General features: G+C 50.5%; 2 long non-coding RNA genes across 2 annotated transcripts; one reads left to right on the top strand and one right to left on the bottom strand.

The window, feature by feature from the left end:
• Nucleotides 1-31403: 31403 nt before the first annotated feature.
• On the bottom strand, nt 31404-39762 carry LOC117287304. Its single transcript, XR_004518539.1, has 4 exons — nt 39454-39762; nt 33971-34101; nt 33115-33355; nt 31404-31686 (listed from the first exon to the last, which is right to left on the bottom strand). It is a non-coding gene; the product is annotated as an uncharacterized LOC117287304 (long non-coding RNA).
• Nucleotides 39763-41768: 2006 nt separating this feature from the next.
• Nucleotides 41769-43275, top strand: LOC117287305. Its single transcript, XR_004518540.1, has 3 exons — nt 41769-41913; nt 42477-43037; nt 43129-43275. It is a non-coding gene; the product is annotated as an uncharacterized LOC117287305 (long non-coding RNA).
• The last annotated feature ends 27324 nt before the right edge of the window (nt 43276-70599 follow it).

Raw genomic sequence — 70599 nt, 5'->3', positions numbered from 1 at the left:
TGCTCACCAGTTGGTCACTGGTAGTTGCTTAGCACATAACCCAGTGGCAACAGCAAGAAAAGTGTGTCTGTGCACACTCTGGGGTAAGCACATGCGCATGATGTGTGAGCATCTGTCCTGTGTAGTGTTCCCTTGTGGCTCCGGGATTGTAAGCCCTGGTCCCTGCCTCTGAGGGGATGGCAGGTAGATCTAACGTGGAGTGTCTGAGCACCGAGTCAGCAGTCCAAAAATGTCTTTTGGAAGAATGTGGCAGTTGTGTTGGGGAAGATACAGGAAGTTGTCAGAAGGAATTGGAGTTTTGAAGAGGCTTTGAGGAATATTTGGCTTTCAGGGCAGAGCTGGAGTGGGGAAGAAGAGAAGGCTATTTCAGGCAGAAGCAAGCTTTGTACCCAAGGCCAGATACAAGTCTAAGGATGGCTTCCCAGGAGTGGCAGGTGGCTGGGTGGGACTTAGGACATGGTGTAGAAGATGTGGATCTCAAAGGGGGTGGGCAGGACCCACAAGGGGGCTCTCAACAGACAGATTTGGGAAAGAAACATGGACTTGCCTCATCCCTCCGGGGGCAGGGTGTGGGCACAAGGTGCTACTCAGTGGATGTTAGGGAACACCTAGGCGCCGTGCCAACACTTCTGCAGTGATGGAGAGAGGGGATGATGAGAGCAGGTGATGCTGGGGAGACAGAATTGGCAAGGAGGGACCGGATGTTCATGGGAAAAGAAGGGGGCATCCAGGATGACGTCAAAATGAAAGCCCAAACCAAGTGAGTGGCCAGCGTTCCCAGAACGATTTAGCACACGTCTCCCGAGTGTCTCTGCTGGCCTCAGCTCTGGTGCAGTGCACAAGCTGGGGTGAAGGACACAGAAGGCAGTGCAGTGTGTTTCTAAAAGCACTGAGCGTTGAACTCGGGAACATGTCCACTTGGCGGCATGGATGGGGTTTCAGAGCTAGGTACAGAGGCCAGAGGGTTTTATTTATTTTAATACTGCCTTTTCTGGGTCCTTGCTCCATACCAGATCATACCAGAGCCTGGGGATAAATGCATGCATAGAGCTCACTTAGCAATGGCTGGAGATAAGCTTAGGAATGGAGAAATTATAAAAACGGTGTCATTGGCAGTACTAGAGAAGCAGGAACAAAGGAACGAGCCGGGCCCAGGGCGAGCAGAAGGTCTGTGTAAGGGACATAGCTGTGAACATCCACACCCAGCAGAAGATTAGTCTTGGGGTGCGTCTGGAGCCAGAGAGCTGGGAGAATAAGGAGAGATGGATTCCCAAGGACAAGGCCGTGATGAAGTGGGAGGAGGCCAATGATGAGTCACAGAGGACCCAGGAAAAGTGGGACGGGAGGAGGAGACAGAGCGCACAGGGGACAGAGGAGGGACTGATTTATACTAGGGGTGAATACGGCTGAGAATCACAGATGTTGACAAGCCCCGGCTGAGTGTGGACTGTGTGCCTTTCACATGTCCCGCTTAGTTGCATCCCTAGATGGCATTGGAGGTGCTCATTTTGACCCATTTTGCAGACCGAGGCTCAGAGAGAGGCAGGAGAGGTCGCTGGTTTCGGAACAGTCATTGCCTGCAGCATAGATGCTCACGATCTGAGGTCTTTCTGATCGGAGTAGAGGTCATGGTTGTCATCTGCAATAGAAGATACCAAGCAAGTGCCTCATTTCACAGGTGGTGAACTAATGTGTACCTTACCTCTTCCCCTGACGTCCCTAGGCCTCGACACACAGGAGGACACAGACGGGGAGGCCGGGGGAGAGTGCTGAGTTGCAAATGCGCTGTCTGTTTAGTTAGGGGACTTGGAGTGTTCAAACAAGCCCTCTTGGCCCACCACCGTCTGAAAACGCCTGCGCCTCCCCGCCTGTGGTCTGAGCAGGAGGAGGCAGGGAGGTGGGGCCGGCAGGTGTGGTTGTTGGCCAGGCCTCTGCGTTTAGTGGAGGAGAAGAGAGAATGTGGCACACACAGTTCAGGGCTAATGACAGGGCTCCGCAGGTAGGAACATGATTGAGCCCTTCTACCCATGTGTATCTGGGCAAAAGACAATTGCAGATGTTCCCAGAATTCCCACACCAGATACACAGTTGGTAGCAGGATGCAGGAAAAGAGGACAGAGCCAAGTGCTTTATGTAATGAGAAGCTCACCCTCCTGCCTGGTCAGCTTCTTCCAGCACCATGGTGGCCAGAGCCTCCTTTTCCTGAGGTCCGCAGGATTAGGAAACTCATGTGTGTGTCTGGAGGGCTCAGGCTGCTCCAGCAGACAGCTCTTCCTCGCTTTGGTCAGTTTCTGTCCAGGATCCATGGCCTTCCAGCGGGCGTGGTAACCCAGAGGCAGCCAGGCAGTGTGCTCTTCTACCCAGATGTGCCTTGGTGCCCAGGATGGAAAAGAAATTGGGCAGTGGGCCTAAAACGGAAAGCAGCTGCCCAGCTCTCTTCCCAGTTTTGAGTGGAATTCTGTCTGGGTAGCAGCAGAGGGAGGCCTGGTTTGGAGAGCTTTACAGATCCAGTCTGGACAGCGGGCTGGGAAAAGAACAGAGGTGGAGGAGTATCGGGAGAGAGACCGAGATGTCTGCTGGAGGGGAGCACGTGTCAGACTACTCTTGGGGGTGCGGGGAGGGCAATGGCCCACTCACCTGTTGGAACTGCCCTTCACCCACTTCAGGCAGCCAGGAATGAGCAGAGGCTCAGGTTTCCTTCCTGTGCGTTGCCCCTTAGCCATAGTCCTGTGCACCCACCCCCTTCCCTGCTCCGATTCTAAACAATTCTTGCAGCTTGTCTCAGCTGTGCTTCACTGGGACCAAATGTTTGCAGAGAAACTGGTGCAGGATGGGGGAGAGTGGTCTTCCTTCTTTCCAGCCATGAAGGGAGGCCTCTCCAAATTAGTCCATGTTGCTGTGGACACTTGGCAAATTAATTGTCTTCTCATAAGTCCTGGTGTCTGCATGAACAGAATATGGACCCATCTCATGTGTTAATATGAGAATGAAAAGAATTTTTCTGTGTCGAGTCTTTTCATGGTGCAAATGTCCAATAAGTGTTAGCTCTTATCACAATTATTATTTTTCTTTTTAAGTGAAAACCCTCTGAGAGGTTTCCTCTTAAATATTTTATTCTAGACCAGGAGTTGGCAAATTACAGCTTGTGGGCCAAAACCAACCTGCTGGGTGTTTTTGTACAGCTTGTGAGCTAAGAATCATTTTCACATTAGACATTAAAAAAATTACTGTAATATTTTGTGACATGGGGAAATAATATGAAATGTAAATTTCAGGATCTGTCAATAAAGTTTTACTGGATCTTAGCCAGATCTACGAGTTTACATGTTGTCTGGATTCTGGATGCCACCGCAGAGCTGAGAAAGTCTGTTGGAGCCCTTCCTGCCCACAGAATTGACAGCATCACCCCTTTGGCCCTTCACAGGGAAGATTTTCAGTCCCTGTTCTCTCTGAGTAATTATTCAACAGTGGGTAGGAACAGGCAGCCAGAGCAAAGCCTTTTGCACTTAATGTTGATTGGAATAGAGCCCACTAGCCACTAATAGAAAGGAAAGAAGAGAAAACAAATGTGTTTGGTTGTTTGCAATAAAAGAAATAAAAGGGAGTCAATTTCTGGTTATTGGGAAATCTTACCATGATGCTTATGCTGTTTTTTAGTTTAGTTTTTTTAGAAAGAGCCTCTATTTCAGTGCAGCAGCTATAAGTAACTGCAGAGGGCATGTGATCTGAAATTCTTGGGGCAGGGACACCCTTAGGTTGCTGAATGGGTCAGTGTTGGGGCAGACAGTGGAATCCCTCATCCCCACCCTCCTCCTGCCTACAAGGGGCTACTTGTAGAAGCAGAGCAATACTCTGAAAGCTCAACTTTGGTTTCACTGTTGCACTGTTTGTCTGTTACTCTGCCTCCTTCTATTTTGTTCCAGAAAAGACTTTAGGCAGCTATGACCCTTATGTCTAGAGTCCCAGCTCCCAGCACGAGCAAGGCCTAGGCACTGCGGTGGAAGAGAGTAAGCGGAGGGTGTCATTGCTGATTTAAAGGAGGCCACCCATGCAGTGACTCATGCTTTTCAACAGAAGGAACATTTTTTTTTCTTGTTTTTATCTCTCTGCCCTCTGTCACCCTTACCCCTCCTACCCCTCCTAACCTCTCATGTGACAAATGGTGTTTGCTTGGGTCTGGCGGAGGAGAGAAGGCCAGGATGAAGGCACAGCTGCCTGAGCACAGACAGGTCCTCACTAGGAGCCCAGCCCCAGGAAGCCCCACCGAGCAGGTTGAGGAGCAGGCCTAGGGATGAGCTCGGGAAGGTGGCTGAGTAATGGATGGAAACCACAAATCCAGGGGTGACAAGGCTTGAGAGTGCAGCTTATGAATCACCCCGAGTGCTCTTTGCCCCAGGGGAGCCACTCACACATTCCCAGGGGAGCTGGTGCCTGGGAGACATGACGTCGGCGTCCCTGGGAGAGGAGTTTCATCCACATGTGGCCTCAGAGAAGCTTGTTCCCATGGGTAACACCCAGGCTTCTCAGGCCAAGGAGTCCTCACCGAGGAGACAGTGCTCGGAACTTCCATGTGTGTGTGTGTGTGTCTTCTGGGGCCTCATTATTAGCTCCTGCCTCTGTTTCCTTCCAGCGTGGCAAGAGCTCTTTGGCAGTCAGCTCTTTCATCGGGGAGGAAGCAGCTCGGTGTCAGATAGGATGCCGGTCTGTAGCCATCCCAACATTTTCCTCAAAGATGTTCCCTCACAGAGTCCTGCTCCAAACCCATGATTTACATGAGACATTCCTTGTCCAGCCACCATGTCTGCACATCTGGCTGTGTACACATGTCATGTGTATCATGTGGCCAGAGGGGGCTGGCTGCCCTTAATTGATTTCAGAAAGGCATGGCCACCCTGCATAGCCTGCCGTGTATCTACAGGCATCGGCCTTGAGCTCTGATCATTTTGCCAATGACTTCCGCCTACTAGGCTCTCCTACTACTCGGAGAGTTGATCAGAGAAGGAAGAGATCTCACCAGCCACATCTCATCGCTGTATTTTGTCTTATAAACCTGATAAACACACAAAGCAAACCAAACTTATCAAAGTAGCCATTTGCTTCTCACTGTTACCAGCCACTGATGAATTCAATCAGTCTTTTACATTTATATAAAATGTTGGGTTTTTTTTTTTCACTACTCTTGAAAAGCCCTTAGCCTGTTCCTGACTTCCCAACTTAGCAAGGACATGAAAACCTTTCATAGGTCACATCTTCATGGAAAACCAAGCAAAGGAGAGGAGGAATGTAATGTAGACCTCTATCACAATTACACACAGACCAGAGAGCTGAGATAGGGTTCATGATGGTGGATTCATGAGGGTTGGTGTCATGACATTGGAATCCAAGGTGTGATGATGCTAGGGAAGCTGACCCTTCTCCAGCTGTATTTGCTTTATAACCATTTTTCAGCACACACCAGTACACAGCACTTAACAGACCTTTCTTAAAATAGTAAGACATAGTCCCGAGCTCATATTGGTAGACTGTTTTTCATTGAGTCCGTGAGTCTGGAGTGTGGCTGCAAGCACTTAGCTACTGTGAGTATCTGGGGGGGTTCACCCTAGCCTGGACAATACCAGAACTCCTCCTTTCCTCTGTTTCTCTGCACATGTCCCCGGCGTAAGAGGCCCCAGTTCCTCCGAGCACGGAGAATGTTTGTGGACTGAATGCTAAGCTCATACCCAGGAACTAGGCCTGGTTCTGTTTGCTCCAGCCTGCCCAGGGGGAGGAGCTGATAATAGGAAGAACAGATTGTGGGCATGGCACACAGCAGTGCACATACAGAACAGGCACTTGCACCCTGGCAGTCCTGGGGTCATGGAGCGTTCCCTGAATCACATTTGAAAATGTACTTTCCTTTATCTCAATTGCAAACATTTTGCTTTCTCTTTCCTTTCTGCCTTACTTCTGAAAATGAAAACGTGTCAAGTGGATCGCCGTGGGCAAGGGAGAGGGGATGGGCGGAGCTGCCAAGGACATTTTTACTGACCAGCTTCCTTGGGGAGAGCTGCCTGTCCTAGCGCTACTGTTTTCTAGGCTGTTTTCTGGTTTGTTCTTTCTCATGGTAGATAGGAAACACTGGCCAGGTTCCTCATTTTCCAAGGCTGCTACTCTCTGACCAGCTTTACGGGATTAAGGGCTGGATACAGGTGGGTTTCTACCCCCTCCTGCTCGCTGTCACCTGGACATTACCATGGGGATAATCCTCCCTGAAACAAAAATAAAGGGCAGAACCGGTTGGACAGAAAGTGTGGCCCAAAGCCTGAGACTGAGAGGCTAGGGACTTGGAGGCTCTAGGAGCTCCCACAGGTCATGTGCAGAGGAGGGAGAGATAGCAGGTGAGGGGTCCCCGAGGTGGGGGAAAGCACCAATTAAAATCCTCTTGGATTGTGCTTTAGGGGAAAGCTTGAGTTTGGGTCCTTCATGGACTCTGAAGGATGATTTTCTTTCTACTGCCAGCAGCCTTGTCTGGAGGGTGAGGAGCAGCAGAGTGAAAATCCACCAGCGGAGGCTGGATTTGGAGGGGTGGGAAGGAGACTAGGGATTATAATCTGCTTTGCAAAACCTTGTGAGCTGTGCAGTGGTTGAGGTTTTTGGCTTCTTGGACCCCTGAGGTTTGGGAAGGTGATTTGTACCATGTCAGCACCAACTGAGAAACAGCTTTTGGAGTCGAGGAAGTAAGGACCCCCCTAGTAGCTTGGGGAAGAGGACCTTATTTTATTCCCTACTGAAAATCATACTAGGCTCCTGAAGAGAGGTGGGCCCAGTTTTGGTGGAGGTTGGGTGAGCTATCAGGAGTCATCTCTTTTGCCTTCTGTTTTAAAAGTCCTCAAAGGCTGGGTGGCAGTCACCTTTACTGGAGCACTCCGGGAAGCTGAGGCAAGAGGATCACAAATTCAAATCTAGCCAAGGCAGTTTAGGGACTTGGTGAGACTGTGTCTCAAAAAGCAAACAAGTGAAGGCCCTGGGATCCATTTCTCTGGTACAGAAAGAGAAAGAAAGAAAAAAAAAAAGTCTTCCAGCAGATCGTAAGAGAAAATGCTATTGTCTCATGAAGTATCTCTGGGTTGGTCTAGAATAATGACCTTGGCTTTATGTCCAATGTGTGTTTGCTGTTTCTCCAGAGATTCCCCCAAAGAAATCAAGAGATGAAAGAGGAAAGAAAAGCACCAGGCTGAGATCTGGGAGATGTATGCAGCCTCCCTGGGGCTAGGGAGGTGGTCTGGCAACCTGGCCGAACTTTTAAAGTCTTGCTGGCCCTCAGGTATGAGACCTGTACATTGCTGCGTGACACACACACAAGGGTGAGGCAGGCGCTCATTCTTTCACCTGTCAGGTATGCACTGGGTGCCTATTAAGTGCTGAGAGTGCTAGTGAGGAACAAAACAGAAAAAGTCTTGGCTCTCCATCCCTAGAGGAAAGCCAGGCTCTGAAAGGACACATAGAGCAGGAAGTGATAAAAAGGGACAGAGGGCAGCAGTGGGGGTGGACCATTCAGGGTGTGGCCAGGAAAGGTTTTGTGGGAGGTGATGTTTGAACAGAGACCTGGCAGAGGCCTAGGGGAGGAATGTTCTAGGCCAGGGTTCAGCAGACGTTGGCCCTTGAGCCAAAGCCTGCCAGCCTATGTTGTTGTAAATGAGTTTCACAGCAGCTCAGCTATGCCCACAGCTTGGCCCATCATCCAGGGCTGCATTCTTGCAATTGGGGCATAGCTAAGGAAGGGTGACCAGGGTGGGGTGCGGTCCACCAAATCACAGTGGCACTTGACCCTTGACAGAGAGCGTTTGCCACCTCCAGTCTGAGCAGGAGCAGTGTCCTCTCAGATCCCTTCCTCCAGGGATGTGGACACTTAAGTTGTCACACCTTAGGGGCCCGGCAGCAGCAGAAAATCTTCAGCGAGCATCCTTCCCATGCCATGGGGGATCACCTGTGTGCACCCCAGGAGTGGAGTGTGTGAGTGAGCAGAAAACTTCAGCAGCCAATTGCACCAGCTTGTAGCCCATCCTGCCCTATGGGCGTCTTCTCCAGAGGGATAAATGTGGCTCAGTGGCATTGTGGGGGCCCTACCCTGCTCTGGCTCACTGCTTTTCAGGGATTCGAATACACTGTCAAAGGAACCATGTTCATGCAATCATTTGCAAAGCTGTAAAGGCCTGGTATGTGTGAGGCACGGGGAGGTGTGAAGATCCTAGCCTCACTTGTCCCTAGTACCGATTTTTAGATAGTTCTTCTTTTTTTTATTTCATATTCCCACCAGCTCCCATATCTAGACTGGAATCTTCCTAAGAGGCTGACCCATGTCATATTTATCCTCTATTCCCAGGGCCTGGCCAAGTGTAGACCTCTAATAGGGACAGTACGGGTCTTTTCTGAATAAAGGGTGAAGCTTTTCTAAGCTAAATAGAAACTTAGGACGTTTTTAAAGTTCACTTACGTTCTCCAGCTGAGTAGAAAGGAGTCTGGGTGTACATCACGTTATTTTCTTCCTTCTGCTTTCAGAGGGGAGTTGCCACACCTTGCACACAGTCCAGAGCATCTGCAGGCGACCTGGGCACAGTGCTGAGCGTGGTCGCTGGCATTCAGGCCTGCAGGGAGCAGGAGCAGCGCACACTGCTCCACATTTCCACCCGTGCTCTTTGCAGTTTGAGTCGTTCTCCACATCCCAGACCTGCTGTGAGAAGACAGCCAGCTCTTCCACAAGGCCATCTTGGCCTTTGGAGGTTGTTCTTCTAACCGTGTAGTTCGCGTGGCCTTGAACCTGAACCATGTGTCACACTGCAGCATCTCTTGTCACTCCTGCTAGAAGGCCAGGTTCTCTGAGGTCAGATTGCAGCTGGCTTTTTAGCTATGTCCTGGAGGGCTAGCTCTGGGCTTGTAGGAAGCTGGTAGCCTAGCAACAGTAAGTAACGGCATCAGTACCTCTCACAAGCTTGGTTGAGTTTAAAAAAAAAAGAAGAAGAAGAAGAAGAAGGGTTCCCAGGCTGAGATAGCTTCCATAAGTAGAGAGTAGTAGCATGTTGGGGCTTTGGAGTTGGATGAACCCAATTATAACCTGAAGTCTGTGTTCAAGCTTCCCATCTGCAACTCCCACCAAGATGCCTGAAGGTAGAACCCTCAAGACAGGGCCAGAGGTCAGTGAGAGGGTTTCTTTGAGGTCCTCTCTGTTGACAGCCTGATAAACTCCCTGTATGAGTTGGAACTCGAAGGAGCTAGGCACTGGTCCCCAAAACGGACAGGTGTGTCGAACAGCGCTGACACCAAATCTTCTAGATGAGACTTGGCTTTCTCTGGTGTCTGTTTAATTGACAGTCTTACCTTTGCACGAACCAGGAAGTTTGACAGTTTAACTTCCTGGTGATCTCAGGAAAAGAAGATGAAGAATGAAAATGCCAAGTGGGAGAGAGCGAGGTGGAAGGAAAACTTTCCGGGGAGAACCTGGTGGTAGCCACCCAAGGAGCCTGTGGTGGTGGGTTCTCTGGGGCCCCCCTCACAGGGTACTAGGGGCCATAGTGGTGACAGAGTTGGCTTTGCTTCTGTCTGCTGGGTGGCTGCCAGTGCAGGACTTAATTATTTCATTTACGTAGCCTTGCTGCTGCTGTTTTTTAAATGTTGAAAGCCACCCATTTGTAAGCCTTGGCCTCATATTCTGAGTATTCGGCAGTGATGTTTTCTGCAGCCTGCATATTATGTGCATACTGCAGAGCTGGAGAAAATTAATGCCAGAGGTGGCCAGTCTTGGGAACTGACATCAGGCCGTTCCTTCTGGGCCTCAGTTTCTCCATGGGTGGAGTGGACTTCCGGAAGAGATTTTAGAAGGCTGTTCTAGGACAGGCATTTCCGAATGAGCCCTACCCCCACCGCCCCAGGATCACCCATGATTCTCCTTTCTCTCGCTCCTACACAAGCCTTGATAAGCAGGTGTCCTCTGTGCCGAAGATCTGATAAGCGGGGCATGACCCCAGGCGGAGGGCATGGAATGTAGGTTGTTTCTGAACACTCTTGTTTGTGACTTCCAGAAATGCTCACACCTCTTGCTCACTGGTTAGCCCAGCTCAGACTGCTGCTGTAAATGGAGCCCTTTGGAAGGATGGTGTCTGGGTTCCAGGGAGCCAGAAGACGGGCTGCCTGCAGGACATGACATTGCAGTTCTGGAGCTGGGCAGACTTGGACCAGAAGGGCTACCTCTCTGTTCCAGGTGTTCCCAAACTGAGTCTGGTTTTTAGTATTTAAACTTACTTACATGTTTTGAGCGAAAAGATTTAAAAGCAGTGGTTTTCGACAGAGGAGATTGCAGGAGCCCCCCCTCCCCCCCCTTACCATGTGGGACAATGCCCGGAGACAATTTGGGTTGCTCCACGGAGCGGGTGGTAAAGGATGCTCATGGAATCTATGAGCGTGGGTGGTCGGGGACCCAATTAAATCCTATGTATGATGCCCATGGTAAGCCCACACCACACAGAATAATCTGCCCAAAAGAACCACAGGGCTGAGTCTGAGAAACATCATTTTAAAATGAAATTGAATGACCCAGTATCACTTCTTGTTCAGTCAAAGCAAACAGGCAAAAAGTGAGTGCAACAAAATCAAGACAATGTTCATAAGGTGACCATACAGTGGTCTGCCTGGCCTCCCAGCCCGTGGTGATCTTTTTTTAAAGTTTTCTAATGAAGGGAAATTAGCTCCTGGAGAAACCCGAACGAGGCTTTCTTCTGAACAGAAGCAATAGGACAAGAAAAGGATGTTAGAGGGAGTCGCTTTCTCCTCCTGTGGTTTGAGGCTGTCTGGTACCATGTCTGCCCTGTCCCTATAGCCAGACTCAGTACCTTGGCGGTGTTCTCCATCCCAAACTCTGAGAAGCGTCCTCTGAGTGTCCTGGGCTCAAGTCTCAGTTGCTAAGTGTCACTGCCTTGGAGGATCTCTTCCCTGCCCCTCCAGCGCCATGAGTCCCCAGAGCGAATCATTTGACACAGATGGGAATCCATTCTCTCTTTTTTCACAGGTAGTTATAATAATAATAATAGCCCCCTTTGGACACAGGCTTTTTCATCTTCAAAGGGCTTTATAAACATGAGCTAATCTTCCTGCTGCCTGGTGAGGTCAGAAGTCCTGTATTTTACTGGATGGAACCACCAAGGCAGGAGAACCAAATGAGTCACCAGCAGCCCTGGCTGGGAGTTAGGTACATTTGGGGTTGGGATTCAAGTTTACGGTTGTTGGACTCCTGGACATGTCCTGCACTGGGACGCACCTTTCTCCTGGCCTGCCCTGTCTTGGTATTTGTGCCAAACCTCAAATTCAGACGGGTCTAATGGGTGTGTGTGTGGGGGCGGTGACATGTTTCTTTTCCTGGCTTCCTGTAGACTGCTCTTACAAAAGCTACTAAATGCACCCCCTTCCTCCTCTTCCTTTTTGTTTGTTTGCTGATTTCTCCCATGGCAGGTAAATACCCCTAGCTAGGGAGTTACTTTCAGAAAATATTTTTCTTGTGGATCTCTACTCCCAGGATGGTGTAGGAACGGAATGGCAGCAATGTGGCCTTTCTTTCACAGGCTTGTTTGAAAATGTCTGTGGTCAGTCAGGCCAGAGCCATAAGGACCAAGGGTGTCTGGCGCCGGGCCGTGACGGCTGCGACAGGGACCACCCTGATGCACACCCCCTCTATGTGCCTCCGGGCAGTGGGCACTGCATTTGTGCTCACCCCAGACACTTCCGTTCTTGTCCAGGTGGAGCCATGGAGAGATGCCCGGGAGGACTGAGTGCTGGGCCTGGGAGGCAGCTGTCGCAGGGTGACAGCAGCTATGTCACACGGGTTCCCAAGGGTTAAAACAACAACAATAATAATAAAGTAGACCCTTCAGGATTCAAGGGACACTGAGACCTGCTTGAGGACATCTCGTGTCTCTGAGGCCTATGGCTCTGGGGAGAGGATCCAGTCACAGGCGCGTTGGGTCTCATGGCCTTTCACACACCTTCTGCCACAAGGTGGGATACATCAAGGCAGAAAATGCATTTAAGTCAGAATGAGTCGGGGGGGGGTGTTTCCGGTGTATGGCCACGTGTGGGTTGAAGGAACCCTTTGTGGCAAAGAGACCTCTGTCTGCCTGGTGGGAGGCACTGGACATCCTGAGTTGCCTTAAACCTGTTAATGTGGTGCCACGGACAGCCTCAGCTCACCACCACGCATGTCTCCGAAGCCTTTCCTTTTGGTCTTGGTCAGTGTGGGTGCTGTAACCATAGGCTGAGCCACTTAAACTGCAAAGATGCATTCCTCACAGCTCTGGAGGCTGGAAGTCCAAGGTCAGGGTGTCAAGGTTGGCTCTCTTCTTGATTTAGAAACACCCTGACTTGCTTACTAGACTGGGGTGGAAGGTATGGGTGTGAGCATTCATCATGGGCTCTGCCCTCATGACTAAATGACCTCCCAAAGGCCCAAGTCCAAATACTACTATGCTGGCAGTTAGCATTTTTGATATAAGCATTTGGGGTCCATCGTAACTTTCTGTGGAATCACAGGGTACCATGGTGAGGTTTACAAGCGCCAGGAATGGGTGGAGAAAGATGCAGGACACCCAGCTACTCAGTGAGACCCATGAGTAGCAGCAGAGTGTAGGCCAGACTCTTCCTGCCCTGTGGATGAACCTGACCTCCCACCTCTTGCAGGATGTGTGGAGCTACTGTGCGAGCAAAACCTGGTGGGGTGAGCTGACGAGGGGGTTCCTAGTCCAGGGCCCCCAGAGCTGGTGTGACATTGGGAACCTGGACTTCAGTTGTCCCCAGCCCATTGCCTGGCCACACCTGCAAGCTGCTCATTTGTCCCATAAAGGTCAAATTCTGTTGTTTGGATGGTCCGCAGTGGCTTGCCCGTCATCTCACCCCATTGCTAAGGGGTCCAGTTCTCCAGAAAACAGAAGGGCGGCTCCATTGTGGCATGGTGTCCTCCTCACATTTCAGTCATTTTTTCAGGCTTCCCCATGACCATGGTTTCTAGCTAAATGCTGGTAAATGGTAGGAAATAGAATGGGGTGAAGACCAGAGAGGGGGTTTAAACAGGAATGAAAACACCCCTATCAAGGCGCAGGACCCAGGCTGATGTCTCCTTCCTCCTTTCTCTTTAGTGAGCAGGCTCTTCCTGCTACCCTGTCCTCACCATCTCTGCTTATTTTTCTCTTATCTCATTGAAACCCTTGCCTTCCCAAATCACAGATAACTGGTGCAATAATTCAGAAACACAGCTTCTCCCGTTTGTTCCTACCTTATCTTTACCTTGACCCCTTCCAGTCATTAAGTCTGTGTGCTTGGGGTTCTGGGGGTCAAATCCAGGATCAGTCTTGGAAAGAAACCCTCTCCCACCAGGCTGCATATCAGCTCCATAGTGGGCTTTGGACATTGGACTCCACCCCTTCACGCCTCTCCAGTAGTTGCTGCCTTGTTCTTTCTTGCCTGTGTCTTGGGTTGCAGTTCCTTCCCCAGCTGTACCCAGGGGATTGTGTGTGCATTTGAGGAAATGGACACCAGTCCTTACTCCCTGTCTCTTTTCTGATCCTCTTCCTCACTGTCCTGAACAACTTAGCTTAAACTTGTCTTAGCTTAAAGCTTTTTTTGGACGTTGAAACCTTTTCTTTCCATATACGAGAGAGAGGAAGGAACCTCTGCCAATCCTTTGTCTTATTTGAACAGCTCATCTTTTCTTTCCTCTTGGCAATCTGACTGCAGCTCTTACAGTGCTGAGGTTTGGTTCTCCCATCCCCTTGTCTTTTAAACTCTATCTTTTTTGATGCTTCTGACTATGCAGTTCCGAATCCTGCATTCTACCTCAGGTTCTGCCTTCTGCTTTCTAAATAGGGATGAGCCCAGGCCAATGATGATGAACCTTTTAGAGCTTTCAGTGATACTAACAGTTCACTGCTGCACGTGTGCCGTAAGTTTGCCACCACTGGCCTAGGCTCTTGGGCTGTGTACTTGAATCCCTGCCATGATTTCACCGACGTCTCTCTTGAAAACCACTTTCAAACGTACATCTGTACCCTGTGATTTCTTTAGTCAGCTCTGGGAGCCCCTTCTTGCCCAACTACACAAGCTCATGACCCTGGAAATCCAGCATCCTCTCATCCTCTTGCTCCAGTCTGGGCTCTGCCCTGTACTTTCACATTTCTCATCGGTGTAAAATAATGGGTGTGGACATCAACACCAAGGCTTCCATTGAGTTGACCACTAGGATTTACATACCTGTCTCTAACATTGGCTTTTGGGGCCGGGGTTACAGGGGATTTAACCCAGAACTCTGCCACTGGACCATATTGCCATCCCTTTTTATTTTATTTTTGAGACAAGGCCTTGCTAAATTGCCTAGGGTGGCTATGGTCTTGCCATCCTCCTGACTCAGCCTCTGAAGAAGCTGAGATTCTAAGTGTGCAGTAACCAGGCAATGTGGACTTTTCTTGTTGTTATCTTTGGAAACGGTCTTGCTATGTAGTTTCTGCTGAACTTGAAATCACTATGGGGCCCAGGCTGGCCCTGAACTTGTGGTGATCCTCCTAAATGCTGGGATTATAGGCATGCGCCACCATGCCCGGTCATTGCCAACTGTTTAAATCAGGGACTATGTCTTGCTCTCTGCACTTTCCAGGACTGCTTGGTGCTCGTGCTCCTCCATCTTCAGTAAATTTGTCATGAATGAAGTATTGTTCTCCCACCTGTGCAGTGCTTTGAAGTCCATTCTTCCTTTCTTTTCCTGTCCTGCACGGCACCGCTCCAACGAGGAGTTGAGACCTCACCCTCTAGAATGGTGAAGATCCATTTCATGTTACACTTTTCTTCACAGTCTCTTCCTGGAACAGTAGTGATTTAATATTTTATCTAGTAAATATTTACAAAGTACAACATGTTTGCATGTTCAGTCTCTTAACAATGCTCAGTGTTTCTCTGGTCTTGTGGGACCCTGATGTGAATTTTGTAGCTTCCCAGGAATTTGTGGCTGACATTTGGTGACCACCCACCTACACCTAGATTGCAGAAATTCCCGGTTGCCCATCCCTTTGTTCTCTCTTATGTTTCAGTAGGTTATGCACCTTTTTACACGTCACCTTCTACAGAAGGATTTCCTGCTCCTACACTTCATTCTGAAAATAGGCTCCATAACCTGGCATCTGAGCCTGGCATAGTCTCCATCACCTTAGGACTCGTTCTTTTTTTGATAAATATGGTCCAGTGTGGGTAGTTTTTATTGTTTTCTCCAGCAGGCTTTCAGTTCTGGGTGCTTGATCTCGGATCTTTCTGTTACCTGTTTGGGAAGCCAGCCCTTTTAACTCTTAAGAGCCACCTGTCCCTAGAGCCACTTCCACCCTTTCTGATTTTACCAGCCCAAGAGGCCTCTTGTTCACCTCTGAGCAAATTCTGCTGCAGATTTATACTTCAGGCATGCTGCACAGCTGCTTTTGTACACATAGGTGCGCGTGCACACACAAACACACACACTTCTGACTGCATTTAGAAACCATTTCAAACAGTATTAAAACAACTCAAAGAACACTCATAACCTCTTTATCCTTAGCCCTCTGTTCTTAATATTTTATCCCATTGACTTTATTATGTTCTCTTTCTTTCTGTGTCTTCTTTCTACTAAATCATAGGAGGTTAAGTTAAATACGTCATGGGCCTTTACCTGTAAATTTATCAGTATATACTTCCCAAGAAAAGGAGTATCTTATATAAACACAGCTATCACCTTTGCAAATTAATGTTGATGTAATACTTTAATCTCCACCCATGTTCCAGTTATGTCAGTTGAGCCAGTAGCATCCTTTATGACCGTTTATTTCCTTTTAGTACACAATCTAGACTGAGCCATTGCATTGATTTGCTAAACCTCTTTATCTCCTTTAACATGTTCCCACCAGCTTGAACTATTGGTGGTACCTGTGTGACTGTCCCATTGGTCTGTTTTTACCACCCAATGGGACAGTCATATATGTATCGCCAGTGGTTCAGAGCTGCCTGGCCACAAGATATATAAATTATAGCCTTGTTGTGAACATGTTAATCTGGAATATTTCTACAGCTTTTTTTTTTTTAATGACATGGACGTTTTTGAAGAATAAGATCCTCCTTGCTCTTTTTTTTTTTTAATAGAAAACTCTTCATTTTGCATTTGAAGTTTTCTTGGGATTAGGTGAAGGTTATGTATCATTGGGTGGACCATTATAACTTGCTACCCGTGTACAGACTTATCTTCTCTACTGTACAATTAACGTTTTCAAAATCTCTTCCAACTTAGAAGCAATCTGTAACTTTAAGATTACACGAAGCTCCTCATCAGTGTTCTCTCTTAGATTTAGCACCCAGTGAAGATTCTTGCTTGTACCAGTCTTCACCATGGTGGTTGCAAGTGACTGTTCAACTCTCTTATTCCTTTGTCATCTACTATGGCTCTTGACATTCTACTGTAATCAGAAAACTTCACTTCCTCTGTGCGTGTGTGTGCGCACGTGTGTCATAGATATGGACTCAATTAGGAATTCCTTATTATTCATTGGTTTATATCAGTACTTTGCTCAATTATTTTGGTGCTCAGCTTGTCCCAGATTTGGCCAGTGGGATCCCCTTGAAGCAAACTAGTTCCCGTGCCCTTACACAAATACAAACTTGCTTGCAAGCTCCTTGGAAAGATAATAAACCTTTTGAGATCCATTCATATTATAACTCATAATAATAGCAACTCAAGTGTGGGATGAGGAGGAAAGGTGTATCTGTGGGACTCTTCTTGGGTTCTTTCCTGCTGCTGCTAATTCACACCTGTAATTCAGAGATCTGAGACCCAACCAACCCAAGTGTTTTGTAGTTTATGGGAATGCGGCAGCACCAAGTCTTCCTGTGCCTTATATAGGAAATCTAAGAGTGTCGATCATTGATGTTAAATCTTTTCGTAACTCTTAGAGCCTCTTTGCACCAAGCGATGCCATAGGTCAGTGTGTTTGACATTCGTATGAGAAAGATCAAATAAGAATCATCAAGTAAAGGTGTTTTTTTTAACGGGAATTATAGATGCAAGAGCCTGCTGGGGTCAGGAAGGCAAACCAAAAGAGTGAGTGAGCAGTGCTTTGGCATGGTGTGGGCTGCAGTACACTGGAGACCACACGGCCCGTGTCAAAGAGGCAGCGGCTCTCAGCTTCAGTGGTTAGTTTTGGTGCAGGAGTATAGGTGTGCTTGCCAGATCTTCCCCTTTGTCAGGACCACCCAGAAAAACCATATTTTACGTAAAATCTTAAAATCTTTCAATCTTTACATCTCATCACCTAATTCCAAAAATACTGAAGTGCACTTCAGGTCTCTAAGCTGAGCCCGCCAGCTCCTTACCCCGTGACTCCTTTACGCACCAAAGTTCAGAGCCAGGGCCTTAAAGGTTGACCTTTCACAAGTCTTTCTGAGGATACAATTTGATGATCTTGTGATTTCTTATCCAGCAGTGAAAAACCTGAGCATTTCCCTTACCGCTCCATTCAAAACACAAAAGATACAAAGTCTGTACTTGTAAGCCCCAAAGCACTTTCTTTTCCTATGCATCCCAAGTGCATAGTTAATGACCTCCCTAAGCAGCAGTCCCCAGTGGTTGGCCTGATCTGGTTTTTATGCATATGTAGTTCTGTTACTCGGCGGTTAGAGATGAATTATGAGCCTGTCCCCTAGGACTGAGCAAGACGGATGGGAAGGCCCCCTCCTCCTTGTTAATACACACACCCGGGCTGTCATCCCCTGTTCTCCCTGCCAAGCCATTTCCAGGACCATCTTCAGCATGCAGAGTTGGTCAAGACTTCACAAATATTTCTACTGAATTGTTACCAAGAAAACCTTTGCTTTATGAATTTTTGTTTTATTACTTTGCTAAAGCAAATACACTGCAGAAAGACATGCGGTGTTCCACTTCAGTCAAAAAACTATGCCTCGGAGCTCCATCTCTCTGCTTTTCAGGTCTGAGGAAAACTCTTAAGAAATGCCAACTTACGACACGTGACAGTTTTCAGATGTGCAGGTTTATTTTCTGTGCTGTGGGAGCTAGCTCTGGAGAGCATTGGTGGACTTCGGATTTGAAAGGCCCTGAAGCTCCACAAGTCCTTTGACTGAAAGTAAAATGAAACCTGTTGGCTTGCGTTTGAAATAGACCCTGCCAGTTTATGCTGCACCCTTGCTTTCTTTCCTGTATGTGAGGACGTCTTTCTGTCTGTACTTTTCATATCAGTAGACCCAGAAAAGTAGACCCTGTGGTAGAATGTTTTGTGGTTCTTTCTGTACCGAGGACTTCCATAGATAGGACTGTTACCTGGCCACGGTTGTAGGAGGGCCGCTGTCATCCCCAGGCTGGGGGTTTAGGCTGTTGGATTATGAATGGTGGTCTAGATGAGGGTTCCAATCCCCGCTGTCTGATCTTCACCCTAAAATTTCCAGGGAACCTTGCATTTCTTACCTGCAGCAAATAGCACCTCTACCTCCAGGAAAACTGTTTCCCCTGTTTCCTCGCAAAGGGCAAATGAGTCTCTCTCAACTTTAGTTTTTGCAGACTCAGCCTCCCAGGGCCCAGACCTGAAACGCAGTTGCTCACGCCCTGTGTTGACTTTTATTTCCAGCCACATCTGGAGGCCAAAATTCATAAATTTATTGCCAAGCCTTACAACAGTTTACTGAGTTTGTACGTTAAGGGAAGGGGGAAAAAAATGAGCTCCTGACTTGTCGAGCGTAAAATAGATGGAGAAATCGGTGGGCAGATCATAAACCCCAAGCGTGTTTATTAACATCTGCGGCCTGCCTGCAGACGGTAAAGGCGTGAGTCGGCTGTGTTTGTCTTGGAGGTTGAGGCCAGAGAGTTCCATGGTGTGTTCTCCATATACATACAGCCAGGCATCTTTTTAACCCACCAGAGGCCAAGGGAGGAAAACAAGGGCTGTTCAGAAGTAGAGGGCCACAGGTCTCAGGGGGAGAGAGGGATGGGCACCCAGCTCTGTTTACAGTGGGGCTGTGCAGTGGGTGGGCCAATTCTTGTGACGTACTTGAGGCTTAAAAAACGGTCATAAATCTGCTGTCTGTCCAACAGGGCTGGCATTTTCTTTTCCTTTCGCCCCAGGTTTTGTATGACCAAAAACAAAACAAAAACAAAAACAACAACAAGAAACCCTGAAGTGCTCCCTAAGAGTGTCCCTCTGTCCCACAGGTGGGTAGAATCCCCCAGGAGCACATTGGGTATTTCGTTGGAGGCTGCAGTCTCCCCTTACTACCAGAGAACAGTGGCCCTGTTGTTTTTCACCTTTTTACCAAGATCCTAGAGCAGGAGCGGCCCTGCTGGATGGACCTCAGCGGTAGCTCTATGTTGTGCAGCGAGGTTTTGTGGGTTTTTTTTTTTTTTTTTTTTTTTTTTTTCATAGGTTCCTGGGACTTGGGCATGGGCATATTTGAGAGGTCATTATTTAGCTAACCGCACAATAGACCTTTTCATCTTTAGCAGATGAGCAGGAGAAAGAACCATTAGGCAGGAGGAGAATTTTTTTTTTTTTTTTTTTTTTTTTTTCACCAGAGATTGGGCCGGTTTGCTGTGGGTCAGACAGGAGCACCCTAGACAAGCCAGTAGCTGCTTTAAGTCACTGCTTTTCTGCCATAAATAAAGCAGAAACCGAGGAGTGGTTTTGTAGGGCCCCAGGGTGGGAGAGGGATGTGCTGTTAGTGGCTGCCAGCCATGGACCCTCCGACTGGAGAGAAATGTGCTGGGGATGTCCTTTTAGCAGGCGGTTTGGCTCTCTGGGCCCTCACGTCTGAGGTGAGTCCACCAAAGAAAAGGGCACTTTTTGTGGTCAGAGCCTGGTGCTTGGACGCTGCACTTGGACAGAGGGAGTATGTGCCTGGGGAGGGCGTGGTGCACCAACCAGGAGAAAAACCCCCTGTCTGCTAAGAGTGTGGCTGCCAGGTCTCTACGTCCAGGGAACAGTGGACAACTGTTGGAAAACTTGGCTGGCCCAGCGTCCAGGTGTTGCCCCTGGCCAGTCAGCTGTGTCATCTCGTGACGGGGAACACGAGGGCCCTAGTGTCCACCTCTGACCGCCCAACCCAGAGCTTTCCATGTGCCCTGGGAGCAGGCCCTTTGGGGTCCCTGAGTCTCCCATTGGCCTTGACCCTCTGTGTGATGCAGGCTGGGCGCAGGTCAGGGCCCAACCTCGGTCCCCAGACCTTCGTGTTCCATTTCCTACCCTGGACAGTGCCTGGGCCAAGGTGCAGACCATGGGATCTGAAAAACTCACTGCTTTTCAGGGCTCTTTCCCTGGCCCCTGGCCATATTCCCCTGCTTGGTTACTTAGGCAGGGTTGTTCAAGGGTGTGAAACCAGTTAGGCCAATGAGGTTAGGCTGGGGCTTCACCCAGTGGGCTGGGATTTCCCTGTGGACTGTGGGTGGGGGGCATGGATGTGTCCCTGCTGGGGACCCCTGGAAGAAACCTGACCACTCACAGGCGAGTACTTTTCCATTGGCAGGCGGGGCAGGGTGGAGGAGGACTTTGAGCCCCAGTGCCCAAGCAGCCTAGGGATTTTCCAGGCGGTGGTTGTCTCAGCTGGGGACAGGGCATCAGGATCCCTTCGTTTTATCTTTTGAAGCTTTAACCCGGCTTCACACTTACAGTGATAAAATGCTGATTGACCATGCTGGAGAGCCTCGTCAGTGCTGTCCTGGAGCCGGCTGGGCCACCAGCAGGAGGGGCCTTGGCAAGCTGAGCTTCCTTCCAGAGTTGCTGCTGGCTGTGGCACGGTGCCAGGTGTGCAGTCAGGGGCTCCCCGCAGGCCTTGCCTCACCTTGAGATCACACTGTAGTTTATGAAAATCGGCACCGCCCAGGCTTGTGTCCTCTTTTCTTTCCTTAAGTCCAGTTATTACTACTTTTTAAATTTGTGAGCATATCCACTGTCTGTAGTATAGACATGGAGCTGAGGTATCCCCAGTTATGTCTGGAGGTGTCCAGCAGTCACCCCATGTTATTGCATCGACCGTGGTGTTCAAGTGTCAGCTTGATTTCGTTTCCTCAGAGAGGCCCTTGCTGTCACCATGATTCTCTTCCCACCCCCATAGGACTCTTCTTTGCAGGAGCTGCATGGTTTATAACTGAATGTGTGTATTTCTGTGTGACCCATGTCCCTATCTAGAACACAGCCACATGGCAGAGGCTTGTATGTTGATGTTATCATTGATAAAGCCCTGCTTCCAGGGTACCACCTGATGCCAGTTGATGCTCAATCAGTATCTGAATTAACACCAACAGGTGGGGACCGGGGAAGAGGGTGTACAGCTACTCACTCCCACCTGCTGATGGGTAGATGTGCCTCCTGGATTCTATGTTTGTTTGTTTGTTTGTTTGTTTTAACACTTGGCTATTTCCAGAGAAGGGGGAAAGGCAGGAAAGCTATTGATATTCAAGCTCAATTATTGATCTCTCCAAAATACAGATGATCGGAGTCATGGGATTATGGTGTATTGTTTGTAGATGAAGAAAAGCAATGAAAGCAAGATCATAGTTTCTGTTTATGGTTGTTAGGTGAATAATTGCATGGTCATTTTTCTTAATGAGACAGTGTTCACTCTTTTTTCTTGTCAGGTGTCTAAGAGTACTGTTTTTTAATACTGAGAATTGAACCCAAGCCTTTGCACTAAGCTACATCCTTCCCTGCTCCCCCTTTCTTTGAGAGGGTCTGACTGAGCTGTCCAGGCTGGACTCACTTGTAATCCTCCTGCCTCAGCATCCCAGAATGTTCCACCATAACCGATAGTGCTGGGTTTTGATTTGACATTAGTATGAGATAAATCCCTCATTTCTTCTGCTGGTACCTGGAGAGAGGTAGCCTGGTCACCTGCAAGGCCACTCATCATATGACCACCTCAAGTTGGCATTCTCTGTAGGGGGACTCAAAGAGCCTGTGGGTTTTGTTCCTCACCACAACATCCCTCTAAGCCAAGAGTTTGCCTAGGTGTTGGGAACTCTGGCATCTTCTTCACAGTTTCTGGCTGAAAGACTCAGCACAATTTTTGAAATGTGAGTTCTGCAGACACTGGGGTCTAATTGATGACACCTGGGCTAGGAGACCTACGTCCTTAGGCTTGGCTTTGCCTCCAGCCAGGGCTCCCTTTTATACCTTAGTTGGGCACCTTTATTTCATTAACTGGATAAGCAGAGAAGGAAAACTGATGACTGAATATCTAACCTACACAATTGTAAAGATGTCAGTGAAGCATACGTGTAAAACCAGAGGATATGGACCTCTTTGCTTGGCTTTTTTGGCTTTCTTTGGTCATTAATGCCCATCTCTATATGGACATGAATTCAGCAAGTGTGTCTGCATTTTCTGCTGCAGACAGATTTGGAAGGGCAAAATACACTCAGCACTTCCTGTATCACCAAGCTAATGTAAGATGATATATTAAATTAGTCACCTAGAGCTGAAGAGCAAAAAGCACCACAAACTGAGTGGCTTACACAATGGAAACTTAATCTCCCACAGTTCTGGGGCCTGGAAGTCTAAGGTCAAGATGCTGGCCAGCTTAGTTCCTTCGGAGGACTATTCTGTACCATTGCCCTAGCTTCCTGTGGCTTGCTGGCAATTTTCGGCATTTCCTGGTATGTGGAAGCATCTCCCTGATTTCTGTCTTCTCCATGTGCAGGTCTGTGTTCCCATTTCCCCTTCTTATAAGGACACCAACCATGTGAAACTGGGAGCCCACTTTACCTCAGTGGGACCTCGTCTTCACTATGTGACACATGCAGTAACTGTTTTCCAAACCGGGCCAGTTCTGAGGTCCTGAGGGTTAGGGTTTCAACACGCACATTTTGGGAGGCATCACCACTCAACTTATAATGGTGTGGCATGCCCAATCTTTACAACACATGGATCTTGGATTCAAAGTTTCCCAGTTATTAGTATCACCTCAGGTTCTGAATGCCCCAGGATGCATCTGATGTTATGTGCAACAGGAAGTTAGGAATTTATGGGAGAAAGCAGAGTGAGTCTTTCCAGGCTTTCCTAAGAACATCTGTAATTTTTACCATAGCAACACATACACTTTTATTTCATATATTTCCTAGATGGCACCACATATTTTCTTTAAATAAGTGTGCTTTAAGAAGGAATCCAGGGTTACTGTTGTACATGGCTATTGTAAATGACATACAGAATGTGATGAAATCGTAGAAGATTTTTTTTTGATTTTGTGGCTTTCTCAAGACGCCTAAGAAGTGCTCACTCTCTTTTTAGAGGCAGATGGAAGAAGTGTTAAGGATTCGAGAGCACCAGATGGAGATGTTCTTCTTGCTGTGATCAGGACTGGAAGAGACCAGGAAGGGAAAAGTTCAATGTCATTTAATGGCATATCTGACTGTGCCCAGTAGGTATCTCAGGTACCACTGTGTGATACAGCACCCCTACTTTGGGAAACACCATTCCTGTCTAGTGTCTTCATCTGATGAATGAGGAGCTCAAGGCCTTCGAGAGTTAAAGTCCTGACAGTCTTCAGGCCTTGTTGCATAACAGTGGCAAAGCTGGGTCTAGACCAGTAGTGTGGGGACATTTGACAGTGGCCTGGGGAAACTTTCGATCGTCCCAACTCAGGGAAGCTACTGGCATCTAGTGGGTAGAGGAACACAGCTAGACATCCTGTAGTGCACAGTGTGGCCTTTACCCCAAAGAACAACTTGGCCCCAAATAGTGCCTTCCCTAAGTAAAGGCCTTTTGACTCTCGAGTTTCCCTCTGGCTCCCTGGTGCTTCCTCTACTCAGTCTCTTTTGAGAGACTTTGGTACAGTTGCTGCAGTTCACTCCAAAGAAGCCTTGGAACAAGCACGTCCACCTTGCAGTCCATGGGCCACATGTAACCCTGGATAGCTAGTAACATGGCCCCATGAGACTAAACTTTTAATATAATTATGTGATTTCTAGCCATGTTTTCCATGACTTGATTGAGTAGTTCTTGAGCACATACTGCTTAGGTAACTGTGGGCTGCTGTATCAGGAAGGCACTGTGCAGTGCTAACTCTGCCTGTTGCACCCTCATGTGAAGTAAACCCCGAAGCACGTGTTTGTATCAGACATTATATGGGCTTGTGTGACTTAGTGACTAAAATTCAGCAATTACCAGTGATAATATTTCAGCCCACCTCTACGTGGGCGTGTCTGTGAAGACAGGTGTGTTTAGCAGACGTTAAGTTTTCTTATTTAGCTATTAAACTTGGGCTTGTTCTTTCACAGAGTAAGTGAAAATATAAAAAAGGAAGTTTTGTGACTTATACACATTAACTATATTATATATCATACGTATGGCCCAAGACAGTTCCTCTTCGTTCATTTCAGCTTAGGTGAACCAGAAGGTGGGTTGGAAGGTGTGATCATTTCTAAACTCTGATCCTCCAAAGCCATGTACAGCAGTAAAAGGTACAGTTTTTGGTTCTCTCAATAGTTTCTTAACCATGTGGCATTAAATCTTACCAGTGATTCACTGGAAATAGCCTAGAATCTGATGATGGTTCTAGAACCTGGCAGAACCTGACTCCTCCACGTCTTCCTTCACCTAAAGACCGAATGAGTACGTTTTGGGATGTGGGATTTTTCAAGTGGCCTCTGAAGTGTTTTACGCTCATCTAACAGTGCTGGAGCGGGAGTCGACGATAGACCAGGCACTTGTCCTGGTGGGGGCAGTGAGATGGGCCAGCACATTCTTATAATACAAACCCAGCTGGAAACTTATAGGAGCTATGAGGATGGTCGGTAGCTGGTGCAAAGATGCAGAGCAGCTACCCGGGAGGAGGCAGATACAGAAGGAAGGATAATTCTGAACTGATGCTTCCAGTTTGAAATTCTATCCACTTCCCGCTGAAGCATCCAAGGCAGTTGCATACCCACTCTCCTCTCAGCTGTGAACTCTCCTTCCAGGTGCCTAAGCCGGTAAAACTTTGCTTGCTCACGTCTTGGTTTAATGCATGGCTCTGCAGCTGTGTGCATGCGTTGGTCACGTGTGCTCTGGAGTTGGGCCGTGTGGACTTTCTGCGTGTCTGAGCCCCGAGAGACGAGTCATGTGTTTATCCCCTGCTCCCCTGTGCGTTTAGCCATCGCGTGCAGATCGATGCCCTGTAAGAGTCAGATCAGAAATACATTTGAGGTTTGTGCGGCTGCCGACAAGAAGGTCACCCTTCGTCACTCTGCTCTGCCCCCTCCCTGTCCTCTGGTGTAGTAATGTCTGTGGGTGGGGCTGTGGGTGTCCAGCCTGCTTCCTGACAGTCCTGGGTCTAAGTCAGAAGCCTGATGTGTGAGCCAAGGCCCTTCTTGTTGTCTTACCTCCAGCTCTCAATTTAAGAGAGTCGCAGCTCAGATGCTACCCTAAAGACAGCCGTGCCAGCCCATCAGGGACCCTGTCAGGCTTGGGTTCCCAGGCTGCCCGCTCCTAAAAGATGCCCATTGACTTATGCAAAGAAGGAGTCGCAGTGTGGGGTTTTATGATATCAGTTTAGTATTTTTAATTATTTGCATATCCCCTTCGTGTTCCAGTAGCTTCTTTTCTGTTAAGATTTTCTGGTGAATCCAAAGAAATCGCAACCCGTGCCCTGCTGCTGTTTCTTCTGAAACTGCAGCTTCCCCAGCCACTGCAGCTTGGTTCCCACGTTTCTCCAGGTGCCCCAGGGAGACAGGAAGGATGACCATCGATGGTCTCCATTTGGATTGGGCCAACAGAGACAGTAAAGCAGTGTGTGCAATGCAGGCTCGAGGCTACGCTGTCTCTGGGCCGCCCTGAGGCTCCTCCGCTTGCTTGTCTGACATGGCGTGCGCCCAGGGCTCCCCCTGTGGCCTTCTTTCCTAGGTCCCTGCTTCTGCCACACTGTCTCGCTTTCTCTTCCCGCCTGCCTGGTGGTGCTCGACGTCATACAGCCAGAAAGCACCAGAGTTGTCATTTCTTCCCAGATATACCCAGCATCCTTCTGTCCACCAAACCAGGTTAACCCTCTGTCAAGTGACCCAGCAGCCACAGCAGCCCAGGGGGCCTCATCCCGACAACCAGGGCGTGGACCCCACCTTCTCCTCCAGCATCACCACGCACAATAAGCCCTTGCGATCTGTCCTACGTAGAATGTGCACACTTTCAAGCGCATAGAATCTGTTATAATACACATCACAAAGTATGAACATAGTTGCTGCTTGTGTCTTCTTGCTAAGCTTTTGACTCTGGAGAGCCTGGGACTCACCTTACCTCTGGCATTTCTGGAGCCCTTGTTCTAATACTTAGCACATAGTAGGTGCTCAGTGAACCCTGAAATGCATTTGTGGCACACAGGTGCTTGCCGATGAAGTTTTGCATGCCTCTTTCTTCTCTTTTGCTGCCGTCGGGTTGCTTGAGGGCTTCCTGATGGTTTTTCTCCAAGAAAAGCCCTTCTTCCCTTAAGGATGTGTGGCCACGGCTTTCCGTGTCCATCAGGCTGGGTGGTTGCAGTGTGGTCCTGACCACGCGCCGGGGTGGAAGGGAGAGTCTCCTTGCAAACCTCAGGCCTCCCCCTGGCTGGTTGGCTGTCGCCCGCCTGCTGCTGGAGAGGGAGTCTGGGATGCTTCAGTGTGGCCTTTTTAGCAGCGCCTGTTTGTCTTTCCATCAGAGGCTGTGCGACACAGCAGGCTTATGTATGTCAAGGAAAGTTGTGGGTGTCCGATCCTTAAAATAAACCCAGGCTTTGCAACTGTGTGGCCCAGGACCCCTACAGGTATTTTTCCTGCAGGACCTCCTTTAAGTGCTTTACAAATATTATTTGATCGGATCCTCAAAGTGGCCTTATAGGTAGGTCTGTTCTCATAGACTTTTTTGACAGATGGTGAAACTGAGGCACCAGTAAGTTAAGGCATGAGTGCAAAGCTATAAATGGTGGAGGAGGGACTCACAGTCATCAAATCCGGGCCAGTCTTAGGTTTTTGCTGCTTTAAAGAAATAAGTTTGAGAACTGTGGGAGCATTTTGTCCATCCTGACGCCTGCCTGCCTCCCGCTCTTGCTGGGCTAGGTAGGATACATGCTGGGTGTTGGTGCAGGAAGCCACCCTGCCTGATGGGGTGCTGGGCATCTGGAGTGGGAGTGGAGGGGGTCATGCAGGGAGTCCAGAGCATGTGGGGACCTGGGTGTCGGAGACAGGCCGAAGGTGGCAGAGGGGCTGAGTGGGGTCTTGGTTGCTTTGTTCTGTACCGTTCTAGATGTCAGCGGGGAGGAGGTGCCACCTTCTCCCCCAGCCTCCCGGCACAGCTATTAAGTCAGGATTTGCCAATCAATAAATCAAGGCACCTGAGAAATGAACCCGAGACCCACCCTGCCCCCTGCCTCTTGATTAAAACAAACAACATTGTGAAATGTCAACCTGTCAGTCGTTTGGAAAGTTTGCGCCATGGAAAGGCGATTACCCAAATGACTTTTTAAAAAGTATGAGAATGTGCCTGGCCGCACGCTTTTTAATTAATGCCGTGCGTTCATGTTAATAACTAACTATTCATAGCTCGGTGAGCTGGGCTCCGGGTGGGTTGTGGAAACATTGGGTATCTCTGGCAGGGCAGATGTTGACCTGGCTGGCAAGGGGGGCGTGGGCAGCTTTTGCAAACCTAGGGACCCAGAGCGTGAGGATCGGAGAGGATGGGCTGCTTGTGGGGAGCTCAGGGAGCCTTCTGGGATCCTCATGGTCATGGGAATCTTGCTGTCACCCCGGGGGTCTCTTGGGCTTAAGGTCTCCCCAGATCTGCCCCCACCCCAGCGGGTGAACAAGGCTCTCTGGGGATTCTTCAGAAAATAAATGTTGCTTGGGGGTCACACCATTTCGCTCACCTCCCTGATTTTCTGTGATCTCATTTTCCCTTAAAATATCAGTGGAAAAGTGTTTTGGAGTCGAGCGTTTGATTTTCCATTTAAACATGGTGAAACCCAGACACGGGGGCTCAGCTTGGCACCCGAGTGTGGACCCGGGCCTGGGACACCTTCTGTGGTTCATCCTCCAGGGAGCTGGGAGCTGCGCAGACCGCAGTGACATCACGAGCCGGCTGGGGGTGCCGGCCTCTGTCACGCTGCTGGGTTTGGGCAGCCCCTGTCTTTAGTGGGTTCCCCAAGGGGTAAAGATGTGGTCTGAAGAGAGAAGACCTGGCGGGCTTGGAGCTTCTAAGTTTCTTTTTCTTTGCTTCCTTTGTAAGCACAGTGGATTGGGTCTTTAAACTGCAGTTAGAATCCACTGAGAAGCTCTGGGAGAGAACCAGGAGTTGGACCGAGTTTTCAGCTCCAGATGGAAGCAGACAGAAGGAGATCTGAGGGATGACAGAGCACTGGGGGCAGCAGGTCCAGCCTTACTGCTGCGGGTGGCTGTGGACCAGGTGTGGCCCATAGCTGCTCTCTGACACTCAGGGCCACAGAGCTGATGATTTGCACACTGCGAGAAGCTGTAAAATCTCACACTGCAAGGCCTGTTGCTCACCCACAGGGAGTGTACAGCCTCCTTGAAGAGACAGGACGGATACCCACCCCCCATTAGCCTAAGCTTCACACCAAGTGTAGGGCACAGGCAGCAAATGCTGCGGCTCCTATGAGTGCTGGAAAGTCACGTGACTGCCTGTGGACGGTGGGACATGGGGTGGGCTTGGGGCCAGGTGTGGGGAGTCAGGACAGGGAGAGTGTGACAGATTCAGGGGCCAGTGAGGTGGGGTCTGGGGAGCAAAGATCAGATGAGCTTGAGCAGAGTGGAGAGAGAAGTGTGTAGGTGGCAGAGGGTGTGGTTTGAACATGGAAGGCAGTGGGGAGCCATTGATGGCGCCTGAGCAGGGCTGGGCAGAGCTGGCAGATGTGTTAGGGTAATCAGTTGGGAGAACTGCAGAGTGTGGACTTTGACAGGCCAGTCTGAAGGCAAAGAGCCCAAGCGAGGGTTTATCACCACAGAGGAGGCTCGCCTTCAGCTTTTCTGCTGGAGCCAGGGCCTTTGGTACAAATATTCACTCAACCGCATACTGGCCAGGTAACCTTGAGCACCTTTTAAACCTTTCTGTACTTCAGTCACACTGTCTTTCTCACAGGGCTCCTGATATATTCTCTTATTTATTCAGCTACAAAGTGGCCCATTTCTGGTTGTTTGATTCTACAGAGGAGAAAAACAGAGAAGTAGTTTGCACTCAAGAATCTTACGGTCTTGTGGGCAGAGACACCATTTAAAATGGAATAAACAAGTGCAGTAATTTCACATTTGGTTATAGATAGTGAAGAACACAGGGTATGCTGCTCTCGGGTGGCCTCTGTGAAGAAGAAGTGCTGTCTGAGTGGAGACTCTTAAAGTGTTTCAGGCAGAGGAAACAGCAAGTGCAAAGGTCCTGAGGCACCAAAGAGCTTGAAGCTTTCTAACAGGCAGACAGCTATTGAGTGGAAGGATAATGGGCCAGACAAGAAGCAATTTTAAAAAGAGAAAGGGTTGTTGAGGAAATTGAATAAAGTAATGCTTATAAAGCGCTGGGACAACTCAATAAATTACATTATTTTTATGGGAACAAACTGAACCCAAGGTTGACAATGGCCTTAGCTATTGTCATAGCCATAGGGATATAAGAGAAAATAGATCATGAACAACATTGGCAGAATTAAATGGATGCAGTGATTTTAATTGAGGGCGTCTCATCAGGGTAGTGTGAGGGAAAAGCCAACTCAGTGGCATGGGGCACTCGAGAAGGGTACAGGTGATTTGTTTTAATGCCAGTTCAAGATCTGAAAGGAGCCAGTGATCAGCCTGCCCCGGGAGCAGCTGGCAGACAGGGCTTAGAAAAAAAGATCGGGATCAGAAATTTGGGCCACCTGCGAGGAAGTGGGGACAGACAGGAATTTAGCTGGGCTGCTGGCTCCCTTAGTGCCAGTTCAAGATGAAGAGGGGAGTCAGGAGTGGGAGAGGGGCAGAGTCTGAAACAGATGCTTCTGAAGGAGGTCCCTGTCCCTGTCCCTACACATGCCTGCCTCCGAAGCCTGCAGATTGGCAGGAGGGATCTGAGAGTGCTGATTCGCGGGCTCTGGTCTGCTCCCTGGGTCTGCTGCTGTGGGCCGTGGACCTGTTCCCTCCTACTGTGGCCTCTGCAGCCATGGCCTCTGTAGCCGTGGCCTCTGCAGCCGTGGCAAAGAGCCTGTTGCTTCTGCCTGGGCTGTGCAATGGGCCCAGGGATGTTCACGGAGCCATGGGTCCTATGCAGAAAGACAGGTGTCACTGGACTCTGTAATGGCACAGGTATTCAGAAAGTGCCACGGGGCAGATCTGTTCCACCCTGTGGCCTGCGGCTCACCTTTGAAACCGAGAGCCACCATATCCTTCCGTGGACACTGCCGTCCTCCTGCCCCTGGTCACCACTGTCTCCGAGCTTACCGTGGGCACTAGCCCTCTGGCTGTGCCACTTCCTGGTCTCGTTCTAGATTTTGCTGTGGGTCCAGAGGAACCCCTGCCAGATCTCTCCTTGAACCCAACCTTTGCGTGCAGCCTGTACCTCTCTGTCCTCCATTTCCAAGCTGCTGTGGATTTGACAAGCAATCTCGGCTACTATTTTCACTCTTACACACTACCTTAATAGCTTCATTTCTCATTCAGAACAGTGAAAATCTGTTTTATTTTTATTATTAAATACCATGCCTCTTTTTTCTTCATAAAATGTTCACTTTAAACATTAAAAAAATAAGAAAACAACTACCAGAGACGATGACTGCTTTCTCTTTCTGCATTTTTATAACTTGTGATTGGATTTTTATGTCATTAAGACTCAGAGAGCATTTCTTAATTACTCACGATGGGCCAGGCAAGCGTGGTTTAATTTGGTACCAGTACAGAGGCAGGTGCAGTCCCGTTTTACGTCCTCAAGTAGAAGGGACAGCTGATGGTGGAGGGCCGGCAAGGGACAGGAGTCGCCACTGCTGTCAGCCTCATCCCCCCGTTGAGGAAATGGGCACCCAGAAAGCACCCAAGGCGACACCGCGGTCAGGGGTCACAGCGGATCTCAGTCTTGAGCACTCTGCCTCTGGAACTCGTACCTGTGTGCTCGGCTCTGATCACTGCAGTCTGTGAGGCTTTTCTGCCCGTGTCTGTGGTGCCGTGACTGGCTTCCTGCTGTCCTCTCATTGGCTTCCCTGCCCTCTGCTCAGACCTGCAGTGGATCCCACTTGGATCCCAGTGTTTCCTGGTTAGGAGGAGAGATGCTTTTCTTTGCCGCCTCCCTCCTCCTCCCCGCAAGACTCTTCAGCCTGCTCGTCCCACAGTGGGGTTTATCTCTTTCCAGAAAGTGCCTGCTGGTGTCAGCCACGTTGGAGCCTGGGGTTTGGCTAGAAGTCTGCACAGATCGCTGTCCGATTGATGATACCTTTGTGTCTTCTGTGCTTCCTTTTCACCACTCCTCACAGGGCCACCTGAATCCATATAGACCAGGCACAAGAAGCGACATTTGTTCCAAATTGTTTTCCTAAAAACCATTGTCCTTGAAACACACACACACGCACATCTGTGTATATGCGTAGTAAGTGAGTTGCCTGTATTCAGTAAAACCTGCTCTGAAACGGAGCAGTTTGGTTCCCGTGATATTTTAATGATAAAAATGCTGCAGGCTGCTCCTCTCTTCCAGCCACGTATTCCTGAAAACAAAAACATGTTCCCTGAGCCAGGTTGGTCTGATAGAGAGGGCACATTTGAATCATTTCACGGGCAGATCGTGCCGGCATTAAACACAGGGAAAGTTGCCTCAGTTTCTGCATGCATCATGACTGTTTCTCCAACAACACCCACATTCTCTTAGCCTGAGGAGGAGGAACACGTCTAAATTGTCAGGGGCTTTGTCTTTTCAAGCCCTGGTTATGTGGTCACTGTGGGGCTGACTGAGGAGTTGGAGTAGTGTTATGGTCCCCAAGGGGAACCCCCAGAAATGTACCAAAAACAGAGCTTGGAAGGCCTGCTATAATGCCTGCTTTTCTTAGATGAAGGAAATCCTTGCTTGGTGTACACTGGCCTTGGCGTTGGCATGGTGGTGACACTTCTTTAGTGACCACAGCTGTCTTGTTTGGTCTTGTTTTATTTGACCGATTAATTGGTGGATTTGTACTAGGGGTTAAACCTAGGGACTTTACATGAGCTACATCCCCGGCCCTTTTTCTGTTTTTTATTTTGAGGCAAGGTCTTGATAAGTTACCTAATCTGGACTTGAACTTGTGACACTCTTGCCTCAGGCTCCCAGAGTTCTGGGATTATAGACATGCACTCCCATGCCCGTGTATTATTTTACCTTTGTTGTTTGTTTGTGATAGGCTCTTGCTGTATAGTCACAGTTAGCCTTGAATGCAACATGTAGCCCATGCTGGCCTCAAAACCACATACAGTGTTCCTGTCTTAGCCTCTCTAGTGCTGGGATTAACCAACGTGTACCACCATGCGTGGCTGATTCTGCTATTTAGTGAGCTAAGGAGATGGGCACCAACTCCTTTTAATGAGCATCTCCTCTGGAAAGAGTCTTTGGAAGGGATAGAGGGGAAGGAGAGAGGGAGGAGAAGGGAGGGAGTAGAGAAATGCGTATATGAGTGTTTGCCAAATAAACATTTCAGCGTTGGGCAAGAATAATTAGGAGATAAATTGTCACCTGGGAACGTCAGTTCATTTACCTTGTATTGAGTTAGTATGGACTGAATTCCTTGATTTGGGAAGCCTGAACTTTTCTTCCTTGTGAAAAGTTATCCATCTGTCATCTACCTGTCTATCTCTCCTTCCCTCCCTTCGTTCTAGCTGGTGCTGGATGATTCGAGCTGGAGTCCGTAATGCGTGGGAAAGGTCCCCGGGCAGCTGGCTTGTCCAAAAGCCAAGCCTGGATGAGATGGGGACGGTGGGCAGGAGAGAAACCTTTCCACCCTCCTTCAGCAGGAAAATAAAAGAGATAAATGAGCCCTAATCCTGACCTGGGGGCAAATCCCAATAAAGATCCAGGTTAATTTTTCCTGCTGATCCAACCCTCGAATTCATTGTGAGAATTAGACAGTTCTGTGGCCCTAATTTGCCAGATCAGATTGCATAATTACCTTTTATAGGCCTGGGTGTGATGTATGCTGGGTGTTTAGGCTGCAGGGCTGAGTGTGTGTCTGGGCTGCAGCACTGATGCTCCTCCTACCAGACTGCGCTTCTCCCACATGGGCGGCCAGGGGTGGTGGCTTCGGGGCCTCTGCCTGGTCAGAAACACCCCGGGGCACCAGGGACCTCCGGTGATCCTGTCTGCATTGGGGAGCTGGTCCCTTGGCTGTGGCAGGGGTCTTCTAGAAAGAGCTGCAGTGACAGCATTGAGCCATTCAACAAGGGGTCTCGGTAAAAACTACCAAGTGTGGAGACTGGGAGGAAGTAGTCACCCCTGCTGTCCCTTTTTCTATTAAAAAATTACATGCATGACTGCGGTGGCATGAGGAAGACACAGTCCAGGCTGGATTCGTTATTATCAAGACATGAAGGTGGTAGACGCTTGTTCTTATTAATGAGGTCGTTATTATGGACCCTTAATTATATCAGTGGCCATTGCAGATGTTGGCCTTAGGTAGGTTCTTAGAAAGGGGACCTAGACGTGCAACCCCCTGATATCTTCCCAGCTCCCTGGGCTCCTAGAGAAGTGACTTCTAGACAGTGACTTCTAGAAGTTGCTTCCCTCTGGTTTTGGAGCCGTTCATAAGGTCCAAGAATTTCCGCCAACTCCAACCCTTATTCTGGCCAAAAAGAGGGCTCTCTGTAAGGATTCCTATAAAGTGTTGAAGCCCATAGGCCATCCAGATATTTATCCTTCTCTACCCTGGTCTTTTTTACACAGGGCCTCCTGATCCTGGTGGACATTTTGGAGAAGACAGGAGACCTGTGGGAATAGTCTTATTCTAGGTTATGTCTTCTGTGTTTCACCTGGAAGGCTTTTGTGTCGGGGTCCTTCTCTCTTGGATAAAGAGATCTTTGTGGTGGTCATCCTCACCGGTCTGGGGTCCACTTGGAGGTGCAGGGCTCAGGCATCTGCTTGTGGGGATGTCAGGAAGGATCTGGTAGGGGTGGTGTGCAAGGCAGAGGGGGGAAAGTAGAACTTAGGGGCAGGCTGTAGGCAGCCAGCTGCAAACTCCGGCCTTGCTCTGAGGTCCGTCTGCTGGGCTGCTGATGGCCAGGTGCAGCCCATTTCCCATTAAGTGTGGAAGTGCAGTGCTTATCTGGTGGGGAGATGTGTGCAGCACAGCAGGGCCCCTGAGGACAGAGACCAGCCAGTGTGCCAGGGGAAAGGAGTTAGGGCCCGTGGGCATCTGGGATCCCTGGGCGCTCCTGGTTGCCATGGCAATGCAGAAACCCAAAAGGAAGGACACCCTGCAGCTTTAACAAATTTTCTGTTTAGTGTAGAGGCCTTCAGAAGGGCATTGCAGACATGAGTCTGATGGCCTTGAGCTTGGACAGAACTGGCCAAGGCTGGGAGCAGGGTCCCTGCCTCACCTGGTACTCCACAGCCAACTGGGCACATCTGTGGGACCTCTGGAGGAGGAGTGAGTCAGTCCCAGAGCTTGCCTGAGGTTCCTCTGGGGCCTGGGAGGATTAAGGGGGTAGGTGTAAAGCCAGGCTTGCCCAGAGTGCGTTCCAAGGACCCCATAGCTTTGAGTTTGCCCAGGAGCGTGTTAGGCAGAGTCACAGGCCAGCACCCCAATCCCCTGATGCACATTGGAGCAACATCTCCAGAGGATCCTTAGACTTACTAAGGTGGGAGTGGGCTTTTAGAAAACACCTCCTAGCCAGCCTTACCATATAGTCAGAACCCCTGGGGTGGGAACAGGCTTCAATATGAATTTGCAGCTGTCCAGGGGAGGGACCCTTCTCTCCCCTGCCCAGGAGAATGCCCACCTCCTGTATTGAGTCTCAGATGCCCTCTCCCAGCCTCTGCTGCTGGGTTGGCTAAATTGAGAGTTCATGGTGGTAGGTGAGGCGTGAGATTGATTCACATTAATTTGTAGATCTCCCCTGGAAGGGTAATACTGGAACTGTTTTCATTTTTCTGGGCTTTAGCTTAAATGAGTTTATCAGACGTTTTCTACCAAATAATAAAAATGGGTTGGGCCTGGAGATGGCTTTGCGCAAAGCAGGAATGTGGGTCCATTGCAGGCTCCAGGACTGGAGGTGGACGGAATAGTGGGTTTTGCTTGGTCCCTGTTCACAAGTTGTTCGGCATCTGCCTGTCAGCCCATGGGTCCCAAACGGTGCGCTGTTCATCTGGGCTAAGGCAGCAGGTTCCATTAGCCATGGTCAGGCATCTGCGGCATTCTAGGTTCATGGCTTTGGTAGCAGGAGGCAGGTGCAGCAAACTCGTGGCTGTGGCCTGCATTGTAATCCGTCAGGGGAGGTCCTCTCTCCACTGTCTGATCCGGCAACAGGCGTGACTGTGGGGTTGGTGGCAGAGTACCAGCCTGGCCCTGTCCTCAGGAACTCAGAAACCACCGGAGTGATGATGTGTGATGCTCAGGCAGGGAAGACAAAACGCCACCCAAACAATCCTTTCTCTTGTGTGTGAAGGTTACACGTTTTCTGTTTCAAATCTGATGGTGTCCTTTTCCCCCCTTTCCTTTCTTCTCTCTGTTTGCATTTGCCAACCTGAGGGTCTAGAGTGATCTCTTTGAGCCTAATGATGGGGAAGTTGAGAATGTGGCTATTATCTTTAACCGCCTTTTGAAATACTACTCTTCCTGGTGTCAGAATTAGATGGAACAGGGGCCGGATTTAAAGATTAAATATCTATTTTAGCAGCAACAATGACAGCAACCCCGGTGACATCAGTGAACATTTGTTCGGAAATTATATGGATGGTTTGAGACAGCCCTGCGCTCCAGAAACCTACACAGAAATGTACAATTAATAATAGTATAGCTGATGGTTTTTGAAAGCATGATATGGGCCAGACGTGGAGCTGGACGCTCCTGACGCACTATCCCATTTCATGACTTCTGATGTACAATGAGGTCAGAGCACTCAGCAACGGTAGTACAGGAGGTTTTTGCACAAAATGCCCAATAAAAACAGAACAGCTCAGTGCTTAGCGGTAGATCATTTTGTAGTCCAAGTCCATTGTGAGTTTGAGTTTTGTTGTAACTTTTAAAAAAAATGCTATCCAGTGAAATAATCTGTTTGCATCTTGGTTCATTTCATTCCAGGTCTAGTTTATTATCCTTAAAAAAATGTATTTCTTGGAAAGTATCCTTTGATTGGCCACATCTGCAATTGACAGAGGGAATGGATTTCTCCCTTTGTTTGGATTGTTTAGATTAATGTGGTTTTGTTCTATATTGAGGAGCAAGCAGCTATTAAACTCTTGTGCCTCTGAGGATCAGCAGCTGGTACTCGGAAGCTACGCCCTCCATATGTGAAGCCTAAAAATGCATTATTACACTCTTTCCTGATGTAACCCTCTCCTTAATTTTTTTCAGGTGAAATCAGAGATTTCCAGTGGGCTTGGTGGTGGTTTGGACCCGAAGGAAGGACAAGAAGAAAGGTGAGTCACACAAGGCTGTCGCAGTTTTGGGGTTTTGTGTCTTTGCCTGTCACCTTATGTGTACGTCCCTAGCACACCTGCTTGCTGGCCCAGCATGCAGTTGTCAGCAGGAGCCTTGGAAGTAGCCAGCAGAAGAGGCTCGGGGGCCCAGGCTTTTAAATACAGCCAGTATTTATTAACTCTGGCCAGGCTGTGTTCTATGGCTGTGATTTGGCTTAACTCATATGGCCCCTCACAGCTCCAGCAGGTGAGTTGCACGATGCCCAGCCCACAGATGAGAAAACCAACGTACAGTCACTTGCCCAGTGTTGCACAGGTAGTTTGCAGAGGAGCCGGGATGGAAAGCCAGCTCCGAACCACACTTGTGGTCTCTTGCTGTTTTGAGTGATAGCGAGTTGGCTCAGCCTCTCAGCAGGTCACCCGTCAGCTCCTGCTACCTGCAGTATAGACACGGAGTCCACTGCAGGACACAGAGGTCTTTCAGACAGTGTGCAGGAAGAGCCCTCAGGCAGGTGACTCACAGCCTGTGGGTGTAGGGGACAGGTGGATGGACCTGGCCTTCCGAGGCAGAGTCTGTTCACAGGACTTCCGGGGTGCTGCTGCCTGAAGTCTGGTCCTGACAACGCGGGGTGTGGAGCAGCCACCCTTTCCTTTCACACAAGGGCTGGGTTTGCCCACAGTTGTCTAGGCTTCTCCGTGCATAGCGGCTCTGGTTCTGGCTATAAGTCTCATGCTGGCTGAAAGCTCAGAATGTAGGCGCGTTTGATGGGAGGCAATAGATCGTTTCTATTTCTCCCGTGGAACTTGGAAGGAGGGTGCTGTGCAGGGGTTTGCAACCCGGCAGATTGTGTTGTGGATTGGTCCCTATCTTCTCTAGTGCGGTGGTAAGGACCGTGGAGTCAGACGGCCTGGCTTCCCATCCAGCTCCCACTGCTTTCTCACTCTGTGACCTTCTCGTCTGCTTCCCCATCTGCAAGATGGGGCTAAGAACAGTCTCTTCAGTATTATGAAGTTAAATGAGTGCCTTGCCCAGCACTAGGACATTTGAAGCATAAATGTCAGGGTGCTTTCTGTTTTGTTTCGTATTCAATCTTGGGAGTTCTGAATATGATCTTGGGTAAATTTCCAAGTCTTAGTTTCCTCATCTGTAAGAAGGTAATGCTTATTCCCTGTCCTCAGGGAAGACCAAATGTTGAAGAAAATATCATAGAGTGAAGATCAGGATCAGGTGCCCTATTAATTCCCTTCCTTACTCCTCTGTATCTTATCTGTCACAGGAGGTGACCCGGGTTTCTAACTCCCTATTCACCAGCGCACTGTGTTGCGACAGTTGTTCTGCAACAATTTTCTATTGGATTTTCTCCCTTTTCCAGGCCACCCTTCTGCCTTGGCATTTGAAGAACCAGATGGCTTAACCACAGATGCTCTAGCCTTTGGATTTCCAGTCTTTCCTTTCCCAAGTGATCCTATCCTGACAACTCTTTCTTAAACCCAGTACTCAACATGTCGCCTTCTGATGGGTTAAGACACCTACCACGTCTCTCTGTTGATCGTCCCAGTGACCAGATCTCCTTGGACACTTTACTTTGCATCCATTTCTTCCCACTGTGTGTCCTGCCCCCAGACTGGACTCAGCACCCTGGCCCGTGCCGACCATGCTCTCTCCTCACAGCCATGGGGGCCCATGACTAGCTGCTCCTTCACCTGGCTACCCCATAATCCATTGTAGAAAACGTCACCTGCAGTACTAGCTCTGCTTCCCTGCTTGTGGCTCAAAAGAGTGGGAATGGGGAGCTCATTTCTGTTTCTGAGGCATCCCTTTTCCAGGCTGTGGTGTCCCCCTTTCTCTGCTAACCCTAGGACCCCAGGAGCAAAGAGTATAGGCCCAGACAAGGTCTGAACTCCTGTGTGAGAGCGTGGGCCGGCATGGAGTGTGCCAGGCGTTGAAGTCACTGTGCCTGGGCTTGGTGACTGGCTTCACGTGAGCTGGGGTTGCGATGGTTAATGAGTGACGCCAAGGGGATTTCCAGGCAAGCCATGTGCACTGCCTCTGACTGAAGCACCTTCTGCCTTTGCCTTCTGCCCGGGTCTCCCTTCTCCTCCAGGTGTCTTCTACCTGGTGCCAAGCCGTTCCGGATGATGCAGCCCCTTCCTCCCACCTGGGTGACTCCATCCACTCATTCATTCTACGCTCATTTCATTCTTTCAGTCATCTAGCAGATACTGGGGACCTGTCACTGCCAGGACCGCTCTAGGCTGAGATGTGAACAAAGCAAGCATGGTCCTCCTTTCATGGAACTTCCCTTCTAGAGGGGGAAGGACAGGCGATGAACAGACAGTGATGAAGAAGCACATTGCCTAGTACGTAAGAAGGGAATAGTATCGTGGGAAAACAGAGGCAGGAAAAGTGGCTCAGGGGTGCTGGGCAGGGAGAGAGCAGAGCATAGGTGGCCAGTGGAATGGAGCAGGTGACTGCAGAGGGGAGAGGGAGAGAATGCTCGGTGTTCAGGGGAGAGTGTTTGGGTCGGAGGGAGGGAGCAGTGACATCAGACCAGGAGCAGGAGCGCAGAAGCTGTGAGGTGGGTTTGAGAACAAAGGGCAGGCATGGTAGGAGCTCTAGTAGGAGCTCTAGGAGCTCGGTGAAGGGGCTGAGCACCCCAGGGCATGAGGGCCACACCTGGCAGGGTCCCCAAGACTTCCCGTCCTGCCTGCATGGGACCTGGGAACTGAGGCAGGGTTTCGAGTAAAGTGTGTTATGAGTCAACTTACTTAAGGGGCTGCTGTGGAAGCCCATGGGAACTGAGCCCCTGGTAGAAGGGTTTGCAGACAGGAAGGGACCTGAACATGCCCGTGTCTCTCCTGTCCCATCACGTACCTCTGAGAGCCGATTGACGGGGATCGTGGCAGGCACTGATTCTCAGCAGTGATGACTGCCTCATTCAGGCAGTCCATACAATCTTGTGTGGGGTCGTGGCTTAATAGGAGGGCCTCTCCCCATCTCCCCACCTGTAAAGCTACCGGGGCCCACTGCAGGCCCATCAGCAAAGGATGGAAAGGAAAAGCAAAGGAACTGGGAGGACAGGAGTGTTCCCCCATTCCGGTTGTATTAGGGCAGGGAGGGAGCCTGCCAGACTCAAGGGACTCCTGATTGTGATGTCATCAGGCCACAGCACAGTTCATACTGCTGCAGACCCTCCTGTGGTGTCTGTCCCTGCCGGACCTGTGCACGGCTCTCCTTACCATCTTGCAACCTCATGCTTTCCTCTCATCTGCCTCTTTACCCCCACTTCTAGAAATGAATGGGATCTGCTGTCATTTTCTCTCGTCTCTCACCCTGTGACCACTGTGGCCATCAAGGAGGGGCAGGCACAAGTCCCCTGCAGCGCTTATCCGAAGCAGCTTGTCTTTCTCAGAAGTTGTGCACAAGGTCTCGGTCATGGTGGTTGTTAGCCAGTGTCTTGTGATTATGTGTGACCTGACAGCTGAGCCCAAAGGGTGCTCATTGCTTAGTGTCCTTCTTTGGGAGATTTCTCCATAGCTCCTGTGTATGACAGAAGAGCCAGCTGAGGACCTGCCTCTGCCGGGCAAAGCTATAGAAACTTCTATGCTCTCTGCTTGGGGTAAGGAAGATGCAGTAAGAGCAGCGGAGTCATGACCTGTGGTGTTTGTGCTAGTATCAAGTGTGTTTCTGGATGACTGGTGGTGACCCTTTCCCACCTGGGCCCCTGCACACCTCCCTCCAAGCCAGAGGTTCTGGGAGAGGGAGCAAGATGGGAGCCTGATGGCTGGACCCCAAGGCAGCAGTCAGAAATGGTAATCTCAGTATTACTCACTGGTTCTGGCCTTGCAAACTTCCTTTCAAAGAACTGTCACATTCATGGCCTCACAGCCCCCAGGGCTCCCACATGAGATCAGCAGTGGGGAGGGCTGTGTCCCCTGATGAAAAGCTGGCCAACTAGGGAGGACATACTCTGTCCCCAGCTCCATCCATCACACATGTGTGTGCTGAGGACAGAGGTGCCACGGCTCAGACGCCAGTCTCTGCCACCACCATAATTGAGAGCGCAAAGGTGCCAGAGCTCTGGGAACAAGAATCAAGTCCCGAACTGAGTGTCGGCAGTGACTGGATGAGCTCACCCAAGGACCAGAGCCATCCGGAGGACTTGAGGATGGAACTTCCCTTCTGGGTCCAACTATGAGTCACCTTGGTTCATGTCCCTGGAGCGGGCTCGGTCCCCAGGCCTCCCACTGCACCCTGGGACATCGTGCTTACCGGTCAGGCCCGATGACTCATGCAGTCCCCCAGGCCAGCTCCCCGGGTGGACTCTCTCCCTCAGGCACGTGGACCCTGATGCTATCGGCCAACTGCTGTCTCAGATGTAGCACACAAGACTGGAGAAGGTCCCCTCACCTGGGAAGGGCGGCCAAAGCCACAGCTGCAGCAAACAGATTTCACAATGCAGGTTGGGAAGTCCGGAGGGCTCTGTAGACATGAGACAGCCCTGAGGCGAGCTGGGGAGTCAGAAGGGTAGGGAGGGGAGGTGCAGTCCTGAAAGGGCAGCAGCCAGGAGTTCACCCAACAGGCCAGTGCAGCAGGGTGTCAGGTTCTCTGCCACACCCAGTGTGGCCTCTGCTGTGACTTCTTTTTCACCTTCTGAGGAAAGAAACACTGTCGTCTTCTCTCTGCCTGTCATTCTCACACCTGTCGGGGCCCCTGGCAGTAAGGCACCAGTGCTGTCCCATCCCATGTCACGTGTGTTGGTTGTCTATGTTATAAACCGCGGTGGAGAGGGACTTTCTGAGGCTTAGAAAAAAGTAAATCCCCAAACTATTTTGGGGAGATAGTTTTCCTTTTTAGCCCCCTTTTTCATGTTTTTGTTTTCTCTCTCTTCCTCTCTTTGCAATTAAAAAATTGTAAGAGGGACCAGGTGAGCACGGGGAAGGGATTCCCCAAGAAGACACCTCGGTCCCTCCTGGCAGCTGACTTGCATTTGGTTTCTGCCCAGAAGATCCGAGCCACTGTAGCAGCCTGAGCTGCCGGGCCAGAGAAATGTGTTGTGCCTGTGGACACAGGACCCATTTTAACTGCCTTCGGCCTTGGTCCTTCCTGAACACAATGAAGTGGACTTATTTGCATCACGGTTTTGTGCTCTGGCTCATGGTTCTGAAACTTTTTGTTTCTAGTCTTTTGTTCCAGACGGGGTAGCGAGGCATGAGAGCACTGTTTGGTTGAAGGTCAAAGGCGAGGCAGCCCTAACCAGGCCTCAGGAGCGTGTGTCTCTACCTGTCAGGCAGTCTTTCTCCTCAGACAGCTCAGCCGCCTCTTCTTGGCACAGTGAGTCAGCTGTTGGGTTTGAGGCAGTAGGGGGAGAGTGGGGAACAGAGAGAAACCTGGTCGTTCGCGGGGATGTTGTTTGACCCAGACCCCATCCACGGCTGCACAGGTCTCAGCCTCCCTGGGAAGTAGGCAGGTCTAAGGTGTGGGCTGCACGTTAGGTGGCTGGGGTATGAGAGCTTGGGTGAAAGGGTCGGCTCTGGGTGACTCAGTCTGCTAGCAAACTATAAAAGGGAAATGACTCACTTCCACCCCTGAACAAGAACTCCTAAGGCCCGGCTGCCAACACCTGTCTGGGCCGTGGTTAGTTATTAACGCTGCCAGTGAGTGTCATGGGAACCGAGTGCTGGCCCACGGGGCTGGAGGCGGCTGGACTTTTCGTGGCTTACAGACTGTCCGTCCGTCTTCTCTGGGTTCTTCTCCTAATGACCCCAGATGCACTACATCTCCCAGGAGACTCCTCTGAGAATACACCTTCCACAAGAGGAAAGGGGCAGAGGGACAGAGAAATGGGTTGGGGGGGTGGGGACACAGCCGTTTATTTGGTCCTGTTGGAAAATCAGGTCCAAGGATCCAGTCGGGTGTTCCAGGAGTCAGGCGTATGTGAGGCTCCTCTCCCCATTAGCTGCGGATGCCACCCCCAGAGCTCTGCTCCAGGAATGGGTTCGTCCAGAGGCCCCACCGAAAGGGAACTGGCTCGGCCACCTCCCCGAGGGACCCAAGCTGAGGGTCCTTAACTCATGCTCCACTGACCTCCACCCCAGACAGAGTAGTGCTCACTTAGCTCCGTGCTGCTTCAGAACTACCCGGCCACCTCCTGGGGCTGCTGGAGATGGCAGGGAGAGACGGAGGAGGCCCCACCTCTCTGGGGCAGTGGGGAAAGCTGTTGCTCAGAAGTTGAGCTGGAAGTTCAGATCGACCCTGCTTCAGCCTTTCTCCAGACTTGGAAAAGTACAGAATGGGCAGCTTCTCCTCACAGATCCCAAAAGACATGCCTCCCTGCTCTTGGGGGAGGCCCAGCCTGGACACAGGCCATGCCTGCCCTGCCAGAGCCACGCTCTTCACTTCCATGCTGCTGGGCAAGAGGAGGAAGGCCGGCGGATAGCAGCATCCTAGCAAGTCAGGTGCGTGGAAGGAAGGAGGCCCTGGACCCCGGCGGAGGGGATGTCTCCTGCTGTCTGTGGCCACCTCTGCAAAGCCCTCTGGTGTTCACAGGCAGCACAGGAGGTACCAAGCTGCCCTTTGCCTGCCCGGTGCAGAAGGAGGAGGTCTGGGCCACACGAGGACGTGAGCTTCTGGGTGGCCCCTCAACTCTGGCGCAGCTTCCCCATCTGTAAAGTGGGACCAATAACAACATCTGTCCTGCTCACTTGACAAGGTTTGTGTGAGGCCAGCTGAGCTTCCCGAGCATGTGACAAGACTGGGGAGTGGCTCAGGCCACCCAGATCGGGGTTTCGGCAGAAGGGTGCTTACAGTGATTAGCAGCAAAGCAAGGCCTGAGGTTGGGGCTGCCCCTGAGGGTGGCCTTAGCAGTGCCCACCTGTAGCTGAAGAGTGCCCCGGGCCTCCCACTGCTAATACGCTGTCCAGCCGGTGGGTGTGGCCCATCTGGGCTCCAGCGGGAATGGGCAGCCTGCCCTTAGCTGCTGCCTGGGGTGGTTCAGCTCCTGTCCTATTTTTTTTGTCTGTTTGGTTTGGCAGGTGCAGAAACAGGGGCCCGGAAGGTGTCCTGTAGGCCTTCCGGGGATCCTCCAACTGCCCAGACGGAGGTGGTGATGCTTTTGCATCCCTTTCTCAGCCTGAGTACTCAAGCAGTGCTGCTTTAGGTGTCTCCTGCCACGGGATTTGTCCTGGTGTGCTGCTGAGTCACCCGCTGGCCATCCAGGGAGAGAGGCATCTAGGAGTGTCAGATTTGATCCCAGAGCGCAGGAAGCCAAGGCAGTGTTCTGTAAACAGTCATCTGGTACACAAGTATTCTTAGCATTTCCTTTTCTGTGGCCTCTTTTACGCCAGGGAGTCTGTGGAAGGAGAGAAGTTGAGAGTTAAGGAGCATCCTCAGTGGTGCTGTGAGTGTGTCTTCAGTGCCCAGCACTGTGTTATGTAGTTTGCAGGGTTTGTGGCGATTTATACCTATCATCCTTGCTCTCATCAAATCAAACTGATTCTGGCCAGTTTATTTCCATCTCCCATCTGGAGCCATGATAGTCTCTAAGATTTTCTGGAAAGCTACTTCCTGTTAGAACACTGATGATGGAAAATTTCATTGCTCCAGAAGCCACCCATTCTAATGTTGGCAACTCCAGTTGAATATGAAACACACACACACACACACACACGGGGGTGGGTTGGAGCTGTAGGCCTTCTCTGGTGCCCTCAGTCCCCTGAATTTCTACAGGTCCTGCTTCTCAGTTCATATGGAGAAATTCAACCGGGCTTAGCTTTCGTACCACTCTGCAACTCAGTACGTAACTCTCAGGGGCAGCAGTAATTACAAGATGCCTTCCATTAGCCCACTGATAAAAACAAGAGAACTATTTACAGCCGTATTGTTATATGATGTTAGTCCTTTATTATTAATAGTTCACTATTTTATGATTGTTTAGGATTTCATCAGGGGACTACAACATAGTTATTTTTTGGATGGTTCTTTGATGTTTCTGATATATTTTTCTTTTGCTGTGAAATAAGGCTCCAAAGATAATTCTTGTGGAAAGAATGTTTGTTTGTTTTTTTGGTTTTTTTTTTTTCCCTAAGTGTACTAGTTTCCTGGGGCTGATTGTAACAAATTACTGCAAACTTGGTGGCTTCAAACATCACAGATTTCTTCTCTTACAATTCTGGAGACCAGAAGTCTAAAATGAGACCTCTGGGGCTGAAATCGAATTGTAGGCAGGGATGGTTTCTTCTGGAGGCTGTAGGGACTAATTGTCCCCAGCTCCGGTGGCTGCCAGCATTCCTTGGCTTATAGCCACATCATCCCAGCCTCTGCCTTTGTGGTCCTTTTGCATTTCCTCCTCTCTCTGTAGTCAAATCTCCCTCTATCTCCCTCTTCTGAGGACACTTGTGATTACACTTAGGATAATCCAAGATAATCTTCTCATCTCAAAACCTTTAACTTAATCCCATTTACCAAATCCGTTTTGCCATATAAGGCAACTTTCCTCGGTTGCAAGGATCAGAATGTGGCTCATTCATTTATTTGTTTGTTTTTCTTTTGCAAGATTAAAGAGAACGGAAGGACGTTGAGCTCATCCCCATATCCACGGTTGTGCTCTCCTATGCAGTCCTGTCAGCGGACATGCAGGGTACATGAACGTGGGCAGTACTAAGCCCCTTGAACTGGCCTCGCTGCACACTGTCCCTTTAAGAGCTTTCTCCTGGGAGTCAGATCTGGTGGGGAGGGAGGGAGCTACAGATTGAAATCCCCATTACAGGAATCGTTTAAAGTTTGCCTCTAGGAAGCTCAGGGCTAATGAGATAATTCCTATTAGGAGAGGAAGGAAATGAAGGTGGCCTGACATCCTTCTGTCTCTAATTTATATGATTCACTGAAACCTCCCCCTCTCCCCGCCAGGCCCCCCTCCTTCTGCCGCCCCTTTGAATTCTGGTTCCCCTGTCCATCTTCTCTACCAGCCAGGGCTCTGGTTTCCACAAGTCCCAGCTTGCCAGGCACCTGGGATGAGACATCTGGCCCTGTTCTTGCGGCTGCTCAGCAACTGTCCCCTTTGCTCTGTCCTCCACCCCCCCCACCTGTCCCCCAGAGATTGGGACCTGCGGGACCAAAAGAAAGAAAAGCTGCAACAGAACAGAAGTTTCCAGGGGCATGGTGAGGCCAAAGCTGCACAGAGTTCACCCTACCCCCAGGACTCTAGGAGCAGGGGAGAGAGGGAGCCAGAGAGGTCTTCTCTTCCTGTTTTGCTCCACAGCGTACACTTTTGGTCACAGTTCTCTGCAAACATGAAAATCATTCTGGGTCTTTAACCGGAAAAGCGTGAAGTCACCCAAACTTCAGGGGGTTTGAAGTTCACATCAAACCCTGGGAACATGTCTAGGCTGAAGAGAGAGGAGGAGCCCAGAGGAAGGCCCCGTGTGTCTGGGGGATGTCACTGTCAGCTGTCACTCTTTTTCTCTCCTCACACATGCTGGGGACAAGTCTAACCAGTGTCCCCTGCACTTGAGGGATGTGTGGCGCTGCTCACCCTGCCATGGCTCACTTCCTGTCCTCCTCTCCTGCTCCCCGGGGAAGCCATATGGTGAATCTCCCGAGTCCGGGCCAAGGGCTGGTGCGGCTCTGGCCCTAAGGCTGGTCCAGCTTCCTGATGTGCCATGTGGGTGGCCTCTTCTGCAAGCTTGCTGCGTGACCTCCCAGTGCCGGCGAGGGCCCAGCTGCAGCCTTGGGTAACAGCCTGGCTCCTTTGGGACAGAGGGCGCTGAGGTCCAGCTCCTCCACTCATCATCCTGGCATAGAAGCCACAAGCTGGCTAGGCCACAGGGATCTGGACCACACAGGCCAGCAGACATAGGCTCTGTTTCCAGTGGGGTTGGCCACGCTGGCTTTCAAGGCTGCTGTGTCTTCAGGAGGAGTGAGATGGAGACAGTCAGACCAAGGCTCAAGGTCAACAGGGCCCAAGTCAGAAGGACAGAAGTAGAAGGCAGAGAAGGAAGAGGTGGACATCAGGCTGGGGTGTGGCTCAGTAATGGAGTTGTTTCTTAGCCTATGCAGGCCCTGGCTTCACCCTCAGAGCTGCAGAGAGTGTGTGCATGGGGAATGGAGGTCCATGCATTTCAGTATTAGATAATACTGTTTGGATAGAGCTCTAGCCAGTGACTGAGCTGTTGGTCACTCACAGTGGGGACTCCTCCCTGGTCACAGCACTTGGCTTCATTACCTCCTCCCTGTGTGTGGGCCCAGGTTCTCAGGGCTTTTAGGGGTGTTTGAAAGAGTATAAAAGGAGGGGCAGTAGGTAAGGGTTAATCCAAACGTTAAAAAGGAGTAATAGAAGACAGAGCGAGACTTCTTCATATACCTTGCAGGCATGGTCTGTGGCAGAAAAATAATCACAGAAGTGGCTCTTCCTTTGCTGGGAATATGCTATTTCAACTTTGAAGAGAGAGAATGCCATAGGGGAAGGGAGTGGTGAGGAATAACAGTACTTACCAAGTCCTTAGAGTCTCACCTAGCCACTAGGATGTTCCTGCTTTTTGTATGGGTTAAGGAGAACTAAAGTAGCTTACCTAGGATCCAACAACATACAAGAAGCTGGGTTCAGAATTTGAACCCTGGTCTGACTGCATGGCGTTGAGCTCGATGTCTCAGGTGAGATTTGGCACCTGGACTGTTTTCCCACTGATAGGAGTAAATGTCCCTGTCCTTCCTTTTCCCCATAATTATAGAATTACTTGCTTGCTTGCTAGCTATCTACTTACTCATTCACTCTTTGGTTCATTTGTTCATCCATCCCTCCATCCCTTCCTTCATCCATCCCTCCATCCAACCCTGAGCCTCTTCAGTACAGATAATAGGCCTAGTACTTTCGAGATAAAAAAAGAAAACACACCTGTCCCCCTGTGCCTGGCCACCAACCAACCTGCCCCATGGGCAGAGGGACTCTTGGGAGGCAGGAAGCGTGCAAGCAGCCCTGTTAGATGGCTGTACTCACTCCCTGGCCAATGAGTAGTCAGTAACCCAGATCGGCACAACTCAGAAGTCCACTGTGACCTCACTGCAGACTGACTGCTGGCTTCAAACATCTGTGTAGACAGTGGAGTCCCTGGAGCCTTAAGGTGCCAGGTAAGGGGGACCTGGCAGTGTCTTCCTTCTGAGGACAGAGTGTAATAAATGACCTCCCCTCCAGAACCACCTCCTTGCTGTGATCCACAAGGGGGACAGGAGTGCCTGCATGGCCCAGTCCCCGTGTACTGTTGATCAGTGGGCCATCCAAAGAGAGGGACAAGGAAGGCCTGGTGATTGGCTGTTCAGTGACCCCCCAAGAGACGTACTGTATGATAAGGAGAGGACACAAGGGAGTTGGGACTGGGGGACCTATTATCTTTAAAGTCCATCTTTAGGAACAGTCCATGGGGGGATAAACAAGGGACCCAGGTTGGCTGGCGCGGAAGGGTCTTTGATCTACCTATAAGTTAGTGCTTTTCAAGAGTGAACCGCAAAGCAGCCCCACCCGGGGCCCAGAGATAACAGGCGGGTGCAATCGCAAACCACCGGCCTCTTGATAATGCTGGATTTATTGAGGTCTGGTTTTTGCCCAATGGGAACACATCCGGCGAGCATCAAAGGGAGCAGGCGTCACCTTGTGCAAAGAATCCTGGGCCTTCGGGGTGTGTGCGTGTTGGGAAGGGTGCGTGTGTGGCTGTGTGTGCACAAGCCCGCCCGTTGGCAATTACCCTCCTGTAGATCAGAGGCCACCGGCCCCAGCGGGGCCTTGACAAGCCGTGAACTCCGCTCCCTTGTTCTGGTTGGTCCAGCTCCTGCGATGTTCCTGCAGATGGCCACTTAACATCTCCTGTCCTGGACAGGTCACTCCTGTCCCAGACTCTGTCCGCAAAAACAGTTGGCCTGAGAAGTGTCATGGACGGCCGAGGTGGTGCTCAGAAGAGGCAAAACCTAGAGCTTTGGAAATCTCAGACTTCCCCTGCTGCGGCTTTTTGCAGTCTTCTGCATGCCGTCAAGTGAACTGCAGGAATGTGCCTTTCACTTATGACAGGGGAAGGAACAGGATGTGAGGTGCGGTGGGAAAACAGGAGAAGCACGCGGGGCACCCTTGCAGTGGAAGGGTTCACGGGTGACCGACTGAGTTATGCTCCTGGGGAGGGCTCTTCTCCCTGCTCACCCCCAGGCCGTGCCTCTCGGCTGCCTCGGAACTTTTTCTGGGCTGTCAGGATCCTGTACATCGTGTATTGGCCTCTGGAGACCAGAGCAGAAAAACACCACAATACAAACAGAACATCTGGAAGCTTTTTAAGGTTTATTTTTTAGCACATTTGCAAGAGTCAGGACATTTGCACACAAGGTTTACGGGCTGGAGGGAACCCTGGGATATCAGTCAAGGCAGGGATGTATTCTGGCTTTGAGGGAAGGGGGCACTGGATAGGGAAACGGGGGGTGGTAGCGTTGAAGCAGCCGCTGCTGGCTGCCAAGTTATCGATTCTCGGGACTCCCTTGCTACAGACCAGAACCCACTAGAGTCCTCGGGCACAGACTGCCCTGCCTGGGACCTGGGTTCCTTGCCTCCCTGGTGCTCGCAGGACCGAGTGGCTGGGTTCTCCTTCCATATTGCAGTCTCTTGAACTAAATGGGCCGACACAATGGAAAGCAGAATCCCGGGAAAGGATGGGACGTGCGGGCAGGTGCCGTTGCAATGTCACACCATCGCCCCAGAGACACGCTGGCAGTTCCGTAGGCTCCCGCCTGTCTGTTCCCTAGTCTTGCCTTCTAGGCTGTACGGGTGGGGTTGAATGAGGCAGGGGAAGGAAAGCCATTCCTCCGTGGTCCTGAGTGTGAGTCAGTGATCACTTTGAGGTCACCAGAGGCTGTCAGCTGCCATGGCTCCTGCCTCCTTTGCCTCCTCTTCTTTTTCCTCTTCCTCTTCTTCTTCCTCCCCCTCCTCCTCCCGCTCTTTCTCTCCTCATTCTCCTCTCCTTTCTCTGCTTCCCCTCTCCTCCTCCTCCTCTAGACATCCTGGACTTAATGATTTGGGCCAAGGGAAACAAGGAAAAGCATGGCTCAGCATTTTAGCCCAGCAGGCTGGGATGAAAATAGTGAATGTAGAAGTCCCTGCAGAGAGCGGACCTGACACAGGACTTCATTTTTCTTGAAGAGGTCAGAACATCAGTTCATTCATCCCTCCCTCCCTCTTGGTTGCTGGTTTCTTATTTAACTCTTCCTGTTCTCCCTTCCAGCTCTGCTGTAGACCTGTGGCCCAGAGTATTTTCAGAGCTCCATTAAACACCGGTGAGGCCTCTGCTTGCCCTGTGCAGCTGGTTCTGTGCCTGCAGGTGTAGCCCTGAGAGACTCTGCGCCCCTTGCCTGGAAGCAACCTCTGCTGCCCCAGCACCATCCTTCCTATACCGGGGCTTTCTGTGGGGTGAGGTCATGTTTATGGCTCATTGTGTGTTCTGTTTATTAGGGGAGGAAACTGAGGCTTTGTGTGGTTATTCAGGTGAGAGACTGAAAGGTGTCCACCCTGTTCTTATGGGAACTGAAGTGACACAGCTGCCAGGAATTTCACCCGGCTGGCTGCTGGGATGTGGGCTCCCAGGCTCCCCGGGGCGCTCTGGGTGCAGTTTCTGCTTGGGAGTCGCTTGGGCTCTCCTCACCGGGAGGACTGGAGACCTCCGTGCAGCTTGGCGCAGTTTCTCCTCCGGGCTGCGGGACTCACCTGGCACCTGGCGAGTTTCAGGTGCTGCCTGGGCCCCGCCCTCATGGATGCTGATTTCACTGGGCCAGGGCAAGGCCGGGCACTGGAATTTGGGAAAGCTTCCCACAGAACATGGTTCTGATGTTCAGCCAAGATCAGGAAGGAACCTCGACTCTGGGGCAGAGTTGCTCACCAGGCAGCAGATTGCAACCCTCTTGCTTGACGCTGGATACACAGCAGTGTTGGAGACCCTTGAATGCCTCACTGAGGGGCTAGAGGCTGCTAGTGGGTACCCAGGGACGCTGCTCAGCTTTCTGTAGGCACAGGACAAGCCCTCACAACCAAGGGTACCCAGCTGCTCATGTGCCTGGCAGCTCTCGGGCTCGTGTGCACCTGGAGGCTTCATGCACCCTGTTAGTCTAGGGCTGTACTGTAAGTGCCTTTGCTCCAGGTGGACCGCGCATCCCTCTTGCCTGGATCTGTAATGCTTTCCTTATGATTTCTAGAAAACTGTAAACCAACAAGGACTTAGCAATGACAGAAGAGCCTTTTGTCTCACATAACTGAAATACAGAGGAAGGCCACCCCAGGATGGCAGCGCTGGAGTGACCAGCATTTCAGGATTCCATCTGCTTGTTAGACCATCTTAGTACATGGCTTCCACCTTACATGTGCCTTGTAGGCCAAAGAGGCTGCTGGAGCACCAGCCATCATGTCTTTATTGAAAATAGAAAAGGTAACAACAGACAGGTAAAACTCAGGCTCTTTCCAGCACTTTCCAGCGGCCTCTCCAGAATTACTATGGTAGTCCTGCTCACAACTCACTGACTAAATCTTAATTGCATGGCCAAATCTACCTGCCTGCGAGGCTGAAAGATGCAGTCTTTTTTACTCTGAACTGCACCATGCCAGCCAAAAATCAGAGTTTTGTAACTAAGTGGAAAGGGTAGGCTAGCAACAAACAGAGCCCACCCTTATCTGTGTGCCTAATCTTCCTCAGAGTTACCACTTAATTGGCATCTGCCATGCTCCAGGTGTTTTTCACATATTATCTCATTTAATCCGAAAAGCTTTGCACAGCAGATAATATTATCTCTACTTGCAATGGCGAAACCAAGGCTTTTGGAGTTTAAGCCACCTGCCCACACTACAGCAGCAAATGGCATAATTTAATAGCCCGCTGCAAAGTTTGGGCTGCTTCTTGCCTCATTTGCTCCCGGAGACCTGTCCTTGTCCTTCTGAGCGCCCAGGGTGTTGGGTAGGCCAGATTCCCGGGTTCCAGATTCTACCCTTTCTGGTCCACCCCATGCCATTAGTGTCTGTATCCCTACTTTGCTCCCCTCTTCAGAATTGTGTGAGGAAATGCAGGCCCCACATTCCCCAAGACCAGTTTCAGCAGGGTGAAGTCAAGGTGTCCGCGGGGATGGCTCTTCCGGAAGTGGGGATGGCTTTTCCGGAAGCTCCAGGGGAGGGTCGTCTCCCCCGCTGTGAACCCCACCAGCCTCTTGCTTCCATGATTGCATCTGCCTCCTCTGTGTGTCAGATCTCCCTCTGCCTCTCTCCTGAGGGCACCCATGGTATCGTGCAGGGCCCCACAGGGGGACCCAGGGTCGTGTCTCCCTCCAAGGGTCCTGAGCTCACTCACATTTGTGCAGCCCCTTTCACTACGTAAGGCAACAGTCACGGTACAGGGAGCCCGGATGTGCGTGTCTTTAGGGCCATTGGCCACAAGAGCCTCTAGCTGCTCCAGCTCCTCCGCTCCCCACTTCTCTCCCGCTGCTGCGACATGGACTGCCTGTGTGTTCCACTTCTGTGCAGGAATTTGAAAGGAGCCCGAGATGGGCTGAAAGGTGAGGCAGCGTTTGGAGGCCTCGGAGAACAGGTGTGAAATGCTCAAGTGTAGAGGGATTGGCTTGGGGGTGGCCATCCTGCTCTGGAGGTGGCTGTGTCACCTTGGCCAGAGTGACTTCACCTGGTGCGCGACGTAGGGCAGAGGCATAAAAGGTGGCTCAGTTTGGTAGCAAGCTTTATAACCCATCACTGTGGTTCTGATCTGTACGTGCCTTCTAGTCCCGTGCCTCCCGTGGCTTTTAGCTGTGGACAAACGCGACGCGGAGAAGCGTTTCACAGGCAGGTGGCCGGTTTGTGCTGCTCGTGTCTGCGCCTCATTTTCCTGCTCATGTTTATCCTCTCGTCCCCCCCATTCCTCTTGGCTGGGTCTGCCTCTCTGGGATGAGAGTCTCAGGGATTGTGTGTTTTGCTTTTTATTTATTTTACAAATGCCTCACAACATTCCCCTCTGTTTAATGTCCCACTGCCAAGTGCATGCGGTTGCTAGGCAACAAGAAGGAAGTCCCGGCTGCTGCCAGTTAATTTGCTAGCTGCTCGCATCTGCCAGGGGAAAGGCTTCTCTAAGACAGCTCAGAAAGCGACTGCCGGGGAGGGGAAGAGAAACCAGAGGAAGGTTGCAGAACTTTGGGTTTGTTTGGGGCATTTGCAGGTCCAAAGTGAAAAGCGTGTCCAGGGGACCCTGGCAGCACCTGGGGCAAAGACTCTGTCTCCTCCTTGGCCTCCGAGGGCCTCGGCCCCGCCTTTGTACCTGTACGTGGGCTGTGGTTTCGGTTTTATATTTGTAGTAGGTGACTCTGAGATGCAGTGTGTGTCTCCTTTCCGACCTTTCCTGGAGAGAAATACCTTGAAGCATCTTTGCTCCGTACCCTGGGGTCTCGCTGTCACTGTGCTCCTCTCTGGCAGTGTGCACCCTTCTCTGCGGCTGCTCCATCCCTGCCGACACTGCAGGAGGGAGAGCACCTTTGCCTGGGGCAGAGCCTCATGCTCCCCCGCCCTGACCCTGGCCCCTGATGTCTCCAGGGTCCCAGGGGGGTTTTCCTCCAGAGACTGCTGCCCTGGCCCTAGGGATGCCAGAGCAAACCCCTCCTCTCTGTGGCCTTCACCAAGGCCTGTGAGGGTGGGATTGGCCTATGTGGTCTGGTTCTGTATCCACGGCATCTAACTTGTGAGTGCACACATTTCTAATTGTGCACATTTATCCTGCACACTGACAGTGAGTGCTGGGGTCGGAGGCCCAGATGAGCCTCCTTCATCAGGTGCGGATGATCTTATGGATGCCCGGGCCCCCGAGGGCGTTGGGTGGTGCCCGATACATCTGTTACTCAGGATTAGAGGTGATGATGAGAGTGAGGAGCGAAGGGAACAATCTTAATTTCTTTGCCTTCCGCATTAGGGAAAGAGAAGCCTGTCTGCTGTTTTCGTCTTTTCTCTGGACAGGTCCACTCTCAGTCGGTCAGTTGTTGGGGGGTACAGATAGCAGGCAGGAGGTCCAGTCACAGTGAATGTCAGGTGGTGCAGAACTGGAGTTACAGTGACGCTGGCACACTCTGTGCCTCAGTTTCCTTGCCTGTACAGTGGGTGACCTGACGCCCCCAGGCCCCCAGCCTCATTCATGTCTCACAGGTATAGTAGTGACAGGCTGGAAAGCAGAATTTTCCACTTCCCCTGGGCTGGCTGAGTTCAGTGGTGGCTGCTAACGTCAGGGTGTGTGTGTGTGTATGTGTGTGTCGGTGGAATTTGTGTAGGGGCTTCCCGGGGATGATTCAGTGTACAGTGTTCCTCGGGAGATATAAATAGGTGTCTCTTTTTCTTTTTTGTTTTTTACCTGAAGCACTGCATTTTGATTATTTTGTTCGTTTATAGCATTAGGTGGAACATCGTGGACTAAAGTGGGATGCCTGGTGCTCCCCGTGGAGCCACATCTAACTCTTGTGCAATGTTCTGGTCCACAGGTGTAGGAAGAAGGTCCACAGGTGAGGCAGCTGCCCCTCAGCCACCGGGAAGCACTGGGAGCCACTGCATGCCCAGCAGCACCCTTTGAAGTACCTGGCAAAGGGCAGCCCCTGTCTCGAGAGGCGAGAGCACTGGATCAATCAAGGATTCTTACTTTGGAGAATATCGAAACTTCTGGACTTGTGGAGATGTTTGGGTAGAAAGCAAAGACCCTCGCCTGAAGGACCAGCTTGTGTGGGGACCCAAACCAGCAGAAGACGTGAGGCATAGGGGGCCTGTGACCCAGAAGTCTGGACACCCCAGACTGGGGCCTTCTTTCCTGCAGCTGGCATCTTCCCCGCACAGCCTGGTACCCTGGTTTCCCCGCACGCTCCCCGCCCACCCCACCTCCCACACCTGTGTGCCCTTGCACAAAGCGATCCCTCGTGTTTGCTCCACTATCGTCCAGCCGGATGCTGAGTGAATAGTTAACCACACTTGGGGCAGACAGGATCTTGGTTTTCCTGCTCCTTCTGAAGAGGCCAGGGTTGGGGCATTGCAAGTGACCTGGGGAGAGTTTTGGGATCTGGGCCTGCAGGTTCCGGAGCAGCACAGGAGTCAGTACGAATGTTCTTCTGGCTCTCAGGGCCACAGCAGAAGGTCTGGGCAGGAAAGCAGAGTGCTGAGCTCTGGTTGTCGTCTTCACGCTCAGTTTGCTCTGTGCCCACCACCTACAGAAATACATCTGCAAAGGCAGTGAGTCCTGATCATCATCCCAGCAGTCTTCTTTGACACACATCCGCAGTCAGCCGTGAAGACCGCTCCCTTCTCCCTTCGGTGGCACTGCTGTCTTGCCAGATCGTGGCGCTTAGTGACTTGGTGGCAGAAGAGCCAGCTGCCAGGTGTGGCTGTGTTGTTGAGGGCCTTATTTCCCAGTTTCCCTAGGTCACCCACACACCTGACGGCCGCTTCAGGCTTCTCTGTTCATTTAGCTCTGTGACTGCCACACATGTGGTTGAAAACCCTTCCTAAGTGTCTGCCATGGTCCAGCTGTGTCCAACACACAGGGTCAGAAAAGTTTGTGCTTTTTTATTTGCAAAGGGGAGGGCACTTTGCTTTGTTGGAAGAGCCAGTGTCCCTGCATTTGCAGATGAGGTGTTTGTGCGGCCATTTCGTGACTTTAGTGTCTTCTGTGAGAGCGATAGGGTCCTTCTTGGCATCTCAGGCTCACCACAGAGTGACCTTCCAAAGATGTTCGGTGCTACTGAAGCATAAAGATGCTTTGTAGGTGTTGCTGTCCCTTTTGTGAACACACACCAGTGCCAGCCTTGGTGTTTGGGTTCCTTTAGGTTCTAAGGAACCTTTGCTAATGCTGCTCTATTCCAAGGTCACAGTGGCAGAAAGGCAGATGGGAAACAGTGCCAGCAGCTGTCCCAAAGCCCGTAGCCATCCAGCATACCCAGTAGCCATAGGCAGTTTCCAGGGATACGGGGATAGCAAGAACAATGGCATCACGGTCACACCCCCAGCGGGACTCGCTGTTCCTGACTTGGAATTCTGCTGTTAAGATGAGCTGGAGTTGGGGATTGACTGTGCCAGTATGCCCAGAACTGGGATGCCGTAGGACAAAGGACTTTGAGGCTGACAAACTGGAATCGTTGGTCATCCTACCAGGTCACTCAAGGACCCTGCTCCTGCTTCTGTTTTACCTCTGTGACCCAGGAACGCACTTGGTTGGCTTGGCCACTTGGTACTGGGAGTTGGGTCTGATTGTTTCCTGGGCCACTGCACAGCCTATAGGTGGGTGCCACTGGACCAGGCACCAATCCTGACCAAAGCAGCTGTGTCTGGGACAGTAGCGTTGCCTATTATTGAAGAGAAACCCGGGTATGGTGAAACGGCTGGGGCCGTGTCCTTCTGAGATCACTGTGGATGGGTGGTGGGTATGGCGGGAATTCAGGGTATTGGAATTACTCTCTAGTACAATCCTACTTAAAACAGTGACTACCCTTTAACATTAAAAACACAGCAAGTTTATTAAGAAACAACAATAGCCACTGCAAATAATGGGAAATAAATAGACCATGACATGTGTGTGCATGTTCGTGTGTGTGTGCACACACATTCTCAAGCAGGCGTGTGCCGCATAGATGGGTCAAGAATAAAGTTCTGCATCTTTGCTAGACAGAGACAAAGAGCTGAGATCTTGGCAGTGATGTCGTCTGGAAAGGGAAGGAGCTGGCTAGAGGACTTCCTGAAATTCCTTTGAAGTCTAGAATTATTTAAAATATCGAGGGCGTGTAAATTGGGGCTAAGTGTGTACTTTGCTTCTAAAGTCTCCTAGATAACCTTTGAGAGCAATTCCGAGAGTGTGCAGTGGGGCCTCCTCCCAGCTCATTCTTACCTTTGCAGCTCACTGACTTTGTCTGGGATCAGGGAGCGGAACTCGGGGGCAGGAGTAGGGGGAGTGGGGTACCGAGCATAGAGTTGTGCCAGCCCTATTTTTTGGTGTTCATGACAAGTAAGAACAATCGGCAGGCAAATTACAGGTTCTTTTGCAGGTTAGAAAAGCTGGGTTTCCAGGATCACACAGCATCCTGAAGTTGTTGCTGCTTGTCAGGGGATTCAGTCTCCATCTTTCTGCTGAAAGACAGGCATGCACGTCTCTGGTGCTTAGAACAGGGGTCTTCCGCTAATCCCACTCATCTTGCGTGGCGTGGCCGCAGTGAGGTAATTACGTGCTAGGGAAGAGAGGAGTGTGAAGCAGCCAGACTGTTCTCATGACTCGTGAGCCCCATGCACCCCGGTGGTTGGTTCTGCCCCAGGAGGAATGCCAGCCCCACTCCTTGGGTGCAGTTTTTCTCTTTGAAAAGATGGATGCATTTCACCTGTTCTCTTCAACTGTGCACCGCATCCATTCATTGCTTCCAGCACAATTGTGCTCCTGGCCCAAAGGCAACCGGCTCCCCGTGCTCCCTTCTCATCTCCTTAGCATCCCAGAATCCCAGAGGCCAAAATGGTCCTCAGCAAGACGGACTCTGCCTGAAGCAGGAATCCCTTCTGAACATCTGGTGTGGGATCACCGGGTCCAGAGAGGCAGCTGTTGGGCCGAGTTGGAGATGACGGTGAAGGCTGGGTGGCACTGAACCTGGTGGGGAGGTAGGAACAATTTAAAAAGCGGTGCATGTCTGTGAGGTGGGATAGGTGTCAGTGTCATGAGATTTGAACTGACTGCATTCTGCCCTGCTCCCACCTCTGTGCATCCCTCATTTCTATATCTAGGAGGGGGCCTGGAGCTGGTGGAAAGTAATGGGCCAGGGAAGCCAAAGACCTGAGTTTGTATCTCAGGAAGTCCTCCCTCTGAGCTCCTTCTTGTAAAAGGATGGGGACAGGCACAAGATCTGGGAACCCTCGCCTAGGTATGTCCTCCATGATGCTGTTACATTTGATGCATATGCCATTGGCTTTCTTGGAGTTCCTGTCTTCAAGATTTGCTGTTTGTTCTGCATCAGAAAAGCATGTTAAGCTGGGTGTGGCGGCACACACCTATTATCCCAGCACTCTGGGAGACTGAGGCAGGAGGATCACAAGTTTGAGCCCAGGCAGTTTAAGGACGTTCTGAGACTTTATCTCAAAAATATAAACACAAGAAGGGCTGGGGGTGCATCTTGGCACTAAACTTTTAGGTTCATGCCTCAGTACTCCCAAAGTAAAAGAAAAAAAGCATGGTAGACCTTCCCCAGGGTGCGGCGTAGTTGTCCCATCCCGGACTGAACACATTGGTCTTGCCTCAGGTGGTTATGAGCATGGCTTCATTTCATTTGCTCCTCACCTTCACCCTGAGAGAAGAGCGTGGTCAAGCTCTCCTAGGAGCCTTTTCTGTGGCATTGCAGTGCGACCCACAGCAACACTCTAGTCCTCATCAAACAACCCTGGAAATCTGTGTGGGAAAACATGGGTCTTGTTGCTGGAGGTTCCCATGGGAAAGTGGGTCCCCAGGCTCCAAAAGCCATGGGGTAACTTTAGAAATGGCCCTTGGCCTCAGGTAAGGCCCTTACATTCCAGGTGGATGGCAGGTAGGTGGGGGGAGGCCAGAGGAGAGACCCCTGGGTATTACCTAGTCTTCTTGTGCTTCAACGAGTTCCCGGGTCACGGGCTAGTCATTGAAGCCCTTTCTTCCGGTCTTGGTTTTTCTCATCTGTAACATGGGAGATGGGAGAAAAGAAGTTGGTACTGATGGTCCCCTCGGACTCTTCTTTTGGCACCTTCGCAGCCTCCCCTGACTCCACAGTAGCTGGTATCCCTGCGCCTTTGGCTGCGAAGTCAAAAGCAGGCCCGTCTGGTGAAGTCCATTCCCGAAGGATACTTCAAAGCTGTTTGCACATGCCGTGAACATGAGTTTGTTGAGGGAGAAGGCAAACAGACACACAGCTGATGACAGGAGGGAGAAGGGGGGCGTGTTTACCCCCTGGGGGCCTGGGAGGCAAGAAGAAAAAAACCTGCCTGCCGTTTTGACCAATAAATAAAAACTGGGAGCTCTGCGTGGCTCAAACCATGGGGGATTTATTAGTTTGCTTAGTGAAAGGCAAATATTAAGTCTGAAGTTGACCCATCCCAGGACCTGCCTTTTGGCTTTTGTATGCCGTCAGGCGCCGATCACTGGGTCCGGGTACTCAGGGTTATCAAGTTCTGTCGAAGGTCTTTTTTTTTCTTTTCATTGTTTTCCATCTCCTTCCTCCTTCACCCACCCCTTCCCCTCACCTCCCACATTTCCTGGTGACTCCGATCTGGATTTTGGAGGTGGTGGAAGCCTTGTGCTGCCCAGGAGAGCACTTGTATGTGGGGCTCCGGCTGGTCTGGACCTGCCCATGGCAGTGAGCACACCCCTTGTCCTCCGTGCAGGGACCTCTTGCATCTGCTCAGGACTGAGTGTGAGGTCCCGGGCTGTGAGGCAGAGGACACAGCCCTCTTTCGAATAAGCGCAATTACAAGCATCAGAAAACAGCGGTCACAAGTGTTTGTAAGCTGAGGCTTCTCCATCCTGGGTGACTGTAGCTCCCTACCCATGACAGGTCGGGATGTGCTGAGAGATGAGCTGCTTGAGGAGGGGAACTGGCTCACCTCCGAGGGACTGCTGTCCAGAGGGGAGAGACGCTCTATCCAGGTTCCAAGTGTGCGTGGCCGAAACCAGGTGGGACCCTGCTTACCGCTGTGTCCTACAGCACCACCGTTCTGGGTGCTCAGGTCTCACATGGCCACAGCCCGGCAAGGCACGCTGTTCCGTGCCCGCTCCTGAGTACCCTTCCAGGTGCCTGGCCATGGAAGGTGTGTCTCACTCGTCTTCCCAGGGCATCCCAGTTCCCCACCTGTTACTCATGCAGCCCAGAGCTGGGGATGTTCCAGATCTGCTTTATTACTCGAGTTCCTCCCTTACTCCAGGAACGAGTCTTCACGAAATGCAATGTGTCAGCTTTTCCTTGCTATAACAGATGCCCGAGATAACTGGTCTGTAAGGGGAGAGAGTGATCGTGGCTCACGGTTGTGGAAGTTCAGTCCATGAGCTGGCAGCCCTAGTGCTTTAGGGCTCTGGTGTGGGGCAGCCCATCCTGCTGGGAGTGCGGGGCTGTTCAGAATCACTCACCTCATGGCCAGGGAGCAAAAACAAATGGGGAGGGATGAGGTCCTGAGACCCTGCTCAGATCCTCCCCACAGTAACCTGCAGCCCTCCACTGGTGCCACCTCCGAAAGTCTTCCCCACTTTCCAGTGTGCCAAGCTGGGGACCAAGCCTTCCCCGTGTGGGCCTTGGGGAACCTTGCCCTCAGCAGTATTTCACAGAAGAGCCTGTTTCGGGGAGAGCAGATGTTGGCACCTACACTATGGAAAGCTATCCCAGATGCGGATCCTTTCGGGCTTATCACAGATTCTCCCTCCTCCAGGAAGCCTTCCTGCATTTCTCCTTCTCAGCCAGTGTGACCTGCCTCTCCACATATCCTTTTAAAGCATCTGGTGTCCTGGACACAGTAAAAAATGCTGATCCCGCCTCTTTCCTTGGCCATAGTACTTTAGTACCTCATTTACTACCCTTAAACGGAACTTCTTTTGGGTACCACCTTCTCCCTCCCGCCCCACCCACACCCCATAAGAACAGGAACTGGGTTGTTCCTTATTCATTGAAATTTATTCCTGAGATTTCCAACAACGCACAGATCACATGGCAATTCCTCTGATAGGCTTCATGTAGTCCCACATAAAGTCATCAGCAGACATCAGCATACAGAGACTTACAGAGATCAGTTGCCTTGACTAAGTCTTGCATGTGATAGTCAGGATTCAGAGCCCGGGTCATTGAGCATCTCAAGTTCCCAGCTGGTAAATTCATGTTACAGTAGCTTCTACATGTTAATAGAAAGCTGTTGACTTGGCTTTTCCTATGTGTAATCTGCTACGTATATATCACCACATTTGCCTATTTTTGTTTGCCTGCTCTTAATCAATAAAGTGATGTCTGAACACCAGAGGAAATCTATTTGTTGCTTCCTTGGTTGGTTTCCCCACAGAAAATGTTACATGTCTGCTTTTGCTGGTTAACTGCAAGGCAGGTTCCTGTTTAAGGTGGGAGAGATATACACTGTACATTGACAAGTTCAGATCAAAACCTCTGGAGTTTCACCTTGTCCTGTAGGAAGAAATATAGAAAAGCAAAGCAAAGAAAAAACAGCAAACCACATCTGAGGCAGTCCCCACTCTCAGGATCTTATGTACAGTCTGGTTAGACAAGACCCGCGCGTGTAGACCCATCAATCACATTTGCCACATGAACTTGTGGTTAGAATTACCAGAGGATCTGGATGGATTGTTTCACCTGTGTTTCACCCAAACATGAACTTTCCCAGCAGGTCGTGGGCAGAGAGGTTGGATGTCACTGGGCAGATCATCGTTCCAGGACTGTGCCTGGATTCAAAGGCGCATCACCCCCTGAGGGCCAGACGCACGGGAGAGCAGGGCCTTTTGAGTAGTGCTCAGGGGAGCGCTCTCCCAGGAAGAGGAAACTGGCCCCCTGCTCCTAGGTCCTGCCCACTGGAGGAGAGTCTGTAAAGAAAGAGCTTTGCCACGTGTTGGGAAAAGAAACACTGAACATCCCCTTTCCTTACCTTGTCTGACTGGAAAGCAAGTCAGGACCAAGAGGACATCCTCGGCGGACCGTGGTCACAGGAGTGGTTTCAGACAGGGAGGCAATGATAGAACACTTAACCAAGAAAAGGCAGGCAGTTCAGGCAGTCACGAAGTCCAGAGGTTTCATGAGGATTCACACTTTTAGACTCTGTGAAACTTCTCACTTGAATCTGTTGATGGTTTTGTAAGGAGGTGTTGAAACCTTTCTTCGAGACAAGGAAAGTAGGATGAAGCAGATGGGATGATTGTCCATAGAGCACGCCCCCTAAGGCCCCTGCCCCTAAATGCTGTCTCTGTTCTCTGCTAGGTTATGACCATCCCATGTCTGTCACAGTAAGCAGCTGTAACAAATACCCCAAATCTCATTTTTCTCCTGAGTTTTTTCACTTCTACACTTCAGTTGCATATAAGTTGGCGGTGGTAGGGACAAAGGTTTCTTTTTCATGCAGAAATTCTGGGACCTGGCTCCCTGTCTCGGGGTACCATCCCTTCCTCCTCTGGCGACAAGTAGGGAGAGGGCTCTGTGGCTCGAGAGACCACCTACCGCTTCTGCTCAAGTGAGAATTGGTCACAAGGCTCCAGCTGGATGCAGGAGCACAGAGGTGTTCAGCTGTGTGGAAAGGGGTGAGAACAGGAATGTTGGTGACCCCGGCAGTTCTGCCACATTTACCAAGCCCTCTTTGTGAAGACAGGGTATGGGAGGCGGGTAATTGGGTTCATCACGGTGGCCAGTGAGGCTCATTAGAGCTGGCTCCAGAACGCTCTGTTGTCACAAGTTGCACATGCAAAGTAGGTTTATAGCATTTCTCCTGGGAACGTCAGAAACATTTGGCCTCCTGCATAGGTGTAGTGACTCTTAAAAGCAGGCAGGATGGCCTCTGGCAGTGTGACCTCAAGTGAGTAACTCAGCTCCTCCAAGTCTCAATTTCCTTTTCTTTCACCTGCTTCCTGGGGTCCCTGCAAGGTTTGCATCTTATTATGAGGGTGGCCCTTAAAGCAGTGCCAGGAACACAGCACTTAGTCAAGGTGACCTCTTCGTTATATCCACATTGTGTCTCTTGTCCAAAACACGTGAGACCAGAAGTGTTTCAGACTTCAGGGTTTTCTATCCTTCAGATTTTGGAATATTCCCATGTAAAAATAAGATATCTTAGAGATGGGACCCAAGTCCAAACATGAAATTCATTTATGTTCTCTGTACATCTTATGTGCATATCCTCAAGGGAATTCATACAACATTTTTAATGCACCTGGCTTTTGACCGTGACACGTGGCGGGATCAGGTGTGGAAATTTCCACTCGCGGTGTCATGTCAGCACTCAGCTTTGGATTTGGGGCTCTGGGATCAGAGGGGTTCAGAGTGGACCGAGATGCGCAGCCTCAGGGGCCCTCTGCGGAAACTGGGGCTCCGGCGATCTCAGTGCCTGGATGGCAGGAGGAATCCAGATGGGCCGCTCTGCTGTGCCTCTGTGTGGTACCGTGCACAGTGGGCCCTGGACTCGCTGGCTGTGGCGTTTTTTCCCTGATAGTGAGGCTAGGGCTAAGCTGTGGGCATGGTCTCAGCAGTCCGACTCTCCCTCCTTGGCATTCTCAGCCCCACCTTCGTCTCTCCTTACCCAGACGTCATCAGGCCTTTTCACCCAAAGGCCAAATCTGCCAGTTTCATCTACCAGCTAAGGAGACCCTGAGAATAAGTCAGTGCTCCCGGACCATGCACGTCGGGATCCTGAAGCCCTTTCCGGTGTCTGGGTGCAGAAAGGGCTGATTTCCAAGCCTCTGGGGGCCCACAAGCCAGACGTGCTTCTCCCTGTCCCACGGCCACATTTCAGCATCACCTCCTCCACACGTCCCCCTTGCAGACTCCAAGGCCTGGGCGTGGGTCCTCCTAACTGAGACCTCTGTGGCCCTGGGTTTTGGCACCAGTCCAGCCTGTTCTGTCTTTGGCTCTCCTGGCACCACCACGAGAGAATGGAAAAGCTGGTCTGTTTACAAGACACGGGGCCAGCAGAGCATTAAAAAATAAGGAGCAAATAAAATGTCATAAACAAATTTCCTTTCCAGTAAAGGAGCACTCCCTCCCCTCTCCTCCAACACCAACCATTTTTCTCCCATGTTTGGATAAACCTTCATCCTGAGCAGTTACCATTCCCAGGGAGGGGCCGTTTCTTTCCGCTAGTTATTTATTTTGATTTTGATCATTCCTCTCCCTTTTAAGCATCGCACACCTAATTATAAAGAAAATACTTTTTCTCTCGGCGCCGAGGGAGCCGCTCTTCCCTCGCCTCCGTCCACCACCCTGCGTCCTCCGCCTGTATAAAGTGGGCGTCACCACTTCAGCCCTGGCGGAGTGAGCAGCCAAGCGGGAAGGAGGTGAAGCCGAAGGGAGAAGCGGTTTCCAATAAAAGCTGGAGCAGATACAAAGGGTCGTGTGTGGGTGACCGTCTCCGCGAGGGCTCTTCAGGGTGACTCCTCCGCGTGAGATTCTGTGTGAGCCGAAACCCACCAATCTCACGTTTCCTGACCCCAGCAGGTAGCTTATTGAAAAACAGTTCATCCGGAGGGGACTCAAAGACCTTGTTTCAGCATTTTAATTTTTTGCCTGCTCTGAGCCAGACTTGAAAGACAAGTGGAGGGAAGCTGCCTGTTTCCTAGCTGGGAAAGACGTGACTGGAGGATCAGAGGCAAAAGCCACCCTGGGACAGGTGTGCTTCCTGTTTATAAGTGCACTGTGGTCCAGGGCGCCATCTGCATATTATAAACTGGCCCTGGGATGCCCTCACTCCTCCCTGCTTCCTCCTCCCCTCTTGTGCCGGGATGGGGAGGAGGGAGGAGGAACACCCATGCAGTGCTAAGCAGTAATAATTCACACTTTCCATTGAATGTTAATTTCGCTTTCTCAGTTCCTTCTCTTTGCCCTGGTTGGATGAACCGACATAGTTAAGGTGCGGAATTCAGAGAGCGGGGGAGAGCAGGGTGGCCCTGACTCACTCCATAGTCATGGGGGGTCATGGAATCGGTTTGGCTGCAGATTCCTGAAGGTTTTACTCAGTGGAGACAGCAGAAGGTGGCTGGCTGGAGGGTGGAGTCAGCTCTCCCTTGTGACACCCTGCAGGGGCTCTTCTGCTTTTCCACACTGTTACCCCTGGACCTTCTTCCAGAGCTGTCACCAAATCCCCTGTACTAGGCTTGGCCTTGGGCTGTGAGGGGGTGACACGGTGACCCCGACTGCCCTTGGGGGAGGATGCTTGATGTGCGTTTTGATGGAATAACACACAGAGCTGTGCATAAGCTGTGCCTGTATCCAAAAAGGTACTGCAGGTGCCTGGTGGGTCTGAGCTTTGCGTAGAATCTTCCAGAAACAAGGGGGGGCTCCCTAAAGTTCTATCCCTGGGGTGATGCCAAGGTCGCACTGAGAGCAACAGGAGACTCGGAGATCATAAAAGTGACTACTCAACAACTTAGCGTGGCAAGTGAGAGATTGTGGTGCTTGCTGTCAAAGCCAGATTCTGGGTGCCCTGAAATTCAGGTCAGTTAACTGAGCCTCCCACCGTCACTGGGTGAGTTAGTGAGGTGGGACTGAGTAGGGCTTGGAATCCCTGCTGGGATGAGGACATCCTACCTGCCTCCAAGATAAGATGCATGAGGAGGGGCCCGGAGGAGGCATCTGGGATGCCTGGGGAGGAGGAGGGAGCCCGTCTGGTGAAAATGCTGCTGAAGCAAAACCTATTTGTGGCTGCTTTGTGCCTGCTGTCAGGCCTGGGTGCTCCCGGATCAAGAATGCTTTGAGTAAGAGGCACTGGGGGTAGACTGGCCTCCACGTGGGACGCCAGGCTCTCCAGGGAAGGAAGACTTCATCCGGGCTTCAGCCCCGTGCTCAGTTCCGCTCTATTTAGAATCCTTTTTTTTTTTTTTTTTTTTGGTGGAAAGCAGATTGTTGGGAAAGAAACACCAGGCCAGCCAGGGAAGTGCTTTTTACCAAGCTTTCTGAATTGGGGCTGGGGGCAGGTAGAGAGAAAGGAAAGGACTCTGAGCCCGAAGGAGCACAGTCCAGTACCCTCGCCTCACTTTCCCTGTGTCTTCCGCAGTAGCTCCTCCCCTCCGGCGGAGCAGCCCCTATCTGCGCAGATCACAGTGGGCGCCAGGTAGAAGCAACTGAAAGAAATGGTCCTGTGCCATATAAGGTAGGCATGTGAGACGTGGAATTGTGTGAATCCATACACAGAGCGTGTGCTTGGCATGTGCTGCTGACTGGGACTCTACCCCTAAGGGCTCTGTACACAAAGATGTGTCCTCCTCAGGAAGTGTGGGCAGCCTAACTCTCAGCCATTCCCTGAGCCACACTGGGATGTTCTTCCCTGAAGACAGCGTGCAGAGCTGCTGACAGGACTGGGCTCACCTTCACCCTCTGCCCCGAAGGGAAGAGCACTTTGTTGGTGCAGATTAGGTCACGACAGACTCTGCAGCTCAGGAGCGGTATGGCTGGCCCACAGATTTCTGCACAGTGTCTCTAAAATCTTTCCCGGATCTCTCACCCTCCCTTTGGCCTTTGCTTTGCCGAGAAACCTGATGTCTGAGAAGAGGCTCCCACTGGACCGAGTGTGGCTGTCCTTGGAGCCCAGTAGGATAGCTGGCTCTCTGATGAACCCCAGTGGCCTCCTAGGCATCCTTACCTGTAGAACTCTTTCCTGGGACCATAATCACTAGCACTCTGGCAACTTTGAGGCTGATGCTAACTGTTTTTGAGAGCTTTAGAAGCATCGGAGAGTGGTATACCTGCTTGTTGTGAGCAGGATCCATTTGTATGCCCTCCCAAACAGACAAGATACTGGTCCCATTGGTCTGGGTGCCAGTGGGTAGCCCTTGCCGAGGTGCGGGCAGTGCCTAGCCAGGAGTGGCCTGGGGATGCTCTAATATAGTACCCTCTGCACTCCTTTCCAACTGCCCTGTGGCTTCCATGTCCCCCTAGAGTGTCTATAGGAAGTTTTCTGACCTGGGGACAAGACCCTTCTGGTGGCCTTTCCTCCTCAGAGGGGAGGACCGGATGGCATCTGAGTTGCAGCTCCATCTCTTACCAGTTGTGTGTGACTTCAAACCTCTTCATAGCTCAAGGTCCCCCATCCAACTCGATGATTATAATGGTCTTGACCTCACTGGTTGTGGGCACTGTGGGTGTGTGCATCCAGGGCCCAATGCATATTTCAACCTCTTCTGTTCTCTATTGCTATTGTCCTCTTCCTGACGAACTCTCCCTCAGACCTCCCTGGGTAGAGGCAATCATGTCAACATCTGGGAAGGCACTGCCTACATATTTATTTCTCAGAATGGATCCCAAGGAATCCCAAATAGGAGAGCTGTTAGGAGTAGAATTGCAGGATTAAGGAGGTCTGGCTTTGAGTCTGACTTTCCCACCACTGCCTTTGAGGTATAAACTCATTTCTCCATTTGTAAAGCGAAGTGGTCTTCTTTCCACCCCAGCTTGGAGGCCACCTTCTCTCTGGCACCCTGCACCCACTCCAGGGTCCTGAAAGGAGGTCTGTTCTACTTGAACACGGCCATCCCCTTCTTTGGGATTTTTGTTTCTTCTGGGCCCCTGGATCCTGCTGACATTCAGGGCAGGTCACCCTCTCTCAGTTTGCTGATGCCTGCACCAGTCTTCTCTGAAAACACTGTCCCGGACCCACCCAGAGGTAGGCACTGCCAATTTTCTGGGCATCCCTCAATTTCAGCCAAGTTGAAACTGAAGTTAATCACCACACACACACACACACACACACACACACACACGAAAAGAAAAAACACAAAACAACGATTCTCCACCACAGGCAGTGTTGTACCCCTTCCCTCACCCCCCGGGTGATATTTTCAAATTCTGGAAATATATTTGGTTGCCTACAGTTAAGGGACGGGGACGAGGGGTGTGTGTGGGGGGACTGTGGATGTCCCATTGGTAGCAGCCAGGAAATGCTGCTAAAAAACCTACAACACACAAATGTCATTGTTCTGGGGCTGAGGGACCTTGCTGAAAACTGTTGCTGCTGCATTGACCCCCGCCCTAACCCTGATCTCCCCCCAGTCTCTCCCAATCACTTTATTTCCCAAAGGGGGAAAATCTGTTATTTTTGTCCAAGTGCATTTCCCTCTGTATCTTATCAAGAACCACCAAGTTCAGCACACCCTTGATTAGTCACTTCCATTAACAGTGTTTATTTGTGTTTATTTTTTAAACGTGGTCTCTTTTTCCCTCCTCTTTTCCTCATGCGTGGGGCAGGGGGGTGGGTGGTGTGTGCAGCTTTCCAACACAACCTCATCTACTCTTCCCTTAGCCCACCTCTGAGGATACCTTCCACCTTCCTGACTCCAGAGGAGATGTCTACACTACCTTCAAAGTTCTCTTTGCATCCACCGTTCCTCTTCTCAGTTATGCTCTAAAATCCTTTTTGTTAGTGACCCTGTTGACTAGCACCCTCTTCCCCATGACAAAGCAGAGACTTTATTCCTAGCTCTCCATGTTCTGTGAAACCAAATGATTTCAGTGGTTTTCTCCACTGAGTCAGAGGCAAGGAGATTTTTTTCGACTTGCGGGTCCCTCCTAATTCTCTCGTCCGGCCCCTCCTCTCTGCATACAAATCTCTGTGCTCCATTTATGTGTTTCTGACTCACCAAAGAGCTGATCCCTGTCTCTCCACCCTCCCAAATGGCTCTGAGCTCTCCCTCCCTAGGGTCAGAGGGATTTAAAAGCTTATGGCTTGAGTAACTGGGAAGTTATAGGAACCTCTGAGCATGCCCTGAAGTTCTTGGATTGGATGCCACCTCTGCCTCCTTTTCCCTGGGACCCCATGGCCACAGCCTCTTCTTTTGGCCCACGCTCTATGTTCAAGTGAGTCTCACTGCTGGCCCAAGACTTGCAAAGACCGCTGGCCCAAGGATGCTCTGTGGCACACAGGCAGCAGAGAAAGCCCCAGACTCCTTCCTGGGACATTTATTTGAATACCACCAGGGAGCAGTTCCTTTAGGGTATTTATTTGTTTAAACATGGGAGGTTCCTAGGGAGGAGAGTGTCAGGTTTCAAGGCTGGGGTACAGTGCAAACAGAGACTGGGTGGTCTGGAAAAGAAGAGGGCCAGGGTGAGAGTGGGAGAACCCAAGTGCCTTCCCCTGTCTGTGGGTGGAGATACCAAAGGGACGCAGTTAAGTCTGCCCTGAGATGGAGCATTTGGGCTCCTGTGCTTTTAGTCTGTGACACTGCTCTTTGGTTAGGCTGTTGAGAAGGAGCATTTGGAAAGGATGGGTAATAATTTCGATTAGCTTATCCCCAGGGCTCCTGTGACTGTCCAAGTACCTTGGGGATGAACAGAAGAGTACAGCCTGGATGGATTCTACTGAAACCCTGTCTTAGGGATTCTGCAAGATTCCTAAAGAGCCAGGTACAACAGTGGAATGATAAGCCTCTTGCCCCAAAGAACCCACTCGGAATGACTGGTCCTGCTTTGTGTCCTGAGACTAGACTCCTATCTAGGTTGAACCAGCCAGAAAGTAAAAAAGAACTCTTATTCATCTTGAGTTTAAATCAGCCAGGAGTAACCGAGCTTAGAGTTTTGGACTGGACAGGTCACCTGTGCAACCTAAGACAAAGGGGAAACTGGAGGAGCGGGTGACATTGCTGCTGTCTGATGGAGAACGTGGCAAACCCCCAGCAGCCATGGTAATGTAGTGTCTTGCTCCGCAGGCCCCTCCAAAAATTGCTGGCTGCAGAACTGGAAACTGCAGCGGAAGCCTGGCCATCAGTCTGCACGGATGGGATGCTGGAAGACTGTACAATGTTTTGCCTGGAGATATTTTTCGAAGGAAAAACACCAGGGAAGGTTTGGGAGACATGGCTGAGCACAGTTAACGACATTGTTAAATAAATACTCTGAGATACAGTAGAGAGAGTGGTGAGTGACTGTTTTCTAATGTCTTACCAAGGGGAAAAAAAAGGGGGATTAATGGACCAACATGGAATTAGGTTGAACACCAGAACTCATACTACTGAAAGTCATAGCAGCGAAAGATTTTAGCATCCCAATTTTTTTTTCTCATTGAGTTTATTGGTACTTTTTAGGTATACAGTACCATTACGTTCATCATTGGGATCCTGTACCTTTACATGACAGGTCTTGGTTCTCATTTTTTCCCCTTACCCCTGCCCTCCCTTCACCCCCTCCTCCCTTCCCTATTTACAAAAACTTTATTTCCATTTTTTCATTTTCTCCTATTTTTTTCTTTTCCCTTATTACCTTTCCCCTACCCTTCCCACTTCCCCTACACCTTTGGCCCCATTTCTCCTATTTCACATTGTCAGTTATACCATTTGGATCTTATTTACAATTATAGTTTTTCACACCAGAGAAACTATTTGGTGTGTGCACGTGTGTAACTTATTAACATCCCAATTTTTAAAAATGCACCAGAACAGAATTCTTTATGTTTAAAACAAAGTTCTAACAACTGTTTATTTGAGACAGAGATTATCCCTAGATCAATAACTCCTGAATGCCATGATCGGATGCTGGGTTCACTGCCCAGGAATCAATTGGCTACCGTGTTAAAAGTTAGTGTGTGTACTGAAGTGTTTAGGGATGCGGTGTCCTGACACCTGCAGTTTAGTCTGAGATAGATTGCGAAAAGATGCATGGGATCAATGGATGGAAAATTAGAGGGGGAAAAGGAGGGATATGTAGTAAAGCAGACCTAGCAAAAATCTTAAAAATCACAGAGTCTAGGTGGTAGATATGTGGTGTGGGTATGGCATTTCTGTAAGTCCTGATGTTTTCCCAAGTAAAATGGGGGAAAAGCAGCAATCCTTGATCCCCCTACAATGGCTTTGATTCAGTGGGTTGGGGATAAAGTCTAGGAAGTTTTAAGCTCTGTGCTTCTGATGATGAGCCAAGTCTGGGCCACTGTGAAGCAGACCCATATTCCTCAAACTTGAATGTTCACACCAGCCCAGGGGGTTCTTTCCAAAAGTGGGGTCTGATTCAGCAGGGTCCTGGGGCTGCGCAAGTCTCACAAGGGGCTGATACTGCAGGGCCGTGGAGCAAGCCTTGAGAGAGGGCTCTTCCCTGCTCCTTCTGTCTGTGCAGCTCAGTGAGTCTCAACGCGGGCTCCACATTGAAACCATCTGGGAAGCTTTAAAGTGCATTGGTTCCCCAGGGGAGTCTCACACCCAGGGCTTCTGTTTAATTCGCCCGGGCTGCAGCATGAGGAATGAGACTTAAAAGCTTTTCCCAGGATTGCAGTGTGCAATGGCTGACTTAATGCTGTGAACAGAATCTGTGGAATATTAAATTGTAGAAAGCAATGTGTTTTTTTCACAG

Source organism: Fukomys damarensis, unplaced genomic scaffold (genome assembly GCF_012274545.1).
Source record: "Fukomys damarensis isolate Sample0158 unplaced genomic scaffold, DMR_v1.0_HiC HiC_scaffold_23, whole genome shotgun sequence".
Lineage (NCBI taxonomy): Eukaryota > Metazoa > Chordata > Mammalia > Rodentia > Bathyergidae > Fukomys > Fukomys damarensis.
The sequence above is the reverse complement of the archived record's forward strand: the minus strand, read 5'-3'. Positions and strand labels throughout refer to the sequence as shown.